General features: G+C 35.1%; 1 protein-coding gene across 2 annotated transcripts; it reads right to left on the bottom strand.

Moving 5' to 3' along the window:
- Nucleotides 1-54,910: 54,910 nt before the first annotated feature.
- LOC129952099 (protein PTHB1) lies at nt 54,911-67,803 on the bottom strand. 2 transcript variants are annotated; one of them, XM_056064531.1, is made up of 10 exons: nt 67,123-67,803; nt 66,573-66,938; nt 65,920-66,027; nt 65,694-65,827; nt 57,017-57,663; nt 56,653-56,921; nt 56,319-56,583; nt 56,025-56,191; nt 55,451-55,580; nt 54,911-55,382 (listed from the first exon to the last, which is right to left on the bottom strand). In XM_056064531.1, exons 1-10 carry the CDS (start codon nt 67,401-67,403, stop codon nt 54,939-54,941), a joined length of 2,811 nt encoding a protein of 936 aa, XP_055920506.1. In that variant the 5' UTR covers nt 67,404-67,803; the 3' UTR covers nt 54,911-54,938. The 2 variants fall into 2 exon arrangements, with proteins under 2 accessions (XP_055920506.1, XP_055920507.1); XM_056064532.1 differs by lacking the exon at nt 66,573-66,938.
- Between the last annotated feature and the right edge of the window lie 792 nt (nt 67,804-68,595).

The raw sequence follows: 68,595 nt of genomic DNA, 5'->3' as shown, positions 1-68,595 counted from the left end.
TATTATTTTCTTGTTTTCTGCTATTTTATGAAAGTACTCGTAAATGGTTGTAATTTCTATAATATTCTTCAATGAGCCTCCGAAATGCCATAAGTTTTACTTTTTCAAAACAAGAATTTTCTGAAAAGTTTTAAATATCTCTAGAAAAATATTTAGTAGTGGAATTTTTAAAGGTAGATAGACCTGAACATCAAATCACTAAACTCATAACAAGGTAAGAGGTTACAGATTTTAATATCAGTCTAGTGTAGTTCCGGTCACATGGGCCACTTTAAGAGTATTTTTTCTAAGGGTAAGAGCTTTTACTTAGTGTCGTAGGTACTATGTGCAGTGCAAAACAATACTGTGGAAAAATTCACGAGGAAAAACCTCAAAAAACAGAAAAAGATTTTTTAATTAAAACATATGTAGTTTCAGAAAAATTACTGTTTAAATTCTATTATTTCTATTTTTAGTGAAAGGAGAAGAATTTAATAGGAATCCGATACCTTGGCACATAGTCATTATTTTTATAGTATACATAATTATCTAGAACGGATATTTTTAAATAAGTAATTAATAATTAATTAAGTGGCGCTACAGTTCATTGAGAACTAGGGCCTATAGTGACTTACAACTCCCAACAATTTCTGTGTGCGAGTAAAGTTGTTAATGAAGTAGCGCGACAGTTCATTGAGAACTAGGGCCTATAGTGACTTACAATTCCCAACAATTTCTGTGTGCGAGTAAAGTTGTGAAGGATGGAAGGGACCTACAGTTTTAAGCCGAATCCAAACGGCTAATTTGAGAAAGCAATTTTTAATGACAAGAATTACTCTTGAAGGATTTGTCAATTCCTTGCAAGGGGTAGTACCCGTGAAAACTTTTGTTTTTAATTAAGGTTGCACAGGCAGTGATTGAATCCAGACCTACACACTAACCACCCCGCCACGGGTACTAAATAATAATAATAAATAAAATACATTACAAAATTTGTGTGAAGCTAACTTTGTATGAATTGTTTTTTATATGGTTAGAACTTTTAAAAAAATTGCGCAGAGGTCGCGTTAGATATATATATATTTAGGAAACCATACATTTTAAACATATTGCAAAATACTCGTTCTTAAAAAATGGCTCAAAAAATACATTATTTGGCACAAAAGTAGCAAATTAAAAAAAAAAGTTATTACTAATTCATTAAAAAAATGTTCCACATACGCCACAGTACACATTCAAAAGACTTCTTGTTGTTTTAACCGATTGTTAAGTATTGCATTTCAAATACTTTTAATAAATTACTACTGGCTGCTACAATAATTTATGAAAGCAGAAATAATAAGGTTTCCAATAAAAAGTTTCGTTTTGAATTGGCAGCTTCATAGATGGCTTTCACTTATAAAATTCTATTCCTTCGACATTTGACAATTGAAAATAATGCTATATATGGATCGATAAAAGCTTTAACAACGGATTGACATTATTAAAACTCACTTAAAAATAAGCCGTTTATTTTGAAAGTGGCATAAGTCACTTTTTCAAAAAAAAATCGAATTAATGGCAACACTAAATACAATTGAACGGTATCTTTTTATTTTTCTTTCTTGTGCTGTCCAAGAACAATTTAGAATATAACAATTGTAGCCCGTATTATGAACGAATACCCAGCTTTGTAGATTTCTTCTCGATCTTTTGAACTAGACATTCCACCAACAAGCTTACACCGTATTTTTTAATAAATAATTACGTTCTAAGGCTTTTAATATTAAGTTTACACAAGAACTGAAGCCAATCGATTAGTAGCAAAACGTATCTTTTATGATCGGGTAACTGAAATGCATCAAAATATTCCAAATTTTCATCGAAAATCATCGTCCAAGAAGAAGAAAATTTTCACTTTGTAAGCTACGTTAATAAGCAGAATTTCATGGCTTTTATAGCAAGAATACTTACTGTTGTGTAACATTTTGTTGCTGGTTTTAGACTGGTGGTGTAATTTTACACGACTTATTCGAAAATTTGCCTGTTGCAGCTCTTATTGTGAATGGATTGTGCAACTGCATTTGTCCACCGATACTTTGTGATTAAACACCTTGCACTTCAAAATAAAATGTACGACTATTTACTACGAACTTGCTCCTGTGTCGAAAAAGAATTTGTATACATTTTTGGAGTACCAAAATTTGATAAAAACAGAAGTTTGTTATACAATATTTTTAAAAAGCTTGTTAAGAAACAAACAAAAAACATGCAACCCACACTGATAACTTCCCATCTTGTCTATCGATTTGTTTTCCTGGAGATAAAATCATTTTTATTCGTAAAATTTTCGAGGTGACAAATTTTGTTTTTTCTTTTTTTTTATTTATAAAACCGTAAACTGTAATTTTTGGCAAAAATATATATATTTGGTATCACGTAGCAATATACTCGTATAACTAACAGCTTAATTCAAATCTTAAGAGTTTTTGGTTCGTGAGATATTTAGGGTTAACTAAAATGTTCACCTTTTTTTAAACTGGTATGGTAAAAAAAATCAATTTGTCAAATCGGACCCATTACAATAATTTCCTATGGGAAGTTCAAAATATTTCAATCAGTTTACTAGTTCCTGAAATTTAAAAACAAAATAACTGTACCCTTCTATAGAACAAATTTTAGTTTCATTTAAAAGATATTTTTGACACCTTTATTTTAATACCTTTATTGATTTTTCTAACTTTTCTGTATCCAAAGATATTAGCATTTATGTCGAAAAAGTGGTGATTTTTAATGGTTGGACATTTCGAACTTCAATCTCAAATATCTCGGATCTCCCATGAGTTATCGACAAAATATTTTTGCAATTATATCCGGCTTAGAACAACCTTTAATTTGATACCAAATTCATTGGTGTACACTCCGGGCCGAAAATGAGCATACCCCCTTGAAATATTGAAACACTTTTTTTAATAGAAGTTCACAATTTAATTTAAACAAATAAATATATGTCGAAGAAGCCCTATAAGGTGTTCACTAAGTAGTTCAACCTTACTGGAACTGTAGACGCCACCGTTGATTCCATCTTGAGAATTCGTCCGCTGCCGCCTGGATAAGGAGAGGTGCCTTAGTGGAAACAAAAATCCCCTCTCTCGTTTGCTGCCCCCAACAACTTTCCACTGGGGTTGGAACCCAATCTCCAGTTGAGGTACTAGGCACCCGATGTTCACCGCGGGGAGGTGAGAGTAGGAGTTGATAGACAGAGGTGGGTTTTGGAAAAAACCTGTGGACGCTTGTGTCCTCTTGAATGCACATGTCTACCATTTGAACATCATGTTAATCGAACTATTTATGCAAAAAATAAAAGCGACTTATTGGTCTGTGACACAATCGGCAAATGTTTAAAAGCTAAATACAAGTAATGTCTGGGTAACTTAAAAATGGTAACTTCATTGTTCCATATCGCTCACATACACTACTTTTTATCGTTTCTACGATAGTTGGTTGTAGATTTCAAACCATTTGTTAAGAACTACCCATTTGAATATTAGGCCTACAATTTGTTTCAGTTTTTACAGTGGATGTAATGTCAACTAAGTACTTAGGTATTTGAATATTACTTGCGAAATGTAGGAACTGTTGTATAGAGAGTATTGTATTGTTAAAAGTTTCTATCTCGAAATTTTGAAAAAACATAACATTACCATAGCAGTTGAAAAAAGTGGGTCCAGCGATTCGGTCCGTCTTTATGTCTGACATTAAGGTTCTAAGCAGATTCGTGTAGTCCCAATACATATTTGTTGGTCGAAAATGGACTATTCAAATCTTTTCAAATATGGCCCGATAGATTTGTATAAACTTTCGAGATATCTGAGGGAACCTGGATTTCGGATGACCAACAAAATTATGAAAAAGCTCATATTCATATAAGATAACCGTCGAGTCGCAGCAAACAATGAAGGCAAAATGGGAGGAGCTTTTGCAGCTATCGATTGTATTTCTATTGCTGTGTCTTAACCTTTAAGCTTTCCTGATGAATATATCAACCAAAAGGGTTTTTTCAGCTTTAATGCACAACCAACATGTAATGGAGCTGAAGAACTCACAAATGTGGACGCCTACCACCAGAACATCAAATACTTAAACTTTTGTTTATTAACATACCCACCGAGTGAGTAATGTGCTTCGTCGCTGAAAAAAGAAATGTGTTCGAAAAATCGCCGTCCACCGCTTGTTGTTCAAGCACCCATTCGACGTATCAACAACGGGACATTGTGAATGGTCAGCTGGCCTCAATTGTTGTGTAATCTGGACTTTAGATGGATGTAGGTGTAGTACCAAAGCAAAATACGCTATAATGTGCCGTAAGACAGTCCTAATTCCTAACAACGAAAAATCGTTTTCACATTTGGTTCTTCGGAAACAATTTCGGACCAACAGTCATACTTTCAGTGGTACGAGCAAAACGACGATGCCGATGACAGACCTTACAATATCTGTAACCAATCCAGTGTCTTCAATTTTTTCTTCTTTGCCAATTGCTTGCTTAGTTGGAGATTGTGTAAACCATAAAATCCTCTTAAAGGACTATATGTGGCTGTGGCAGAATCAAAATGTTTGTACTAGGTCCTAACAATTTTTATGCGTTGTGCATCTGTTTTCGTAAATGTCAAAATTTCAACTGAATAACTTAGTTGGACAGATATCGAATTCCAATCCTATACTTTTGAAACCGCAAAATGTAAAACCCATTATAATGCTGTTTAGGTTGGAATTTAATGAGCTTATTATATTTTGTCTTTTTTCATGACAAGAGTTACTCTTGGCGAATTTGTCAATTCCTCGCAAGAGGCAGCACCCGTGAAAAGACTTTCGATGGTATAGGCAGGGATCGAACCCATGACCTCTGGCATGACAGTCCAACGCCCTTTTTTTTTTTTTTTATTTTTTTTTTAAATTCATTTTTATTAATTCATTCTTAAACCTATCTTAAAGCTAGACAAAATTCATAAAACTAGCCTAATTATCCATAACTTACAATTAACTTAATGGTCCCATACGGACACTCCAAGCTAAACTATAACACTTAATACAAATGCCTTTCGGCCCTAAGATCTATTTTACTTCAAATTAAATTTTATTTATTTTTGTATTTATTAGAAAAGTTTGAGAAAAAAAAACTAATATCAATATCCTTTTTTACTTTTGCTTACAAACTACTTAAAATAAGGTCCTTAAATAAAACTTAAAACTAACTTAAACTACCTATTCTACCTATAAACTACTTAAAACTAGAACAACCACAGCAGCTAATCTAACTATCTAACATTTTTGTTTTTCATATTTTGTTGTCTATTTTTTTTTTAATCCATGTTTTTTTTTTTTATTTTAATGTTCTTTTTTTTATTTTTTTTTTATTTTTTTTATTTTTTTTCTATTTCTTTTCGTGCCACCATGCCTATTCTACTTAAAACTAAACCCTAAAACTATAAAACAGGTATGTAAGCCGGCCAAGGCTTAAACCCCATCCCGACTACCCATTATCAAGTGAGGATTGAAGCCACCAAAACTGGTTCTCCTGCTTCACCCTATCAGTTCGGTCCCGTTCGGACACAGCCCTACTGAACCGAAGGAGCTCTGCTCCGCCTTGTGCCATGACGTCCTGATTGTATAGGAGTCGCCTATCCACGGTTCTTCGTCTGACGTGGTAGATTAACGGAACTGCCAATCTATCCTGTATCAGACCGCATCTATCTAAAAAGAGGAATGCCTCTGGGGGAATGAAGCCGCTCAAGCGTGCACTTTCAAAATACTCGTCGTTCGGATAGAACGCCCCGAAAATTAAATTGTTGGTCGAAGACATAGCTCTTGCAATGTGACCTCGAACGAGTTTTATCACGAAATTGTCAATTCTGTTGATTCGAGCCCCGTTGTATAGGACCTCGTTGGAATAGTAATGCACATAAGAAGATTCGGCTGTTCGATATAAGCCGGTACAGCGTCGTAAACACTGCCGCTCGAACACCCGAAACTTCTCCATCTGGGAAGGGGCAACGTTGAACCACACAGGACAACCAAACACGATCATTGGCCGTATGAGGGCCATGTAGCAAATTACCTTCACTCTGGGGTCAAGCCGACTGCTAAAAAACAGCCGTTTCGTCAGAGAGAAAGCTCCTCTGGCCCTGGTCAGAGCAGCATTTATATGTCTGTCGAAATATAAATACTGATCTAACCAGATACCGAGGTACTTCACTACACTTTTGCTCGCTAATGGCTGCCCATGAAGATCAACGATGACCATCTTGCGCCAATTCTTGCACGTATCCTTCGTGGCCCTAGCCAACGGAGTCCGGAACAGAATTGTCTCCGACTTCTGGACATTTATTTTCAGTTTCCAGTCGTCGCAATATCGCTGAATCTTGTCGAAATCACACTGCAAGAGAATTCTAATAACCTCGTTCCGTACGCAATTGCGCCGTTCTGTACGCAATTAGATCGTCGGCGTACGCAATTGCCTTTGTAAGACTACCTATTAGATCGCTGGTGTAAATGCTGAAGAGAATCGGCGAATTCACCGCTCCCTGTTGAAGACCATTTTTAATTGAGAATGTTGTGGTAGAAGTTACATTGCCACTTTTGACAACAAACTTTCTACCGTTAAGCATATCATAAAGTATATACAACAATGGCTTGCTTATGCCAAGCCTGCTCAGTTTTAGGTAAAGACCCTCTAACCATACGGTGTCAAAGGCCTTTTCCAAATCAACCAGAACAGCACCTGTGCATTGTTGTTTTGATTTATTCCATTGGATATCAGAAACGAGTTTAGACGCAGCATAAATTGTGTCATGACCCGCCTTGAACCCGAACTGTTTATCCGGAATTATTTTGTTGTCCGCAGCCCACTTAGTCAGAGCCCTATTAATGATCTTTTCGAAAACTTTGCTGATGCTCGGAAGAAGACTTATCGACCGAAGATTTGACGGGTTGGAGTTGTCCTTTCCCTTTTTCGGGAGAGGATGAACCACAGCGGTCTTCCATTGCACTGGATAATATGCATTATTCAGTGCATTGTTGAAGAGTGTGGTGTAAATGTCAATTGCTTCCGTCGGTAAATATCTTAGTACAACGTTGGATATATCATCGACACCTGCTGACTTTTTGTTTTTTATTGAGTTAAAGATGAGCTGAAGCTCAACCTTCGTCACTAACAAGGGACTTGGTCCCGTTTGCTCGGCGATTATGGCATTTGCCAAGGAATCGTCATTGAACCGCATGAAACCGCGGTTCTCAGATCGCCATTTTGTCATATCATTTCGAAGGTAAAAGTGATTAAGTAGGGCTCTGTTTTCCAGGTCGTGGTTGGGGCGAGTGCTAACATTCACCTTGTACACTTGCTGGAAAGCAGCTCCCACCGCCTCCACTTTTTCCTTCGGATCTTCAATTATATAAAAGTCATCGTCAAAGATGGCTTCTTCTGGATCTATTTGCGCTGTCATGAGTACATCTCTGTTTTCTTCGGTTCTTTGGAGTTTCAGACTCGGAAGGTCATTGTCATTCTTTTTTCTGAATATCTTGTTGATTTTAGGGAACATACTAGGGTCGCTCGAATTAACTGACCGGATCTTGCGGTCCCAGTACTTGTTAATTGATAGCCTGTAGTTCTCCTTAATCAACAGATTGACATTTTTTATTGACGACTTCAGTGTCCTAACCTCCAAGTCGTGTGGGAATGTAAATCGTCTGTACAAGTTTTTGAGTCTTGTCAGTAAGCCACTCTTGTGCTTTCGCAGTGCGTCAATTGTCTCGTTTCTGTAAGCGTCCATTTGGTCCCGTTCTCTGTACTTTGGGATTGTCCGTTCCATCGTTCGTTTTATTGTTTCGTCCATCTGTTGTAAATGTTACAGTCCAACGCACTAACCATCATGCCACGGGTATTTCGCTTCGATACTCCATTCCTGACAACATTACTCGCACACAAGAATGGTTGAGAGTTATAAGTCACTAGGCCCTAGTTCACAACGGACTGTTGCGCCACCCAATTTATTTATTTTTTATTATATTTTGTCATTGCAGGTCCATGTCCGAAGAAAGGGGATGTAAATGTACACGCAGTGTTCTATCGTCAGCAAAACAATTAATTAGATATGAACTTGCAGACAGGGGATCATACGTACAAATAAGGAACAGTTCAGAGGCATAAAAGAGCCCTGAGGCACACCACCATTTGTTTTTCTTGTTTTCAGACTACGGCCATTCAAATTTGTAATCCAACTAAAAATCGAGACCGGAAGCACGAATATTACTTTCTGTAAACCATATACTGGCTCATTACTAGGAAGCTATGTCTCAGACAATTTGTCAATTCAAGAGGCAGTACCCCGTAAAAAAAATTAAGTGGCATAGCCCTTCTTAATCCTAAATTTTCTTCGAATCCTTTTTTTGAGTAACCAAAGAAAGTATTTTCTACTCTTTGATCATAGACATTTCATATGTAAGAGCTTCAAGAAACCACTTTTTTAGGTAAATTCCAATACTCCAAAACATTAGCCATAGGTTCGCCTTATAAGTTATAACTTAATTTATTTTATTCATTGAAGCTTTCTTTTGAATCCATATTTGGATCCATACCCACATATCGAACATGCATGTCGACTTGCATCAAAAATGTAGGTGCACAAATTGCACACGGATTTTATCTTCAGGAATCATAGAAATCATGTTTCTAATCCTTATTGGGAGATCAGACTTCTAATCAGGTAGGCAGTCGAGTAGGCGACAATTCCGACATAGCCTACATGGTTCTCCCTGGTGATGGTTGTGGTTAGGAGCTCCAAACAGCATTCACAAAAACATCTACATCCACAAACCACTCATCCTCATCTTATGAACAAAATTATAAATGCAACCGGCAACGATGACGACGACGACGGGAGACGTTAGGCAGACGTTTCTATGAATGAGTATAGTTTTTACGCGCCATATTGCCAAACGACTATAAGTACGAGAATGTTTTGAGGCACGCATCCGATAGTGCGTAATTGGCGCTGCATGACATCTTGTGTGTGCAGCACACATTCTGTCTGGGCGCCAGTAGACCAAATTTGGCCATGGCCTCATGTTTAACTGTGATAGGAATTAGAAATGTGCACTCAGCATCAGTGTCGTCGCGTCGCGTCGCCTCGGTCGATGCTGGTTGGACCCTGAACGCTGAACGCTGGAGCTGATGTGCAACATCATCGCAATCGCTCGCGCGACTTAAAGTCAAGTCATCGTCTCATAAGTGTTCTTTGATGTTTCTTCAACTTTGTCCGAGAAGTTAGTTCTTATAACCAGGAAAATAATAAGAAGAAACGCGTTCAATTCTTAAGCGACAAAAAAGCACGCATTCGAAAAAAAACTTGTTATAACTTTGTTTGGAACTAGACATCTAGGATCCGCTGATGTAGTTGCTTATAAACAAATACCAATTCTAAGCAGCCAGTCGTGGCTGATGGCGTCTCATAAGAATAAGTCTCTGGGCGCTCGTGCTATACCCATTTGCGGTGTGAGGAGTCACTTTTTTATTCCCATTTCTGACATTTATCCTTCAATTTTAATCAAATGTGGCGCTTGAACACTGCCATATAATCACAATGCGGATGAGAAGACTATACTTACTTGTATACCTATAGGAGGTTTGATGATGGTTTTGTATGGATAGATAGATGGATGGATGTTTGTCGGATCAGATGCGTAGAGAAGCATGTATATAGATGTATTGTTGCCTTATTGCCAAATAGGGAATCACTCTTCAAAGATTCTTGATTCACAATTATGACGAAGACAAAAGTTGATGGTAATCGAGATGGATTTATGTTGTCCTGCAGGAAATGCTCGCTGATGTTGTTGTTGACATGGACCGTTTCGTTTTACCGTGTCGGCAAAAATTCTCAGAATGAACTTGCAAAAGCTGACTGGCATAATGAAATATGATATATAAAACTTTGTTGCAAGCTGATGCTTAACTAAAAATACTTTTATGCCTATATTTTAACATACATATGTACATCAATGTTTTGAAGGTTCTTAAAAGTGACCATGTGTACATGTGATGTTAGACATAATTTTTTAGATATAAAAATGAATGCGTAACAGACATCTAGGATGATTTTGTAGGTTGAAAGTCATCGATACACATTTCTGAGCGTTGTAATCACAAAGAAAGACAAAGTGTGCAAAGCATTCGTGAAGTACGGCTAAGGAAGGAATCTAGTGCTTATGATAACCGTAACAAAAACAAGGATATTAATATTTTGTTTGCTAGTTTTATGAAGTGATTTTCCGTTGATTCAAAGCGGAACGATTGGATGAAAAACGCTCATGAAACAAATTGAAATCACGAAAATTACTTCTAGGAACGCGTATACATATGAAAGAAAATAATGGAGGACATTTAATATGGTATGAGACTTTGACGATTTCCAGACTTTGTATTCTAAATAACTGGCACCTGGTTTTATACGGTGGAGTATCAATCCTCCAGTTTAATTTAAAAAATGATGCATGTCTTGTAAATGCTCCTACTTCTACTCTCACCTCCACGTGGTGAACATCGGGTGCCTAGTACCTCAACTGGAGATTGGGTTCCAACCCCAGTGGAAAGTTGTTGGGGGCAGCAAACGAGAGAGGTGGGGAGAGGTGTTTCCACTAAGGCACCTCTCCTTATCCAGACGACAGCGGAGGAATTCCCGAGATGGAATCAACGGTGGCGTCTACAATTCCAGTAAGGTTGAACTACTTAGTGCACACCTTATAGGGCTTCTTCGACTTATTCGGAGCCCAGGCCTGTAAGGAGCGGTTTTATCCGGCTCCCCATCCTTGGAGTTATACTTAGGATCTGGCCCTCCAGGTTGGGGTTTGTGCGTCGGGGTGACTTCATGGCCACGTAAAAGCTTTCAAAGTTGCGAAGCACCAACAAGCCTCGGATACGGACGGATTTACTGTTGACAACCAACGCAAACGAATAAAGGACAACGAACTTCGGATATGCACGTGGAATGTTAGGTCCCTTAACAGACCACGTGCGGCCGAAGAATTAGCGGAGGCCCTAGAACGATATAAAGCAGATATCACCGCCATCCAGGAAATACGATGGGATGGGCCGGGCAAAATGAGGATGAAAAACTGCGATATTTACTAGGGCCTCACCCAACAAACTTCTCCATCTAGCTCGGTCTCTAGCTAGATGTCTCCAGTTTCGCGCTCCAAGTTGTTTGAGGTCACCTTCCACTTGTGCGCGCCACCTCATCCGCGGTCTTCCTCTACTGCGCTGTCCTGTGGGTGCAAATTCGAAGACTTTCGGGCCGGAGCATTGGTTTCCATGCGCTCTACGTGACCCAGCCATCTAAGTCGTTGGACTTTTACCCTTCTGGCTAAGTCTACGTCGCTGTACAGCTCGTCGTTCCATCTTCTCCTCCACTCCTCTTTAATGCATTTGGAACCGTAGATCACACGAAGAACTTTTCTCTCGAAGCGACCCAAGGTGCTTTCATCCACTTTTGTCATGGTCCATGCTTCTGCACCGTATAGCAGGACGGGGATGATAAGGGTCTTATATAGCAACACTTTGGTCCCTTTAAAGAGGACTTTACCACTCAATTGCTTTCTTAGTCCAAAGAAACAGCGATTAGCAAGAGTTATTCTGCGTTTGATCTCAGCGCTGGTGCTGTTTCTGCGTTTACAGCGGAGCCTAGGTAGACGAAGTCCTTGACTACCTCAAAGTTACGTCTGTCGATTGTGACGTTCTGACCGAGACGTCGGTGTTGTATGTCCTTTTTAGATGTACTTTGTTTTGCCCTCATTAACCGTTAAACCCATTTTTGTCGCCTCTGCCTCAATACTCACAAAAGCCCCCATTATGTCAATGTCATCAGCATATGCCAGTAATTGGACAGACTTTTGAAAGATAGTGCCTCTAGTGTTGACGTGTGAGCTCTGCACTATTCTTTCAAGCACGATGTTAAAAAAATCGCATGACAGCGCATCACCTGGTCTAAAACCTTTTTTGACATCGAAAGGTTCTGTTAAGTTGTTTCGAACCATCATGGAGCAGCGTGAAATTCTCTATGGTCATCCTGCACAAACGGACAAATTTGACAGGGATGCCAAAACTAGACATGGCTCTATATAGCTCGTCCCTGTAGATGTTGTCATATGCGGCCTTGAAATCGATGAAAAGATGGTGGGTGTCGATTTGGTGTTCTTGAGTTTTTTCCAGGATCTGCCGTAATTTGAGTATTTGATCAACTGTGGACTTTCCTGGTCTAGAACCACACTGATAAGGACCTATCAGGTTGTTGACGATGGGCTTTAGACGTTCACAAAATACGGCAGAGAAGATTTTATAGGCGATGTTAAGTAGACTGATTCCTCTATAGTTGGTGCAGTTTAGAGGGTCTCCTTTTTTCAGGATCAGACAAATAATACTGAGGTTCCATTCATCGGGCATGCTTTCTTCCGACTATATCTTACAGATAAGTTGGTGCATGCTCCTAACCAACTTATCTCCAGCTGCTTTAAAGAGCTCGGCATTCAAGCCATCCGCTCCAGCGGCTTTATTAGACTTCAACTTAGCAATCTTTACTGCGTCTAAGTCATGAGGACGGGATTGTTGGCTTTCGTCGTCTTTATTGAATTTATCATCCTGCCTGACAGCGGAATTCAGTTCTTCGTCGCCGTTATACAGTCTGCAGAAGTGGTCCTTCCATATCCTCAGCACTGACTGCGGTTCCACTATGATGTTTCCACTTTCGTCTTTGCAGCCTTCGGTTCTAGGTTTATGCACCTGTGAATTTCGTTTCACCTGTTCATAAAACTTTCGAAAGTCATTCCTGCTTTTATACATCTTCGACTGCACGCTTCTCATGCCCTCTCTTTTTCCTTCTGAGAAGTCGGCGTTCCTCTCGCCTCTTCTGCTCATAGAGCTCACGAGCAGCTTTCGTCCTTTTATGCAGTGTCGCTTTGCGTGCCTGTTGTTTGGCTGCATTTACCTTTAGAGTTAATAAAATTGCAAAAGCTTTTATTATTATTTTTTATATAAGATTCTATAGTAAACATATGAGTTAACACCTCGCGCCAACACGCGCGACTATGATTTGCCAATTCAGCATAACAGCATATTCTCATAAGTTCCCACGATTGGTGGGTATCATATTCTGGACAACGGTGCATTGAGGTGAATGCACCGACACTACGAGTATCAAGGTCGCTGACGCAGCAATCATCGATGCACGCCGTTAGGTGTTATTTTAGGGAATTAGTTTTAAGTTAATCAGTTCAATTGTGAGCCCGGACCTGATTAGTCGTTAAATAAATATATTGTCAAATTTAATAACCGTTTATTTATTCCGTAAGTCGAACCGTTGGGCCAGCCCCTCAGGGGTTGGCGTTCGCTTTTTTTTCATATACGAATCCGCGATTCGTTAATTGGCGCCCGAGCAGGGACCGCGTTGCAAAACTGTATCCTTTTCGCCTGTAGATCCTAGTTCATTACCAATACGCTCTATTTGAGTGAACGTCACTGTTAACATGGGAACACAGTTGACCATTTTGGATAATAACTAAACTTTTCGCATAAACATGGGAACATGCGAATATCTGTTAAGGCTAAAGGATACGACGGTGATGGTGATCGTTCCATTAGTAGGCTGCTTGCGGCTAAACGGGATTCAAACGACACCTCCCACGCAACACGGTTCCTTGGAAACCCTATTCCGTCGGTTAAGGGGAGTACTAAATCTAAACCCTTTTTTTTCAGGAAAAAATATTTCAACAAAAAATATATATCTTTTAAAAGACTAAAGACTAAAGCGAGGAAGTTATGATAATTGTGTGAGTGGGAAAAAAGAGCCCATAATTTATCTATATTCTATAGAAAAAGTGATCCTTGAAGCATTAAGCTATTCAAAGAAAAGATATATATATATTATTCCTAATTTGAAAAGAATAATCATATTTAATTTATTAATTGTTATTAATTGTGCAAGTGTGAGTGTGTGCAGTTATTTGATATAAAAGAAAAAAGAAGTTTAATAAGGTGAAAAATAATCTTTCATAATCTGTGCCTAGTGTCTGTTAAGGTAAGCCTACATTTTACATTTTTTTTATTCTTATTTTATTTTTTGAGAGAGATTTTTAAAATAAAAACATAAACTATGGATCAAGTCGCCCAACAAATTGTTGAATTGACTGGGGCAGTCAGTAGCTTGATTTCCCAATTGAAAAGCTTTGAGAGGAGAATCGAAGCTGTCGAAGGAAAAACAAATTCGTCAGCCTCCTCAGCTGCACCTTCTTCGGCTGTTAGCCATTTTGAGCTTAGTCCTCCTCAAACAGAGGCTGATCTCAGGGAAATAAGTAAGCTACCTGACTGCGTTAAAGAACTTCAGGTCTTTAATGGAAATCCTACTCAATATGTATCATGGATACATACTGTAGAGGGAATCCTTAAAGACTATGAAATAGTTAAATCAAAACCGCTTTACCGTGCGATTTTACAACACATTCGGGGTAAAATCAGAGGTCCTAAGTAATTTGAAGGAGCTTAAATCGTTTCTCGGATTAACCTCATATTACAGAAAATTTATTAGAGATTATGCCAAAGTCGCTAAACCCCTTACCAATTTAACAAGAGGCGAAAACGCTCAAGTCAAGGCCAACCAATCAAGGAAAATATCAATAGAACTTGATGAAAAAGCCACACAAGCGTTTAATGACCTAAAAGAGCTCCTCACATCTGCTGAAGTACTTGCATTCCCAGATTTTAGTAAACCATTTTCTCTTACTACTGACGCATCCAACATAGCCATTGGAGCAGTTTTGTCCCAAGGAGACGGAGGTAAGGAAAGACCAATTGCCTTTATTTCCAGATCACTAACCGCAAGTGAAGAAAACTACGCCACAAATGAGAAAGAAATGTTGGCGATAGTTTGGGCACTGGATAACCTGAGATCCTATTTATATGGTGCAAAACAAATTAAAATATTCACTGACCACCAACCTCTTACCTATGCTTTGGGTAATCGCAATTACAACGCAAAGTTGAAGCGATGGAAAGCTAGGATAGAAGAATATAATTGTGAATTAATTTACAAGCCTGGAAAATCAAATGTGGTAGCAGATGCACTATCGAGACTTAATATTGTAAACGACCACTCGACTGTCTCAGCTAAAGCTGAAACAGAATGTGAAGTGAATGCGTTACAGAACACATCTTCAACAGACACAGCTTCCGAACAAAATTTCGCTGATGGTAGATCCGATACTGATACAGCTTTCGAACAGGTTTCCTCCTTAGGATCACAAGATGTCGAATCGGCTTCAACTGTGTCGGCCAGTGGAACAATGCACAGTGCAGAGCAGGATTCAACGGATCTGATTCCTCATGTGGAAGCTCCATTGAATGTTTTCCGAAACCAGATTATTATCAGGGTTTCAGATAATAAACTTGATTCGATGGAGGAACCACATCCCGGTTACATAAGACACTACTTCTCAACTCCGTATCTAGATAACGTTGCCCTAACAGCTGTCCTTAAAGCCAAACTTAGGCCCAATATAGTTAATGGCATTAAAATTCCTGAACTTTGTATGGAACTTCTGCAAAAGGTATATTTGGAAACGTTTTCCAGCTATAAGATTAGGCTGACACAAAGAATTGTTGAAGATGTCACAGACGAGAATCGAGTGTGGGAACTCATTAGTAAGGAACACAAGCGAGCTCATAGAAATGCTCGAGAGAACAAGGAACAACTCCTTGAAAGATATTACTTCCCGAAAATGAATAGCTTAATAACACGCTATGTAAAGTCCTGTGACATTTGCCTTACAAACAAGTATGATCGACATCCGGCGACCCCTATGTTTCAGCCTACTCCTATTCCCTCTTATCCTTGTGAGATATTGCACATGGATATTATGGAAATCCAGGGTGAAAAGTTTATATCATGTATCGACAAGTTTTCAAAGTTTGCTAAATTATTCCACATTAGGAACAAGTCCTCTCTATATCTAAGGGACAAAGTGATGAAAGTACTTCACTATTTTACAGTCCCCAGGATATTAGTTACAGACAATGAAAAAAGTTTTCTCAGCCCCATAATAATTAACTTTATCAAAATGCTCGACATAAAGATGTACCAAACACCCGTTAATCGTAGCGAGGTTAACGGCCAAGTTGAAAGATTTCATTCAACAGTTCTCGAAATTTTTCGATGTTTGAGAGCCGAGTATAAAGAACTTAAGCTAAGGGAGCTGATACACATATCGGTCGATCGATATAACAATACAATTCACTCGGTCACTGGCAGAAAACCATCTGACATGTTTTTTAACAGAAGTTCCAGAGTAAATTATCAAAAGATGTCAAATTATCGGATAAAAGTAAATCAGGAACTTAGGGAAAAGATAGAAAAAAATCAAAAGGCCAAAAACCAATGGCATAATAAAAAGAAATCTATCCCGAAGAAATACAAAAAAGGTGACGTAGTCTACACATCCTTCAAGAGGATTCAGGGCAAACATAAGCCGCTGTATCGGAAGGAGGTGGTAGCAAAAGATAACAAGGTAACCATTATAACAGACACAGGTAGAAAAATTCACAAATCCCAATTAAAGAATATTTAACTACAGAACACACACCCGCACAAAGAAAGCACACATCGAAAAAAAAAAAAAAAAAAAAAAAAAAAAAAAAATGTACCCTTGCAATGTAATGTAAAAAGACATAAAATGATAAAATGTAATGAAATAAATACATAAAATGTATAAAATAGTACATTTAATAAAATGACATAGGTAACGAAACCTTAATGTCAAAGCCAAAGCATAGAATAATGAAATGAATAAAATGCAGAAAAATTGTATATTTATTAAATGTATGGCAAAAATCATCATACTAATGAAATACATGCATACATAAAATTGCATAAAAATTGCAAAAAATTATTTATATATAAAAATTTAATTTTTTATAATATATATGTATAAAAAAAAAAAAAAAAAAAAAAAAAAAAAAAAAAAAAAAAAAAAAAAAAAAAAAAAAGGTCAATGGCACCATGCCTAAACAAAAACCAAACTATATTATCTATATGATTACATAATTAATAACCATTTCTTTTTCAGAATATTAATTTTAATTTTTCCATTTTTTCTAGATATTTTAATAACGATATTACATTATTAATATTTTTAAACTTTTCATGACCTATTTTTTTCCTTATTAAGTTTATATTTAACTGATTTATTTATATTTAACCAATGTAACAAATTTAAAACACAATATAGCTTATTATTCCTAACGGCCGTGCAAGGCTTCACTATCTTCGAGTACCAGTCCCCAATGGTAACAATAAAGGAAGGACCAGGGTGGATTATCGATGGACACTTCAAATTGGTGCATTTGATCCGGTTAGATGAATTTGAAGATCTGCTCAACAAAATGACTTTAGCTGTCCAAGCTGTAATCAAGCAACCTGAAAAGAAAATCGTGGCACGCCATCACCTTACCCAGCTTCACGAACGAATCGATATGCTCAAAGGAAAAATGCATAGAAGGCAAAGGTCGATTAATTGGATTGGTTCTGCGTGGAAATGGTTGGCCGGTAACCCTGACGCAGCAGATTGGGATGAAGTGCTCAAAAACGAGAACAACATAATCGAGAATAATAATCATCAATACAAAATAAACGAGAGGATCCTTAGGATAACAAAGGATATCACCCAAAGGATCAACCAGGTCATTAACAGCACCGTAATCCAAACGTCATCGTCTAATAGGGCTATCCACGAGCAAAACGTTATGGACGAATTATTAGTGGTGAAAGAAGATGTAAACGAAATTGTTCGCGCCTGCCAGATGGCGAGAAGCGGAATCGTAAATACAAATCTCTTGGACCATGAAGAGATCAACAGGCTTATCAGCGAAGTTGAAACTTTACCATATGCTAACGTTGTGGAGGCTTTGCAATTTGGTAAACCATCAGTCTATACCAACGATTCCATCCTACTGTACGTACTATCTATGCCTAAAGTCAGCAGGACTGAGTACAACTTGTTATTGACCAGAGCGTCAATCCTGGGAGGAAAGCAAGTCGACCTACCTTATTCTAAGATTCTAGCAAACCATGAAGATACCTATGGCATAATATCCAACTGCCTTAGTATGGGCAACATGACGACTTGTGATGAAAGCTCTTTAGAAAAATTGGAAGAAGAGGGATGCGTAGTTCGGTTGCTTAAAGGAGGGCACGCTAATTGTGCAATTCGTACCAATACAGCCAGTATTACGGAACTGATCAAGGAAGACACGATATTTGTCACAAACTTCCAAGGAAAATTATATAGCAAGAACATATCAAAGGATCTCTCCGGTACATATTTGATCCAGCTCTACAATGAATCAATTCGACTAAATAACAGAACATTTGTTAGCCTGACGGCAACATCGCTTCAAGCGCTTCCACCAGTTTTAACCAACACATCCTTGAAAGTGAACAAAGTGGACATCGAATACCTTCATGACATGAGCATCAAGAACATCAAGATCCTGAATGGCCTATCATATCGGCTAAACACCTATACTGCTACGGATGTGACGATCCTCCTGATATTGGCAATAGTTGTATGGATGATATGGCGCAAGCTGCACAGGAAGATTGACTTACCAAAGATCCAAATCCTACCACCACCGGTGCTACCTACCCCTAACATCTCATCTTAAAATACTGATCTACGGGACGTAGATTTTCAAAGGGGGAGGAGTTAACACCTCGCGCCAACACGCGCGACTATGATTTGCCAATTCAGCATAACAGCATATTCTCATAAGTTCCCACGATTGGTGGGTATCATATTCTGGACAACGGTGCATTGAGGTGAATGCACCGACACTACGAGTATCAAGGTCGCTGACGCAGCAATCATCGATGCACGCCGTTAGGTGTTATTTTAGGGAATTAGTTTTAAGTTAATCAGTTCAATTGTGAGCCCGGACCTGATTAGTCGTTAAATAAATATATTGTCAAATTTAATAACCGTTTATTTATTCCGTAAGTCGAACCGTTGGGCCAGCCCCTCAGGGGTTGGCGTTCGCTTTTTTTTCATATACGAATCCGCGATTCGTTAATTATATGTGATCGATACAAAAATTTATTGATGGTATTAAATTCCTTTTGGCAGTTTAAATATCTCTACCGAAGTTCAATACTTCCGTGATTTTTTTAAAAGTTAAAATTCTTTATTTTTTAAATTAATAAGTCTCTTATTAAACCAAGCTAGATTTGTACTGGATTTTAAGTGGAACAAATCTACGTACAGCTTCATTAATAATGGATAAAAAAGGTTCATTTGCGTTACTTAAATTGACTTTTGAAATATATGAATCCCAAGGAAAACAAGCTTTTTTAAAGTTTGGTACAAAAATATTTTTGTTATTATTATTTTTCATATAGCTACAAAAACTTATGGTTCATTCAAGTGCAATATGATGATTGGGATCAGACTTTTCAACATAAATATTGAATTCCTTATCAACAAAGATGAGATCAAGAACTCTATTTAATTCTTTGGAATTAGAGTTAGTTTCCATTAAAGTCAAACTGACTAAAAAAATCAAAAGCTTTTAGAGCTCTATCTTATTTGAATCTGATAAAAATACCTTCTGCATTCGAAAATATCTGTAAAATGTGATTAATTTAAGAACTATTTTGCATATGAAGGCAAGCAAAAAAGCTTAACCACAATAATGTGTAGGATTTTTCACTTATCTATAAAATCTAGTCTTTAAATCCAATTGGCTTGAGGAACATTGTTTACAGTCAACCTTTTTATATTGATTGATATTGAAAATGACGACGAGTGGTCATTTAAAACTCATCAAACCTTTTCACACCCATAATTCTTACTGTATATTTAAAAACAAAATTTCTGTCAAAAAAGCTTAGCTTGATAAACATTCGTACCGCAATCATTGCCAGTTTGCAATACCACACGTTATAATTTCCTTAGAAAGTAATGGAAAGTTTATTTAAAATTCAAAACAAAAATTAAATCAAGTTGTTGCTCCGTGAAATAAAATCTCAAGAAATAATTCCCCCAAAATAAAAATGAAATAACTCCCAAATTCGAATATGAAATAAATTTCCAAAAAGGCATGAAATAAGTCTTTGAAAAAGATTTATGTACATTTAAAAATTAATTTCATTTCTTTACAACATAAAGTCAATTTTCAATGGTCATATTGCACATTGAAAAAGTGAAATAAGGCCAAATTATTTTGTTTTTTAATTTAATATTTTTTTTATTTTACCAAATTGTATGTATACATACTTTATGCACCTAACCACGCACCTACCCCAAATCCTATAAGATGTTACACGTCTCACTGTTTATTCGCCCTCATCCTGTTTAGAATCCAAACTGTTAAAAGTGAAATAAAACCGATTTGACGTTATTTCAGCTATGTAGTAATAGCTAAAATATAAAAATAAAATATACTAAAATAATCCCAACTCCTAAAAATTGGCTTTTGAAGATATTTTTCAAAGTTGAATTTATGGATTTATTTCATCATAAAATAACTCCCACATTAAAAAGAAATTAGCCCCCAAAAAGTACGATTTAAATTCCAAAAAATGGGAATTTTTCGGCTATTTTTTTATTGTTGCAAAACACGTATAAAATATTTTAATACAATTATTTGAGTTCTACAAATTAATTAAAATTTGGTGTAAAATAAAACTTAGCTTCCATGTCAACAAAAAAAAATCCTATTTATTATGAAACAAACCATCTTGACTTTAGCTTATTTTACCACTCCAGTTTTCCAAGAACTTGTTGATGGATAGTATTGACCTTAACGTTTTAATCGTTTCCGAATAGAAATTATATCGGTCCTTTACGGTTCACCACAAACAAATACAAACTTCAGATCCTAGGCGTGAAATAGGCTATTTGAACAGGCGCGTCCGAATCCATGTCTTCAATTTCCTTATAAAAAAGTAGGTTTCCAGCTACCAGCTAAAGTAGCCACATTCTCATCGTTACCACTACCACCACCAGAATCACGAACTACTGGCACAAACTTAAGTACAGCTTGCAGGTGCTTCATTTCGAAAAAAAAAATATTTTTTTCAGAGACCGTACTATATTTTTACCAAACACCCATTCCGAGATATCATATCCCTGCCTTTCTGCTAAGATTCCTAAGGGTAAACAACTTTCAGTTTCAAAATATCCTCTAAATTACAAAAAAATACTACCAAATGAAAACCCCTTAATTTTCTGCATTTTGTCCACGCAAACTATCAACGACTTTAAAATGATAAAAAACAGACTTAAATTACAACATAGAGAGTCAGTTATGACCACAAGCTTAATATTTATTTTCTATTTTCGAATTATTTTAAAACCCCGTTTTTCTAAAAAGTTATTCAGAGATTCATTAATTTGTAATTAATTCCAACGCAAAATGTTAACACAATAGATTGAGGCTCGGTATTCTTTCCTACTTTGTAAAAAAAAAATTATTAGGTTTTTAAAATACAAAACGTTAACATTAAAATAATTATTCGAAAATAACAAAAACCCACAGTGCAAAACCATTAATGTTTTTTACCGATTGGTAAAGTCTCTAAACGCTCAATTAAGCAGCGCATTCATCTGATGCCCTCCTATACATAATCTAAATGGAGGTACTACGTATTGTAAAATTGCCAAAAACAATCTAAAAGCCAACAAATGTCCTCCTATTATCCGCCCCATACATCACATTAATGCCATATTCCGTAACCTTAAACACAATAAACTATAATAATATAAATTTAATGTAGCTTAAAAAAAAACAATAACATTGTAAAACTTGACAAACAAAAAGAAAACGTATAACAATATTGCTCTCTTCCCAGCGGCCGGCTTATACAAGTAGAAACAGTTGGCTGGCAGCTCATGTTCGGATCATATGGCAACATGATTCCATCTAATCCGCCATAAACCATATCTTCCACTGTTAGCACTTGGGAATCATGTCATATCTGGAGGAGATCTCGCCAATTCTGTTTTCTACTCCTCGCAATCACCACAGTCGGTGCTCCTAAAATGCGCACACAATATGCCATCCACAGGCACACTTGGGCTTACTCAAAACAGTCGTACTCTCGAGACTTTGTCTCTGAGCTCTGACTCTAACTCTGTTGCACTGCTTTGGAGCTCTGTGCTGTGCCACTGTCACTGCTCTGTGCTGCCGTTCACAATAAAAGCAAATAAATTTACTACCATAACATAACAATGGAACGAGTGCGCACTCCCACGCCTGGCGGCAGCTACCGCTGCTTGGGACGCCACCACCGTCGCCACCACCATCACCATACCAGTGCCACTGCCACCGCCACCAACAGCACCATCAACGCCACTTCTCAGTTCTGAGACTGCTGCACCATTGAACCGAACCCACGGACCCCGTTTTCATGGTGGCATTTTGGAATCGTTAAAATGATTTGTTTCGGGCACACAAGTCCTCATATTTTGCTCTGCTGCCACTTTGCCTTTTTTTTGTCTTCTCTTAGCCCGAACCCGAAATCATATTTTGGCCCACCAGCAGTCAGGATTTTCTGCTATTGTTTCGGATTCAGATTCGGATTCACAATCCAAAGCATGGGAGTCGGAATCCCTAGTAGAACCATCTCCACCTCCAACTCCTCAACCCAGCCCTCACCTCGAATCCTTGTTTCTTCAGCTGTCTTGGTGTATGTTTGGGTTTAGTGCGGTACTCGGCGAGTATCATGTTTCCCTTTGTAATTTAAATAGTGTACATCAACATTTATTCAGTTGCCTGCAATTGACTCAGGATAAGGAGTTGAATAGAGTAAGCTTTGGCTTGAGCAAAAGGCGAAGCGCAGGAAGACCATAAGACACAACCATAGACATCATCCAGAAGACGCAGAGCAGTGGCACAAAGGCAATGTCAATAAATTGTTCAAATTGTATTTTCGTCGAGTCGACAGTGAGTGCGCTGCACGAAGCTTCTCTAGCTCGTATAGAGTCCCTTCTCCAATACCTCCAATCTCAGCATTTAACTCTTGCTTTTGCGAAAGCCCGACCTACCCCTTCTTCCCAAGATTTCCACTGACTATATTTATTTGAGAAGAGGCAAAGTCCAAGAGGAAGAAATTTTGGTTTATTTGCTCCGTCGTCGTCGTAGTCGTGGGATTGTGGGATTGTTACATGCAATATTCAAGTCTCGTCAAAATGTTGAGATTTGATTGTTTGGCGGTTTGATTTTCTTTATTTTTTTCTTTTTGATTTTTGTTAGTGGAAGACAAACTTCTTGGGTTTTATATACAATGAGTCATGATGTGAATAATTCAAGAAATGGGTTTTTGCATTGAAAACGGAAGGCAAGCTTTTACCCTGATGTCTTATGTGAGTTGGAGTATGGATACTTGTAGCGTAACGTAGATATAATAAAATAAACAAAATGAGAAAAGGTATCTAACTCGCGACTTGGAAAATTATGCATGTTAGAGATAAATTTATGATATTTTCTAAGCATTTGGTTTTGAGTTGTTGTTTGTTGTTGGTTTTGAAAACAAACAAACCAAACTATATAACATAACACAGACGGAGATCTAGACATAAACTTACATAATTTATTTGGTTAAAAAAGTTTTGGTTTGTTAGATTAAATTTAAGGTTTTATAAAGAATAATAAAAACAAATTAAGTCTAGGCTTATATCAGACGTCTACTTTATGGTACAATTCCAGTGATGATTTATGATTGACCAGGCCACCAATACCACACCTAAAGAAAATTTAACACAGTTTTATTTGAATATTTCTAACATTGTTATCCTAGCAACAAAAAATAAAACCATTCGTCTAGAGACAATTGCAGTCGTGCTTATAGCTTACAAATATCCTTAAAACTAAAGCCTGTATCATAAGAAATATCATATTGCCCCTTTTGAATAATACTTCTGCAGACGGAATCTTATCATAAACGCCCTGTTGGTATCTCATATCATATATTATGTTTGAAACAATATTTTTGAAAACTTGTATTAGTAATTCAAAAATTAGTCTAAGAAAATTAAATTAAATTATATAATTCCCTTATTTCGAAATATCACCGAACAAGTTGACATTAAATGGAATGCTTCATTTGTACGTGTTGGGAACGAGAGACGGACACAATCTCAAAATCCCAAAAATTTAAAAACCCGAAAGTTCAAAATCCCGAAAACGAAAAGTTATATTTTTTTTTATGAGTTATGGTAACTTACTTCCATTCTTAAATGATTTTCAGGATTCTAGATTTTTGGTAGTTGGGAAAAATATTTTGTGATGTTGAAAAACAGTTTTTTTCCAAATCACTCAAATCTTAAGGTTTCTGCTGCACGTCACTTCTAAATTTTGTTGATTAACTCAAAATTTAGAAAAGTTTTTAAGGAAAAATCGGATTTTTTTTTTTGTTGTACGATTTTCATTGGAAAAAAATTATAAAGCGCTTGGCAAAATTGTGACGCCTTCGTATTCGAAAGGAAGTTATTGTATTCTGTCCAATTTGTCTTTCAAATCGAACCAGTAAAGATATCGAGTTCTAATAAATTTTGTTTTGCAGATAATATCATTGAAAGATGCAGAAATGACTTTCACAAAAATTCATTTTGAGTTTTTGTTATAATAGCACTTTAAAAAAGATTGCCTGAACATATTGATTGGCCCCAAATAATTCAATTAAATTTTATTTTATATAACGTGACGTGACGTGATAACAAATTTATATAATTTTTAAGAAAAACGCAATTAACAGTTCTTTTTATTAATTAAAATAAAAACTAAAAAAGATGTTGTCATCTCGAATATTTTACGATAGAAAAATGATTCTGCCTAATAATTATATCCAACAAAAAATAACGTTTTTAATATCTATTAAAATGTTCAGAAAAATCGAAAAAACTTTTTTTTAACGATTACACGATTGAACACCACGTTCAAATGATAAAATTATATTATCAAATTAGTGTTCGTTACGATAGACGTGGTAGCCCTTCACAGTCGACTTTTCAACGTTAAGACGACCGGTTCAGTAAGCAATCAGCCAACACCTATATGCTCAAGGAAAGCAAGATCTGTCGAGAACATCGCTGCAGTGTATAGCAGAGCCCGAGGCAGTATATTCCTCACCGTGTACAAGAACTCGGTCTTTCGCAGACTTCAATTTGGCGAATCGTCGGGTCTGGAGCCTTCACCCGTACAAGATCCAACTGACCCAGCAGCAAAGTTCTTAACCATAAACAACGCCGTTTTTTCGCTGACTGGGCTTCGAAACGTTTGTAACAAGACCCCTACCCCCACCCAATTTCTGGGTAAATGGCTCTGTTAACAAGCGAAATTTCTGTATATGGGACGACACAAACCCACGCGAGGTTCACCAGGTGAAAATGCATCCTCAAAAAGTTACCGTTTGGTGTTGATTTTTGCCCGTGGCGTAATTGGTCTGTACTTTTTTGAAAACGACTTTAGTGTGGTGGTCATTCTCAACACAAGCTCTATATAACGATGATAACTTATTTCTTATGGCCCAAATTGAACCATATGGACCAAGTCGATATGTGTTTTCAGCAGAACGGCTGTCGGCGCTACGTGCCACACATCAAACGGCCATGCGATTTGAGCCCGCTGCACTTTGTCCTGTGGGGTTTTTGAAGTCGAAGGTCTATGCAAATAAACCATAATCGACCGATTCCCTAAAGGTAAACATATCACAGGCTCGAATTCAGCTGGATTTATGCAGAAGAGTTATTAAAAATTGGACCACTCGGATTCGTGCCACCGTAAGAAACCAAGGTGGGAATTTGAATGATGTCATATTCCACACTTAATGGCATACATGCGCCTTTCAAATAAAAAACTAATGTTATTAATACCTCACACACAGCTTGTTTTATTTCATTTCAACATCTCCCCGCCCTCATTAAAAAACCCTTTATAAAAGTGAAAGGGTGAAAGTGGTGTTGAAATGAGCGCTTGGAGTAGATTTCGACTTGAAGAGAATAGCTAAGTTAACTTAAGGTAAATCAACTTTATACCTATGATGCAAATGCTTGTGATAAAAACTGGCTAAAAAAATATTGTTGATTCTAGAAGTTTTAATTTCCGCCTGTTGCGTCTTAAATTTTTTCAACGGGGACTTTCTTACAAGGAATTGACAAACTCTACAACAGTAATTTTTGTTATAAAAAAAAACATCCCAAAGTATTCTTTCGGATTCGGAGCTAAATCTGCAGGTCCCTTCCATTCTTGACATTACCGAACACACGAGTTTCCATTTTCTACAAGGCTCTAGTTTCTAACGAGCACCAAATCAGTTCATTTATATTACCTTAGTTGAGCAATTTTCTCACACACACATACAACTGAACCTTAAGGCATAGTTGTATCCACTTAAATCGGGCATCTGTTCCTTCCAAATTTCGTTACTGACGATTTTGAAAAATATCTATCTACTAATTTTTAGTAACTTTGATTATTTTATTAGTAAAGATCAAATTGATTTTGAATCATGTTGTGCCACAAGTATAGAAGTACGCACCTTCTTTCAAAGTATTATTTGAAGTATCAAAAGTGTATAGTAAGAACAGATAGTTTCAACTATCAACCAAGCAGAATACCTACCCAAGCACAAATTAGGTTCAATCAGAAAACTATGGTTAGAAACTTTTGCTTTAAGGCTAAACTGTCTGTGAAATATATACTAATACTTTATAGGCTTAAGCTCCTCTGACTTCCTGCTATAGGAAATTATCAACTTTCATTTGTTTTCGTTGTTCTCTAAGAAATATCACATTTATCTTATCTATTAACAAACATCCGCTGAAAATTTATATCTACAAATAAATTTGACAAAACACAAAATAAACTTTGAATTTCCACAAGAAAATCTCAAAGCAAACAACATAGTTAAACATTATTATAATTAAGAATTAATTAGTCGAATTAATCTCTTACACTCTCTGGAGAATGAATAATAATTTTACATCAAGTCATCTCAATTTCAAGATTCCAAAAGTGTTATCAAATTCATTATAAATTCTCCTTTTATATATGTATGTACATAAATATATATTATATGCAAACGCCAATATAACTATGCCCAGTCCTGCACTAAAAAATTTTTGGGTGGTAATAAAATCCTTAAAGAATAAACTATAGCAGTTTTTCGTCTTTTCCTTTTATAGAAATGTTGCTATACTCTTTCTTTAATGGGTTATTTTTACAGCTTTAGTCAAAATATTAGGAATATTACTTATTTTTGAATTCAACAACTTTTTTCAATGTTAATATACTGTCACACTGATTCAAATTTATGTTGCAAACTTTTATGAAACATGCAGCAAATGGACTTCAAGAATCTTGTTCAAAATCACAACAAATTGTTTCCCAAAATTAAGCATTTTGGAGATCATTGTATGCTTTTGAAATGGTTCCATTGTAATCTTACAAACAAAACAGATCGCATAAAACTCGAAAGTAAGTATTCCACAACTTATTAAAATATTATCTGGTGTTCCATAAGCAAACCATCTTTGCCCTCTTCGGTTTTTTTTTTTTTATATTTTTATAAAGGAAATATCTTTCTTCTATGCATACTGGAATAATTTTTGGCAATCTTTATGCCTTGAAATAATATTATTAAAGGGAAAGTCAATTTGTTTTTGTCTGGTCGCTTGTCCATCCTTCAAGTGGCAACGGATTAACATGATTTTTGTGTGGAGGTACTTAAGAAGCTCTCGAGTGTTTTAAGCTAATTTTAACCTCGGTACAATATCTCCTTAACAGCTTATTCGAGAAGATCCGCCGGTAACACTTATAATTAGATATTCGATATTAATCTTTTTTTCGAACACTAATTAGAATATCATATGGTGCTTCCTGATTTTAGACTAGACTAACTATATTAAAACACTTTTAAAATTAAGAGATGCCGGAAACCAATGACGAGGGCTATGTTTTACTAATGGAAGACTTTTGTAATTCCAAGTATAACTCTCATATTTGGGCTGGTGATCCAATAACGTACTTGAGTCTTCTGGATAGAATTAAAAAAAAGAGCTGTAAAAATAATTGGAGATCGTTCCCTTACAGAGACATTTGCTTCTCTTGAACATCGCCGAAAGGTCTCATGCCTGTCATTTTTGTATCGATATTTTTATAAACAATGCTCTATTAAGATAGCCAGTTACACTCCTCCCTTAAAACCATTCAACCTAAATACCCGTTCTGCTAGGAATGCTCATCAGTTTATCATTGAACCCAATTTTGGACGTACTGTTAAGTACAGAGATTCTTTCTTTAACCGCACTACATGAATGTGGAATATTTCCCACTCATTACAATGTGCAGACATTCAAAACCAATATGCATTGGTTTTTCCTTTCTAATCCTATCCTCCTTTCCTAATTGCTCGCACTGCGTTTAGTCATTATAAGGGTATTCATAGCCCCTTTATCGCGCACACAATATTCAAAAATATTGTAAGTGCTTACCCTAATTTACGGCTGAATTTAAGGAGTCAAATGAAACTGACGAATTCAACAGAACAAGTAAAAGAAGTAAGTTTTTGAAGCATTCAATTCTACACGCAATACTAATTTCCCATTTGACAATGTTGTTGAGATCAGAATTTAATGAGCTTTACAAACGCTGCCGTTGAAGTTCCACATCCGAAGGACAAGGATGAGAATTTTGAAACGATTATGAAAAGCTGAGAGTACTGTTGTCAAAGAAACAGTTTAATGGACTAGAAGTGGCAACCAAAGGATCGTTTATAAATTTAAGGAAGAGAGTAGGAGACAAATCGGAGCCCTATGGAACATCGGCTTTTATTTTATGAATTTCAAACTTGTCAATAGACACATTCATTTATTCAGAATAGAAGACTTCATTCCTAGTAGAGTTTCTTAATTCACTTGAGCTGGTCGGTGTGCCTTCACTTAAGCTCCAATTGAAATTAGGCGTGCCAGTAACGCTTATGAAAAATTTAGATGCCCCTCAATTATGTAACTTTCCAAGAATTCGTATCACACAACTTGGGTGAATCATTATTAGAGATAATATCTATACAGGCGTTGAAAAGGTTGAAAATGTAATCATTCCTCGAATCCCAATAACTCCTGTAGATATACCATTGAAGTTAGTTTCGCTATTACAATTATAAAAAGGCGCAAGGGCAAACACTTAAAGTAGCGGGGTTCAACCCAGAAAAACGCTGGTGTCCGATGCCCAGAATGTTTGTATTCTTTCCCAAAATAAAACCTTTCATATTGGTTCAAAACCATATTGAAACAGTAAATTAACATTTGTCACTTTAACAATAGACAGCGTTACTTTTGGGTCCTCTTTGTTACCAACTAACTTATGTCTACTTGCCCCTGGAATGTCTGTAACAAAAAGTAAATAAATATTTATAAACAATTAAATGTTGTTCCTATTATTGTGGCCATAGGTGTAATATATAGTATATGTACTCTCGCACTGTGTTTGTTACAACTTGTAAAATGATAAATTGCTTTATTGCACAGTCCTTGCGTCATTTAAGGTTTACTCGCCTTAAAATATTGAAATAGCTTCCTCTTCAATCTTTTTGGCCTTTAGCCTTAAAGCATTACAGCAAAGCACAGCACACCCACCAACATATACACGAGATCAAAACAGAGTTACAACCCTTATACTTTAGTCTTCTCTCTAACATCATCCCCAGATCGTATTTTAGTGTCTTTTTGTGCGAACTTTTGTAAGTAAGAATTTTATCGTTACGTCTTTTTGCATAATTTTCTTGGATTAAAGTCAACGATGCCCTAGAGCCACCCAAAGTATTTAAGTTGGAACAATAAGAGATGTCACTTTAGCTTTGACACAAAGTCCTTTTCCTGATGGTGGGGGTTGAGGTTTAAAGGAAGTCAAGGAAGGAAGCATGCCACAGGGATGATTCGATGGTGAATGAATACGTAAATATACACTGAAAGAGAATGAGTGCGGATGGTGTAAAAAGTAAAAGCGTAAAAAGTTCTTATATTGTTATGATACGAAGTTTGTATTATCATATCAATGCGCTGCACTACATACATATAGCCGGTCTTCCACGTCCTCATTCTCATCGTCGTCGTTTACGTAGTTCATGTCCTTGAAGCGGGGGAGGTTATAATTTAGAGAAGGAAAATGAACGAAACGATGAATGAGTCGATTGTAAATCTGAATAAAAATATGAATGTGTGTCGTTTGTAAAATTTCTTCTAAGAATGTTGGCACATCTTATAGTAAGTTATGAAGAATCTAGATTGGAATACATGTAGCATGACATTTATCTGATATAATGTATAAAATGAAGGGTTACAACGCAATGTACCAAGCATGAAAATCCTTGGGTTTTTCTATTTGGAAATGGGGGTGGTGTGAGTTTGGACTTTAAATTGTTTTATTTCCTCCATTTGTGAATTACTACGAAGTTGATTCAATTGACATTCGCATTGGGGTCACAAATTTACATAGTGTTATTTTATATTTGAAGCCAGTGGGGATTGGAGTAAGTTTGATATCAGAAAAAATGAAACCTAATATAAACTCTTCCGACAATGAACTCAAAGAAACGATTTGCTTGTTCAAGACGCGTAAAATCTTATAATGATGTTATTTTTGTTGATGTAAGTAATGGAGGACAGTTGGTGTTGTAAAATGAATAGTTTGGAGTTTAAGAGATTATTTTTTGTAACATTTAACAATGCTTCACAAAATTTTTATATTGGGATCAAATATTTAAGAGGTTATAGATGCAACCTACGCTTAGAACACTTTTGGAAATAAGAGCTTTAATTTGAGCTTTTGTCATTTTATGTTTCTATAAGTTTCTTTTTGAAAACTCAATAAAATAAACAATATACTTTCATGAATTTAAAAGTTAGAGCGAGTTAAAATTAAGCTTTTGTTTTATATTGCTACACAAACAAAACAATACTTATCGAAAGAAATTGTTAGTCATGAAAAAGAATAATACCATCTATATATTTTCTCTATATCTTAAGTAAATTTTATAGCGGCGATGACGTATCAAATTCCGTTGTTAAGGAGAGAGCACTGAAGGCTAACAAACTGCTAGAGCTGCAAGAATCGTTGCCGAATGATTCAAAGCAGCAGGAGATGACTTGGTTGGGAGCATGCACCAACTTATCTGCAAAATATTGTCGGAAGAAAGCATGCCCATTGAGTGAAATATCAGCATAGTTAGCCCAATACTCAAGAAAGAAGACCCTTTGAATTTCACCAAATAGAGAAGAATAAGTCTCCTAAACATCGCGTATAAGATATTAAGTGAAAGTCTGAAACCGTTCGTCAACAACCTGATAGGTTCTTATCAGTGTAGCTTCAGGCCATTAAAGTCCACCATTGACCAAATATTTACATTACTTAAATCGATATTAACTATCTCTTTATCGATTTCATGGCCGCGTGTGAAAATATCAATTGGGAATAGCTTTACAGAGCAATGACTAGTTTTGACATCCCTGTCAAACTTATCCGTGTGTGCAGAATGACGAAGATGAATGCACGCTGCTCTATCAATGTCGAAAAAAATCTCAACAATACGTTTGATGTCAAAAAAAGTTTTAAACAAGGCGATGTACTGTCATCGGAATTCATCAACATTGTTCTGGAAAGAATTGTGCAAAACTCAGCCATCAGCACTAGAGGCACAGTTCTTCAACTTGTGCTTTGTCTGGCTTCGCAGTAGCAGATTAGTTGTCTCTTCAGTTTTCTAGGACTTTTTGATGTTTTAGGGCTGCAGCTTTGCCTTAATTATTAGTTTCTATATTCTAATGCAGCCGATTGCTCCAAGACGGCGGTTAACAATGTCATGGCGCGTCATCCTGCATAACCAAAAGTTACCTAAACCCATGTCTTCAATGATGCCACCACTCCACAATCTACACCAATTTTTCACTCTCGGTGGATACACTGTTTTTTCCACCATAATGCTCTTCAGGTTTTTCAAGTCCAAATAAATTAAAAAGCCATTTCAAAACGGAGGCAATTTGATCTCATAACCGAGCTTTTGTGCAAAATTCTTTTTAGACAGTGTTAGTTTTTTCCCTTAAAACCATATCCCCCAAAATAAAAATTTCATAGCGCCCAAAACAATTTTATTAACATTTCGTTGTTGAAGTGTTCGGTCTTATTGCCCAACAAAATACCGCCAAGATATTAAAAATGTCATATCGACAAAAAACTTTTCCAGAAGAAATCATATCGTCCAAAAAATGTGATGTGTTTCAACATTTGGAAATACTGAAAATATTTTACTCTATTTTGGTAACTGCGACATTTTTAGTTTTAAAGTTTATCGCAAAAACGCAAACATTAGACAAAAGAAATACCAGATCAACCAAAAACTCGGAATGCAGGAATTTTAGTACTACGATTTCCGATTTTAATTTGGTGAAGAGTTAAAGATGGGTACAAGCGTCTCAAAGCCAAACCACTCAAAATCTTTTCGTTTCTAAACTTGAGCGTTACAAAATTGAAAGTTGGTTTTGATGATTTGACATTTTACTGTTACGTTTTTTTATTGATATTTTGTACGACAATTCATTTGATCATTTGAGTAATAAGACATACGCTCCGATAAAAATCATTATCTTTATAATGCCCAAAATATATGTCACAAAGCTATGTCATATGCCCCAAAATTTTTGGGCAAAATGACAACTAACTAATTGGCCCTTTTCTTATTTCAAATTTATTTGGGTGTTACTACATTCACTTTGTTTTATTTTTAGCGTTTTTTTTTTCAACTTTTAATGATTTGTGACCAATTTTGGGCTTTATGTCATTTTAGTATTTGGACGTTATAGTTTCGGGCGAAAAGGCGTAAATCGTCCAAAACTTCTTTAAAAAATAGTCACTGTTTGGCCCACATATCAATCACTTTGGAAATAAGTTTTCAATATTTTTACAGCTTTAAGCATCAAGGTACTCATTTCATTTGAATCTGGTTTCCTTTCATAATAGCGGTAAACAACTGTCAGTGTCAAAATAACTTATGACTTAAAGAGAATCCACTAGATGACCTACGTTAGTTTTGAATAGAAAATTTCATTTGCAGTTTTTTAAAGAGCGTAAATAAATTAAACGATCAGCAATTACAAAATAAATTGAAGAAAATTGAAAACTACGAAACCTATTTCTAGCTACACATATCATACAAATTGTCAAATTTTATCATTTAAACTGTCAAATTCAAACCAATATATTTTTTGTATTTTCCTAAATCAAATGAATTCAGTCCAAGTGTACCTTTTTTTCATTTCGAAAGATTAGCATATGTATGAAGATAAAGGAATTGTACATCAATTTCTTCTGAATTGTATGCATAACTAAGTCTTGACCTTTTACCTATCTAAATAAATAAATGATATCTATCATCTGTCAAAATGTCAGCCTTTTTATTGTATTTAATCAATCAGATTCTAGATGACCCATTTGCAATTATTTGACATCACTTATTCCCATTTTATTGGGTTTCAAATGAATATAATTATGGAATTATTGGTAAGGGTTTTTTGAACAGGAAACTTGATCAGATAATAATTGTGAGTGTAGGTTGAATATAGAGACTTTATCGAAAATTCTAATATCCTAATTTGGATAAATAAGCTTTTCCCAAGGACATAAGGCGGAGTACCAATGCGTCGTTCGTTTAAAATAAACTCCTATCGATGTAATGTCTTTGATACTCCCAATGATAATATTCTCATTTGCTGCTGGTGTTGCTGCTGCTGCTGGTTTATCTGATTCTGCCGGTATATCCTTTTGTTGGTTTGGAAAACAGCAATAAGCATTGAAAGACAAAATTTATAGTGCTTCCAGTACTCTTTGCCACATCATAAACAGTTATACTCAATGACATTAAAATTAAATATATTTTCATCAAAGACTGCTCGCCAACGCAACATTACGATAATTATCCTGGATGTTCAAAGAAAACGCCTTGGTCCTTTATGTCCTTGGTGACAACATCATCGACCGAGGCATCTTCTTTACAGAAAAACATAGATAACAGTACCGAATGGAAGCTATTAATATAGCCCATCTATGGCCAAAGTTTCGATGACGATGATGTTGATGATGATGATACACCCTATGGTGATGACAGTCTCGTGGGCATTGAATATTATTTTGAATCCTTGTGCGTAGGATGATAAGGATATTATAGGATATGTATACCATGCATAGATGTAGATCTATAGTTAGTGATGATATGATATTTGAGGGGCAGTTTGGAGACCGGAGATTTCTGCCAAATAGCGATAGTTTATTATTGGCATAAGGATAAGATTCTATCTCTAACAACCAAGTTGAGATGACTCAAATGATGGCAACAGGATTTGAACAGACAACCCACATGTTTTTTTTTCGTTCATCTCTTTGCATATACTTATGTATGTATGGGATATTTGTATATGAATATGTATTTCAGCAATAAGAAGCTTTGGTTGCATAAAATTGTACACACATATCTTGAATACACATCGAGCGACTCGTTTTTGAGACAGAAGTATTTTACATTTTCTATAAATAAAATGTGATTTATAGTTCATTTTCTAATGGTTGACATTTTCCAAGGGCTTCCACACATACATATACATATATTCATGCATAGCATACATACATGGGTGGTGATTTTCTATGAAGGATAAAAATTAGTTGCGAACATTTTTTTTAGAACTTCATGCGCGTAGGTGCTGGTTTTCTTTTGTGTTCAATAATATTTTTATTTGGCAAAGTTTTTAGAATTTTATTATTATTTGGATATTGGCAGGAGATTCATTGTCATATGCATTTCAATTCTAAGCGATGACTTTGAAAAATAAAATAACTGCTCTATGAATATGTACAGACTACCTATTAGAACACATAAAGTTAATACGATTCGATAGACAGAAATTTATTTTGTTTTTCGTTCCAAAGTTAAAAAAAGATGTGTCAAAATTTTACGTTTGAATGATTTTTAAATAATTTTTTATTGAATAACCTTTGCTATAGCAAGGAAAAGTAAATGGAATTTGTTTCCACAATCATAATTGCTAGAAAAATATTCAAATTTTCACAAATCTAAAAATATTCCATAAAACTTCAAACCAGAAATTTGAAAGGGCAAATTTAAAGACCTGAACGAACTTTGAAGCCCTTTTAAACATTCTATAAGGAACATTATTTGTAATTGTTTACAACTGTTAGCCAAAGATAAAGTATATTGAATTGTAGGTATAGAAATTAGGTTAAAGTTGCTGTCCTTTTTGGAATAGGACACACTTAGGCCTTATATGATTTAAATCGTTATAGAACAATTCTCCTGAGTAATTCTTGCTTGTTTTTGAGCTAGAGTATGGCATGTACAGAGGAGGTGAAGAACTGTTTCTTCCTCTTCCTCGTCCATACAGCTTCTGCAAAAGTCATTTGAGAATACGCCTAGTCTCGTTGCGTGCTTTCCTATTAGGCATTGTCTGGTTATGGCACCTATTATCGAGCTAATATGCGATCTGCTTAGAGAAGCAAGCACCTTGATTGCTTTAAATCTAGTGTTGGTCAGATTTTTGTTGTGACCTAACACGTGGTGATGTTGTTCCACCCGGTGTTTGCCTTCTTCATCGTCCTGCATTGGCAATAGTTTAAAAGTAGCAATTAGTATGCCAGCATTTGCCAAACATGGTAGAATGGGTTGTACTGTACCGTTCCTGGCGAGTTCATCTGCCTTACAGTTACCCGGAATGTCTCTCTTTTATCACCAAAAGTTCCGCCTGGAACACGCTAGGCGGAATGAGAGACTTATTTTCGATCGTTGAGAGTACACATCTCCGCCAACCGCTTCTTATGTTTTTGAACCCGTGGCACAATGGTTAGTGCGTTTTACTGTCATGCGAGAGGTCTTGGGTTCGATCCCTACCTATGCCACCTTAATTTTTTTTTTTACGGGTACTGCCTCTTGCGAGGAATTGACAAATTCTCCAAGAGTAATTCTTGTCATGAAAAGTGCTTTCTCAAATTTGCCGTTCGGATTCGGCTTAAAACTGCAGGTCCCTTCCATCCCTGACAACAGTACTCGCACACAGGAATGGTTGAGAGTTGTCAGTCACTAGGCTCTAGTTATCAAACGGACTGTTGCGCCACCCAATTTATTTATTTATAAAAAATATAAAATGCACAGTAAATTATAAGTTGGTTTCTTTTTAAAATGTAGGTTACTTTGACACCGACAGCTATTTGACAGAAAGTCAGTATTGTACCTCCGCAAACTCCATGAGACCCTTAACGCTTAAACAGCGTTTGAAAATGTAAGTACTGTGCAGGCTGCAGAGCTTTTTTGTCATTGTTCCGTGTTCTTGAGTGTGTGACTCAACTTCCCGTCATCAATCTCAGCCGCTCATTATTTCTTGCCTTAGCCACTAGCCTTTGGCGATTTCTGGAAGAAAATCTCGAATTATTTGCTAAAAAGTTTAGATTGAATTAATATTCATATTTGAAGAGTACCACCTTCATGTGGATTGTGGAATGTTGGCATCATTCAACCATATTTCTATGAAAAAAAGAGATGGAAACAACATTTCGGTCAATTGTGAGAATTACAGAGCCATGTTAGACAGGGATCCAACATGAATTTGTAGTTTGCTATTGTTTCATTTAAGTAAGGTTGTATCTCCAAAACAATTTTGTGCAACGAAAAATAACGTTTTTAATATCTGGTAAAATTTTGAGTAAAATCGAATTGACAGTTATTTTTGTAAGAAATAAAAACCTAAAAAACATTACTCATAGTTGGTAAAAATTGATTTTCGACTCGAATATCTTTTCAAAAATTTTAAATTATGGCTTGCAACTAATTTTTACTTATAAGAATTATTGTTTTAAACATGCATTAAAATTTTGAGAAAAATCTAATTCTCATTTTTTTTACAAAAAATGTAAACCTACAAATATTTTTTATTTCACAGAAAGTATTGTTTTCGATATTCTGTAGTTTTTTTTTACAAAAATCCAACAGTCCGGTTTTTCATTAAAAAAAATATGGCAAAAATTTATGTTTGGTTCTTGATATCTCTCAAATTAATTTCATTCATCCAATTTGTAAAAATTTAAGAAATGCTGCTAAAATTGGTAAACATTTGTTTTCGACTAAAAATCTATTTTACAAAACTAGATTTTAAAGTAAACTAATTCTTGATATGAAAAATATTGTTCGTAATTTTAATTTTTTCAAGAATAATTCAACTGACAACTTTCGAACGCAACAGGGCGAAAATCGACTCGCCCATTTCTTGAGATAACACGCTCATCAAACTTACTCTTCAATAAATCGATTGTAAGGTTTTCCGTGTGGCTTGTGTTATCAACCTGTTGAAACCACATGTTGTCCAAGTCTATATCTTCCAATTCTGGTCAAAAATAATCGGTACATTGGCGAGATAAAGATGGCTATTCATAGTAACTTGATGATCGTTATCATCGAAGAAAAAATATAGGCAATAACACCACCGGGCGGAGAGCGGGCGGCGGCATTCAAAACACGCCTCACAGTTTTTTTGATGGATAAAGTGGTGACGACCAATAACGCATAACGCGTATTGTCGAACTTTAAGCTATTTAAATAGAGCAAAAATAACCACGGAAAATTGGGGTTAATGCTCTTAAAGTTTCGGTCCTCGACTCCGATTCGCAATAAAAAATTTATAATTTCTTCGTTCATGTAATAATGGCTTAAATGTTGAGTTTACTGAATAAATGATAGTTCGATGATTAGTGAAAGAATGCCTTCACAAATTGAATTCAATGTTGTCAAATCTCTATTGTAAGACAGTTTAGTTCCATTTCTGTACAAGATGTCTTAAACTTTTATTACTTTTGAAACCTGTGAGGAGTTGAGAATGTAAATACGCTGCATTTTTGACGTTTCAATCGTGAGTTCGCGTTTGAGTTGAACAATTTAATTGCCTTCAAACGTATTTTGCATGATGGTCACCATAATTGCCTTACTATAATATCTATAGTGCGATATTACAATTGTTTTGTTTGTTACACGCAAAATACTCACCGATCGTGACGCGACAATTGTATTTGAATTACATTATGCGCCATGTTTATGTGAAGTCAGAAAAACCAAAAGTAAGTGCAAAACGACCAACTAAAGTGAACATTTTTCAATAAAATTGAGAAAAAAAAATTGGACATTCCGAGCTCTGCATATTTTTTTGTCTAAAGTTTAAACAGAAAGCCGCCTCTTATAGAAAACCAGAGTCCACTAACGCACTATAAAACCAACACTTCACGCAAACAACAAACAAAAATCAGCTTGTTCAAAAGATCACTATGTAGGCTCAGGTATAAAATGCAGAAGGGAGTGTGGGGAACGTAAAGGTAATGTACCTAGATTCTGTGGATGGAGACATTTTATGTGGTTTGGCTGCCCAACATGTTATTTATTTTCCCCTCATTATGCAAACATAGCATTCCCAAGCCCGGGAACGAGTGGTTATAATAATATACTTCACACCATCAGCTAACTTAAGTTTTGTTTTTCGTAGTTGTTGTTGTTTTAGTCTTTATTTGCCCTGTGGTTTTGTCTGGGCAAAAGGACTTTTGATAGATATAGAGAGGCTAAAGTTTAATGCCTGGCTTGACTTCGCTCTATGCTATGGCTATCTACATAATCCGATGTTTCACTTGTTCTCACAATCTCAATGGATTTCTAAATAAACCAGAAAAATAACTCGAATGCAAAACCGAACCGATCGGCCATGTCTATGACAGATGGGACGATAAATCTAGTTGTGACTCTATACGAATTACTACACTCTAGATTGTTTCTTATTTTTTGTTTTATCACCTTGACGCGGACTATGGCTTCTTCCTTAACTATGGGGATGCAGAAGATTATTATTTTTTTCCTTAAATGCTCAACTCTCTCACCACGAGACACAAAGTCTAGCCTGTACAATTCCAGATGTGTATCTTTGTTCTTAAAGTCAATGTCTAGCATCATCAACGTGCAATGCGCACACGCAGCTTGGTATGTCAAGACGAGACACTTACCCTTTGAATTACTTTTGAAATCTACACCACCAAACTGTCAACTGTCATAGGTAAATCTACTAAACATAAAAAAAATCAGAAAATTGTCTACATCGTCTTTGTTGTCATCTTTGCTGGAGCGTTACAGAAAAGAATTAAGACCACAAGTTGTGTGTTCGTAAGAGAAAAATGTTCGCAAACTAAATTTTACCTGCATAATAAGAAAATCGTCTAATGAACATTCTATAAATATTCCAATGTTAAAATAGTTACATGGGGTTGACATTTTTCTGTCGACATGACGAATTCTGTCCAAAACGATCAACTAGGAGTCTTTCTTTTTTCTTCAGACTTTTGAACTCTTATGAGCACGTTGAACATATCTTTCTTTTTTGAAATGCATTTGAGTACTAAGCTGTCACGAATTTACATTTGTTATTCCTAAAAAAAATGGTTTTTAAATAAATTAGGAAGTTTATGCTTTTAAAATTTCAGAGATTTCTGTATTCTCTGAAATTAGGGTTTTGCGATGATAGATTTGTATTAATAACGGTCCATAATACTTTCAATATATATATATACTTACTAGCGCCAGTATGGGGCAAAATGAAATGGCATCTGGATCCAAGGAACTTTGTCAATATACTCGTACTTTTAAACATATTGTAGGTTGATATCACAACCTAAGTTGGTTTTTATTGAAGCTGTTAGTATACAAGGTGCGTTCATCGAATTTTGAATAGATGTTTCTAGAGATACGTATACATTTCTATGATTAAACATCTATGTCATGTTTTTCTATTGACACCAGCCTTCAAAAATACACAAGTTAAATATTTCCCAAATAATAGTGGTTAGCCTTAGTGTATGTGTGAGTTTTGTTGCAAGTAAATTGTTTTGCGGAATTCGTTGCTCATCAAAAGTAAAATTCAGCTTAAACTCATTGGTTTCTAGTTGAAATTTAAGAAAAACATGCTCCAATGATTAGAAGATGAAAGTTATTAAAACCCGGTGAAATTGTGAATACGGAACATTACTGACAGCAAATAATCAACTTGAATCATGCGTTGATCGAAAAACGATCGGAATAGGTCCAAAAAAATGACAAATTATCCGCTAAAGTGGTGAAAAATACATTTAATCAATGACTTGGAAAATATTATCGCGTCCACCTTATGCTCCAGATATCGGTTTCCCTGTCCGACTATTATCTCTTCCCATCGATATGATTCTCACTCGATGCGATTTGTCAATTTTGAAGGAGTCGAAAAATGGCTCATCGAATGGTAAGGCGATTTGCCTGAAATATTGGCAAAATATGTAGAATGCAATGATCAATACTTTGAATGCAATACTTTTGGGATTCCTTTTTTTCCTTTTCGAAAAATTAGGCTAATTCGAACCAACACCTTTGTTTTTGAACAAAATTTTAGTCGATGCTTTAAATGTTGTTCAAAGTTGAATTTCCCAGTAAGATAATTATGCAAAACAAAGGGCTCATATTACCAAAGATTGGCTTCGCTATCACGCTTCACGGTAACTCTACACCACAAATCTTGAATTTAAATGTCATTGAGCACAGATGGGAGACTTTGCAAAGGAAAATCTGAAAGAATGACATTTGTAGTGCCCCTATTCTAAGAAGAAGGCTTGAAGAGAAATTTCAAAAAATGTCTTCTGCTCGAAAATTAAACTTTTTCGATGCCGAGACGATTACAGGCTTTTTAGATGCTCGTAATGGCCCAAAGAAATATCGATGTTCAGGTTCACCTATTGTAAAGGGTGATTGTTTTGAGGTTAGGATTTTCATGCATTAGTATTTGACAGATCACGCGTTATTTCAGACATGGTGTCAAAGAGAAAGATGCTCAGTATGCTTTGACATTTCATCATGAATAGACTTACTAACGAGCAACGCTTGCAAATCATTGAATTTTATTACCAAAATCAGTGTTCGGTTCGAAATGTCTTTCGCGCTTTACGTCCGATTTATGGTCTACATAATCGACCAAGTGAGCAAACAATTAATGCGATTGTGACCAAGTTTCGCACTCAGTTTACTTTATTGGACATTAAACCAACCACACGAATGCGTACAGTGCGTACAGAAGAGAATATTGCGTCTGTTTCTGAGAGTGTTGCTGAAGACCGTGAAATGTCGATTCGTCGCCGTTCGCAGCAATTGGGTTTGTGTTATTCGACCACATGGAAGATTTTACGCAAAGATCTTGGTGTAAAACCGTATAAAATACAGCTCGTACAAGAACTGAAGCCGAACGTTCTGCCACAACGTCGAATTTTCAGTGAATGGGCAGTAGAAAAGTTGGCAGAAAATCCGCTTTTTTATCGACAAATTTTGTTCAGCGATGAGGCTCATTTCTGGTTGAATGGCTACGTAAATAAGCAAAATTGCCGCATTTGGAGTGAAGAGCAACTAGAAGCCGTTCAAGAACTGCCAATGCATCCCGAAAAATGCACCGTTTGGTGTGGTTTGTACGCTGGTGGAATCATTGGACCGTATTTTTTCAAAGATGCTGTTGGACGCAACGTTACGGTGAATGGCGATCGCTATCGTTCAATGCTAACAAACTTTTTGTTGCCAAAAATAGAAGAACTGAACTTGGTTGACATGTGGTATTAACAAGATGGCGCTACATGCCACACAGCTCGCGATTCTATGGTCATTTTGAGGAAAAACTTCGGAGAACAATTCATCTCAAGGAATGGACCGGTAAGTTGGCCACCAAGATCATGCGATTTGACACCTTTAGACTATTTTTTGTGGGGCTACGTCAAGTCTAAAGTCTACACAAATAAGCCAGCAACTATTCCAGCTTTGGAAGACAACATTTCCGAAGAAATTCGGGCTATTCCGGCCGAAATGCTCGAAAAAGTTACCCAAAATTGGACTTTCCGAGTGGACCACCTAAGACGCAACCGCGGTCAATATTTATATGAAATTATCTTCAAAAAGTAAATGTCATGGACCAGTCTAACGTTTCAAATAAAGAATCGATGAGATTTTGCAAATTTTATGCGTTTTTTTTTTTTTAATTCTCAAGCTCTTAAAAAATCACCGTTTAGTTTAAAATCGAATTTGAATAAAATTGCACTTTTAGTATGCAGACTTTTGTCACTATATTTTTTAAGTTTTTGATCAATACAGATTAATGTTCTTTAAGAAAATGTTTTTTTTTGTAACCATAAATATTTACATTTGCTTGAAAGTGACCAAACTAAAAAACTATAAAATTGTTTTTCTGGCGGAATCTGTTGAAGGAATGCAACGCTTGATCAACCGGCTGGAGCGCTACTGTGATCTTTGGAACCTGACAACTAACCTTGGAAAAAATAAAATGAATATTTTCATTGATGAAGGATATAGATACTTGAGAAACAAAAACGGAACCTTTAAGAATATAATTTAAAAATTGTTCGAAAGTATAAGTAGATATAAGTACCTTGGTGTTTTGATCTGTTCTAACCTTAAATTCAAAATCATTTTGACAGCTATTACGGTTCAAGTTTAAAATCACATAGATTTTACGTGTAATGTCATATGTGAATTTCAAAGCAAAAATTGTTAAATTTGTATGTGTAACACGTTGTCGAATGAGTTAATTCCCACTTTTTTGTCAAAAAATGTATATATGTACATACATACATTTTAAAAAGATTAAAAAAATTAATGAAAGTGACATAAAATGACGAAAAGTCAACAGTTTTTGTATTGTGTCGGAATGTTCTTGTCATATAACCTGCGTTGAAAAAACGATACATCATTTTAAATCATTCAAAGTCAAATAGCAATATATGTAAATCAATATCATAGGAAAGGTCAAGTTCTTTATCATGATCTTGTAGCTAATTCTAGGGCCTCTCAAATGCTTCCTTTTACCCTCCGTTGCCTTACAAAAGAATTTAACTAAAAAATTAAGGTGCATTTTTGTATGTGTTAACTTTTGGGCGATTAATTTTGAGTTGGCTGCTTATTAATTTCTCATAGGAAGTAATTGTAATGAGTATGATTTGTCGAATTGAAACTGTTGAGATTTCTCGGCGTTTCAAGGTCCCTAAAGTCGAAATAAAAGATTTTTAGAAAGATGTCTGTGTGTACGTACAATCGCAACGTTTTTTGCGTCGCTCATAGCTCAAGAACCAGAAGACACATCGACTTCAAATAATTTTTTTTTATACAGATAACTATCAAACCCGGCGAACTCTGTTTCGCCACCAGATGGCTTCGTTTTTAGTAAAATTTCATTTGGGGATTAAAAGATGAAGACAAATTTTTTTTTTGTTTATATTTGAAAAGGAAAATTTTAATTTCATTTCACAACAGTAATGCATTTATTTCGATAGCAAAAATTAAATGTATTTTAGTTGAACCTCTCTAAGTAAAAAATGAAAGTGAATCCAAAGTAAATACTGAATCGAAGCGTTATACTTGTCCGCAAATTTACGTTTCACTGAAGTGCTCTTTGATAAACAACATTTTTTGTTTTTTGGTCTGACGTTAACACAAACAAAGCGGATAATTTCCCAACTCGTGAACACACACGAAACCAATGATTTTCTAAATTTATCCCGCAAACACTAAGCGATTGTTATGTGGTGGAAATCCTGGTTACTCCAAAGAGTTCATAAACTCCGTTGGGTAATTTACTACATTATCGGGGTTTGTTATAGAATCAACGGATTTGTATGTCACCAAATTGCCAGCGATTTTTGATTGAATAGTGAAATTCAGTGCGTGTACATCCTTATTCTTTGCGTCGAGAATTGCTCGTTGACTTAAGCAACCATAATTCTGATAATTCTCACTAATGTTTGGGAAAACATTTTTAATAATAGCTAATTGAGAGTCTACAAACAATTGTTTTTAAAATTGTGAAGCACTTTGATCATTTTGAAGTTGAATTCTTATATAAAGTGGTTAGCGATAATTTTTGTACGTTATTATTACGTTCAGGCGTTCCACGGAGAATTACTGGCAACGTCTGCCTGAAGTTGCATTAATGTTTCGTAAACTTGTTTTTGCTGTTCATTCCAGCAACGGTACATTATTTCGAACAAATTCCTGCATTGTATAAACATTGTATGCAGCTCTCGATTTAATTCTTGGCTCAATGCATCGTGTATCGATCAATTTGGCGCAATCATTCCTACCTAAATCAGTAGCTTTCAATGGTCATGGTAAGAATTTGTTTGATCCTCAATCCTCCATAGTACATTTCATACTTTATTTAAAGTCGATATCTCTGACGTTTCTAGAGATATGGTTCACTAGAAAAGATTCCCAAAAGTAAGCTTTGGTTTAGAATATAAAATAAATTCAATTCCACAAATCGGAACTTTTACACTAGCTTTCTATGGGAAGCTAAACGGAGTTCACCGCTCTTCTGATGAAATTTTTTAGTCTGCTATAAACCTCACGGAGCCTGAGACCTTTCCAACGAATGCAAATTCGTGGAAATCGGTACGTACGTTCTAGAGTCAAAGCGTCTGGAAGGAAAACCCGAATTATTTGTATATAGTAGATAATGCAGAAAGATGCAAAAAGGGCTCTCAAGAAAATTGCTTGGGTGGTTTTTTTTTAACATAGAATTGACATTTTATTTTCACAAAAAATAAAAACTTAACAGAAAATTTAGCAAAAGTTATTAAAAATTGATTTTCGACACAAATATCTTTTCGTTTGAGATTACGGTTTTCGAATAATTTTCACTTATAAGAAATATTGTTTTTAAGATTCGAAAAATTTTTGAGATAAATCGAATTGACAGTTTTTCTTACAAAAAATAAAAAATTAAACAAAAAAATTAATAACAGTCCATTTTTCATAAAAAAATAGTACGCAAATTTGGTTAAAATTGATGTTTGGTTCTTGATAACTCTCAAACTAATTTCATTTATCCATTTGTAAAAATTTTAAAAAAAAATGCTACTAAAATTATTAAGAAATTGTTTTCGACTAAAATTTTTTTAACAAGACTAGATTTTGAAACTTAACTATTTATTTATATGAAAAATATTGTTAGTAATTTTAAAAAATTTAAGAATTATTTAACTGACATTTTTTTTAAAACTACAAACTTTTAAGCAAGACAAATCGACAGACGGGGTGGGAAGATATCAGTGTGGGTCGCATCGCAGCCTCTTTTTTCATTTTGGTTTCGAAATAGCCTTTAGTTTGTAGTTCATAGAATCTTGAACTTTGCATACAAAAGATTTTATATAACTTCGATATCTTTGATACTTTTATATAACTTCGAAGCACTTCAAGTAAATGCAAAACTCTACGACTCCTTTCGACAAATGTTTTAATTTATTTTTACTATGGAATTTAATCCGCTTCTAAATACTTTAACGATGACATACCTCCTAGTCTCAAGCCTAAACCTGGGAATCTGTGGAGCTGAGTGTTAAGTGAAGCTTTGTCGTCGTTGTGTCTTGTCTTCTCTTCTGTATACCAACACACATCTGTAGCTTCTTGAATCGGTTTAAATTTCTTGATTAACCAGAAAATTATTATTACTGATGATGAATCCTGCCTCCAGTCCAAAAGATTAAAGCCTTTTAACATTAACATATAATGTAACTTTTGTATAGATATATAACTATGTGTCTCAGAAGTAACATAAATGCGCGTGAAATGATACCAAGCGAGTAATGCAGCCCGCAAAAGGAATGAATGGTTTTTAATTGTGGTCTTGTGGGAACTCACGCGCAATAAGAGAGGTATTAAATGACAATTGACGCATTGCCATTCGCAGAGAGAAAGGAAAACAATGCATATTCATATTCGAACTCGGATACTTCGTTATTTTGTTTATAAACATTTGTATATAAATAAATATATGCAGTATGTGGCCTGATGCACGCAGATGTAAAGGATTCAGTTACCAATTTACCTATTTATTGATAAAAAAGAAAAATTGCGATTGGAATGTGTGGAAACAAGGCCAGAATGGGTTAAGAAAGAGTGTTTTAACATTTTTTAGTTTTTTTTTAGGTACTTAGTTGAAGTTGCATTTTTCCAGAAGAATGTGGCATTCAGTTATGTTGTCAATTAGAATTTCCCGCACAGCACATTGCAACCGGATGCTTATATAAACGCAGAAATTGATCTGATTCCGTCAAATGGTTAGCAGAATAACATTCCATTCCAATTAAGTAGAAGATATGCATTGGTTTCAAATATGGGCACTGAAAAAGAAGTTTCCTTATGTTACAAAATATGTAGGTTACAAACAGTAAAGAGGTTTTTCAAGAAGATGTTCCATTTTCTTTTTTTGCTATTTTTAGGACATTGTATTCAACTATTCCAAAAAGTCACCGTACAGCAGCTTTCTTTTTGTCGATTCTGTATGTTTCAAAAACATGAATTTATAAATCACAATCACAATTTTATTAAATTTGGTAAAAAGGTGATAGGTTGAAACTACATTTTTTCAATATTACCACTTTGGTTTTTACATTTATTCCTAGTACTTTTTCAAAAAAAAAAAACACCAAATTTAGGCTGCTGAACGGAGACTTTTTGGACTTAGTGTATTTGCAGAATTTTTGCTCATAAGTAGAATTGTAAGTTGAACTCAACTCAGGGTCGACTTGAGTTGAAATGTTGCTGAAATAAGAGCTAAATAAATAAGTTGGATTGTACACAAAATTAGTTATAGAACACACAGCTATTCAAGTGTCAACTTTAGCTGGCTTTGAAGCCGCACATTCTTTCATTTCAATTTTCCAAGATGACAACAAATTTCCTTGTTGATGAAAAGTATTGCTTGGACGAGATTGGCCTTAAGTGTTTTTGAATCGCTTGTGCGTTGCAAAAGCTAACATAATTCGGAGTCAACAAATTCTCGCCTTTCTGTACCGTACGGCGTTCTCGTGTGTTATATGGTATCATATCAATCAATCATATTTTAATATTTCTCAACTAATTGAGTTTTTCTAAGAGAGCTTAAATTTATAGTTCCTAAAAAATCCTCTCATTTTCCACTTTGTTGTAAATTACTTAAAAAGTATTTGTTTTTTTTTAATGTAGGCTCATTTTGTAGCTGATCTAATTCTACGCAAAAAAAAATAAAACTGGAAAATATTAAATTCTCAAAGGAAAATTGAAAGTTTTGAATTTCTCGATGTGTCAAGGTCCTTAGAATAGAAAGAAAAGGCTTTTAGAAAGGTGGTTTGGGATACTATTTTTCGTCGCCCATCTCAAGAACCAGTAGAGCTATTGACTTCAAGGAGATTTTTTTTACACATAATAACATCGAAAGATCCGTAGTACCCGTAGCGTGATGGTTAGTGCGTTGGACTGTTAACTTAGAGTGTCCGTATGGGACCATTAAGTTAGTTGAAGGTTATGGATAATTAGTCTACTTTTATGAATTTTTGCCTAGCTTTAAGATAGCTAAGACTGAATTAATAAAAATGAATTAAAAAAAAGTGCGTTGGTTCAAGGTTCAATACCTGCCTGTGCCATCTTAATAAAAAAAAAGTTTTCTTGGGTACTGCCTCTTGCGAGGAATTGACAAATCCTTCAAGAGTAATTCTTGTCATGAAAAGTGCTTTCTCAAATAAGCCGTTCGGATTCGGCATATAAACTGTAGGTCCCTTCCGTCTCTGACAACATTACTCGCACACAGGAATGGTTGAGAGTTGTAAGTCACTAGGCCCTGGTTCTTCATGGACTGTTGCGTCACCCAATTTATTTTATTTATAACATTGAAAGACGAGGAAGGGAGTTTCAAAAAATTTACTAGGTGTTTTTTTTACAATAGCAATTTAGAAAAAAAAATAAAATTTTGATTGATAACAAATATTTTGTATCAATCAAAAAAATGTTTATCAACTCAAATGTTTAACGAACAAAAATATGGTTACCTCCAGAATAATTGTATGCAACCAAAATTAAGGTTTTCAACACCTAGGAAAATTTGGATTGAATTTTTTTTACAAAAAATAGGATCCTAAAAAACACTTCTAAAAGTTGATAGTAATACATTTTCGACTCGAATAACTCGGGAAAAATTAAAGATACTTTATCGTATAAGAAAATTATTTTTACTTGCGACATATAGGAACTATATGGCAAGTTTTGCATTCGTGCAAAATTTCGAACTCGAGATTTTAATCAAACATGATATTACAATGGTAGAGAAGTCGAAAAAAGTGGGTCCCGCGATTCCGTCCGGTCGGTTTTGTCTGTCTGTCCACGCTCCTACAGCCTAAACCATTGGGTCGATTGAGTTCAAACTTGGAAGTTAAGGTTTTGAGCAGATTCGCGTTAGGCGTTTTTTTCATTTTTTTTTTTAAGGTCAAAACTAACAGTGGCCCCCATACAATTTTTTTGGTCAAAAACCGAAAATTCGAATTTTCTCAAAAACAAACCGATAGATTTTTTTAAATTTTCTCTAAAATTTTATTTTTTAACTTGGCTTCTTTTTTGTATCGCTCAGGAAAGGTACCACTCATAGAACCGTTATTTTGTTTTTTAATTTTCTCAGCAACTTATGAACCGATTTCAATAATTTTTTTTCTGAATAAGCTCTTATATTGCTTTAACAATATTTGATTATCAAAAGTGCAATTTTTTATTGTTTGGATTTTTAAAAAAATATTGAATTATATTTTTTAAAAATTCGATATCTCAAAAGTGGGTCAAAATTTTTTTACGAAATTCAAACGTATAGCGTATATTAACAATCTCTAAACAACTGCGTACCAAAAATGTTTTTAGAACAAAATTGAAAAATTTTATATATAAAAAATTAATTTAAAAAAAAAACCGCTCTAACGATTTTCAAAATAAAAATTTAAAAAATCAACGGTTTTTTTATTTATAAAATGGCATTTAAATTTTTTAAGACAAACTTATTTTTCAGGTAAAATTTTGAATCTTAAAATATTATTTTTTTAATTATTTTTAGTGTGCATGAGCCCGAAAGAGCGCATTATTTTGACAAAATTGTAATTACATTCCTAGCTTTCATCCAAATTAGTGCATTTTCGAGTACAAATGTCGGTTAAAAAAAAAAACAAATATTGAAATAACTTATTTTATCAGATGCAAAGTATTGCTAACTTTTCGTTAATTTTGTAGAAAAATCAATTTTGAGCTTTTTTGCCAAAGTTATCAGTCTTAGTCGCATCCAAAATCACATTAAATAAAGTACACGGCTATATCGCACGAATTTTCTCCTGTATCCTAAGACTCTGTTCGCAAATAAAACCATTTAAAAAATTAGTTCGCTTTAAAAAGATTGAAATAGCATTAAATTAATCAAAAAGAACTTGATTTACTTTTTTTGTCGAAAATCATTAGTGTTTTTTAAATGAATTTTGGATATATAAAATTTTAAATTGGTTTATTAGTTTTTGAGAAAAGTTAAAAACAAATAACGGTTCTGTGGTTTAATTGAAAGAAGCCAAGTTAAGGAAAAAAATTAGAGAGTATTTAAAAAATGTTTTTGAGAAAATTAGAATTTTAAACAAAAAAGAGGCTGCAATGCGAAACACACTAATAACTTTACATCCCGTCTGTCGATTGTCTTGCTTCAAAGTTTGTAGGTTTTCGTATTTTGTTAAAAAAGTTATTAGTTGAATTATTCTTAAAAATTTAAAATTACTAAAAATATTTTTCATACAAAGAAATAGTTTTAGTGGAAAACAAATGTTTACCATTTTTAGTAGCATTTCTTAAATTTTTACAAATTGGATGAATGAAATTATTTGAGAAATGTCAAGAACCGAACATCAATTTTTACCAAATTTGCGTACTATATTTTGTAGATTTTACTTTTTATGAAAAAATGGACTGTTGGAAAAAAAATACTGAATGTTGAAAATAATATTTTCTGAGAAATAAAAAAGTTTGAAGACAATATTTTTAATTTTTGAAAAGCTATTTGAGTCGAAAGTAAATTTTTACCAATTTATAGTATTGTTTTTTTGTTAGGTTTTTATTTTATGCACACAAACTGTCAATTAGATTTTTCTTAAAATTTTACTAAATGTTGACAACAATATTTTTTAAAACATAAAAGTAGTTTTAAGCCAATATCTCAAAGTTTTGAAAAGATATTTGAGCCGAAAATTTAATTTTATTAATTGTTTTGTTTATGTTTTTATTTTTTTGTAAAAAAACTGTCAATTCGATTTTTCTCAAAATTTTAACGAACGTTAAAAAACAATATTTCTTAAAGGTTAATATTAGTTGGAAGTAATAATCTTAAATTTTTAAAAAAGATATTTGAGTCTAAATTCAATTTTTACCAACTTTGACTAATGTTTTTCCTAGATTTTTATTTGTTATAAAAAACTGTCAATTAGATTTTTATCAAAACATTACCAAATCAATTGTATTCGTAAAATTTTCGTGGTGACAAAATTTTTGTCAGTTGTTTTTGATTTATAAAAAAAATCGTTAGTTGGATTTTTTTTTTCAAAAAATATACTTGTTTGGTATCACGTTACAATATAATATATACAATTTAATTCAAGTCTCTAGCCTTTTTGGTTCGTTAGATATTTAGGGTTAACCAAAATTTTCACCTTTGTTCAAACTGTAAAAAACCACCACATAATTTTCTTGAGAGCCCTTTGTGCATTATTATATGTATAGCAAAATTTATTTGGAGTCGATATCTCTTATGGGTCTTGAGTTATAGACGACAAAAAAACGTCGCGAACGTCGTTGACATACAAAAAAATTAGCACGGAGAGTACTGTTATTTTTAGTCTTAAAGCCTAGTACATACTTCCTCGTGAAGTGAACGTTCGCCAGTGGAGAAAGTGAACTTTTGACATTGCTCACTGGTACACACTTGTGAGTACACGTTGTGAACATTAGACTTCAGCTTCACCAACAGTTCCCGTACATTTTGCACGTGAATTGCCCGTGAACGAAAACTCTCCACTTTGTTCTCCACTCAGCTTCACGAGCAAGTTCACGGGTGAACCAAAAACTGAAATTTGTATGGGTTCACGAGATGGTTCACAAGTATGTACTAGGCTTAAGAAAAAACAAAAACACCTAACGAGAAGCTCCTTAAAACCTTGATTTCGAAGTTTGAACTCAATCGACCCAATGGTTTGGGCTGTAGGGGCAAGGACACACAGTCTGACGGACGCGACGGATTCGTGTGACCCACTTTTTTCGACATTTTCTAGTTCAAATTTGTTTACAAATACAAAACCTGTCATACAGATCCTATAAGGATACTAAAATAAAAACTATTAACGACTAATAATTTACAAAATGGTTTCACTACATTTTTCATCACGTCCATGTTAGTTTTTCGGTATTCTTAAAAATTATTTGATTACGATTTTATGCATGGTTGTTATGAAATATAGTGACTTTAAATAACGCTGACGAAAAAACGACGAATTTCCAAATTCCTTTATCATCGCAAATTACCGCCAAAGTAAAATAACGCCCCAGTTCAAAATAAAAAAAAAAAAATTAATGAACAAAAATAAATTCGGCTTTTTTGACTTTGCAAAGAGTTTTTTTTCGGAATTTTTATACTGCTACACATGTAGTTTTGTAAATGACTTGAGCTTCTCATTTTTTCAATTAGATATGTTTTATTTTAATTGTGGTGGTGGGACCTTAAAAATTCTCGAAATTCATAATCGACATTGTTTTCGAGTTCAAAAAAACGTTGAAAAATAAACAAAGGATGCCTCCTTCTCAAACATGTGCCCATGTCGTGGAGACAGGTCAAAGTAGTTTTTATCCCGAAAGTGGGTAGGCGAGGTCACGAATCCGCGAAGGATTTCAGACCAATAAGCTTAACAACTTTTGTGCTTGAAACCTTGGAGCGCATTCTTGATTACCATATTAGAGAAATCCTAGTTGGATGACCTCTCGAAAGCTCTCAGCATGCTTATCTTAAGGGCAAATCTACGGAGACTGCCCTCCATGAGGTAGTGCGTACTATAGAACAAACAATCTATTATAAAGAATTTACTCTTGCCACCTTTCTAGACATAGAAGGTGCTTTTAACAACGTCCTTACCGAATCCATAGAAGAATCGCTCGTTAAGTTCGGTGTAGAAGACTTCATTCGAGATTGGATTATTCCATGCTCAGTGGTAGGAAGATTCGAGCCACTCAATACAATCGCAACAAAACACGTGAGTAGGGGAACACCCCAAGGTGGTGTCACGGTAGCCTATGCGGATGATTTGGTGCTGTTGGTATCAGGAAAGTAGACCTCTGTGATTAGTGAAATCACGGAGTCAGCTTTGAAGAAAGTTAGCAGCTGGGCCACCCGTTGTGGACTAGGAGTTAACCAAAGTAAAACTGAACTGTTGCTCTTTACCACCAGAACTAAAGTACCACCCTTCATTCTACTTCGATTCAACGGTCAAAACCTATCATTGTCTTCCTTTGCAAAATATTTGGGAGTTATACTCGACCCTAAACTAAACTGGAAACTAATTATTGAAGTTCGGGTTAAGAAGGCCTTTGTTGCCTTCTACGCCTGCAGCAAAACTTTCGGCAAAAAGTGGGGACTTCAGTCAAAGATGATTTTATGGACGTACACAGTCGTAGTACGTCCAATCTTAAAATATGGGTCGATTGTGTGGTGGCCTGCTTTTAGCAAAGCCTATAATATTGATAAGCTAAAGAAGTTTCAGAGAACAGCTTGCGTGGGCACCACAGGGGCCATGCGTACTTGCCCAACGGAAGATTAAACGTTATTTTGGATCTTCTACCAATCGACATTTTTATTAAATACATAGTTTCCTGCAGCGCTATTAGGCTGAAGGAATCAAACAGCTGGTTGTTAAAACCTTATGGTCACAGCAACACAACGAAATTGATTCCCTCAGATATTATCTCGGTAGATACTGACTACTGCACTCCTACTTTGAGCCTTAGTAAAGGTTTTAATGTTATTTTCCCATACAGAGAAGATTGGGAGGATGACATCGTGTCGATAGGTTTCTACACAACCATCTTTACTGACGGCTCAATGATGAAGTGCGGAGTTGGTTCTGGGATCTTTTCTGAGTCCCTAAATGTAGCTAAATCCTTTAGGCTTCCTGTCTGTGCTAGCGTTTTTCAGGCTGAATTGCTAGCAATAAGGGAGGCATGTAAAATACTTAAACGAAGCCCAAAGCAAAACCGAAATGTGGCTATCTTTACAGCCATTTAGGCAGCTGTCAAAGCCATTAACGTGGCCATATCCTCGTCTAAATTGGTCCAGCAATGTCGCGATGTGCTTGCGAGCCTTAATATTAACCTCGGTATCACCCTGATCTGAGTTCCGGGCCATAGTGGTATCGTGGGAAATGAACGGGCTGACGACCTAGCCAGGCAAGGATCGGCCCTTCATGGCTCACTTGCGGAAATGGTTAATATTCCTTTTGGTGCTTTGAAGGGTAAAATCTTTTCTTTCTACCAAACTGAATCAAACCGAAGGTGGAGCAATTTACCCAACTGCATTATATCTAGGAAGGTATAACTCACCTCTAATAAAACCCGTACAAACGATCTTCTATGCAGGCCAAGGCAAGATATAGCCAGGATTGTTGCGGTTTGTACCGGTCATTGGCCTATAAGAGTGCATGCGGAGAAGTTGGGTATCTCCTACAACACCTTTTGCCGTAGTTGTAGTGAGCAAAGAGAAAGTGAATAGATAATCCATTTCTTCTGCAAATGTCCTGCTTTGGCAAACACTAGAATGAAATACTTTGGAAAAGCATTCTTTCACGAACTTAATGAGCTATCTGAGACAAAGATTAGAGACCTAATTTTTTTTCTCAATGCGACAAAATGGCTCTAACATCATCGCTATGAAGCTTCTCTATAAATCTTTCCCTTTCTATCACAGGTCAAACGAGTTTTTGGTATCAAAACGGAGCACTACAGCGCTAATTGGATCTTAGGCTAGGTTGCCTTGAGATCGCCATTTCTACCTACCTACCAATGTGCGGCATCGCTATGTTAACTACGGCTTCCATTCTCTTCCCCGTTACTCTTCAGATCATTTTCGTAGCTTCCTCGACGCATTCGCCGAGAATTTTTTGTATGGCCCAACTTGCCTTCCTCTTAACTGCTTCATTTTGGATATTTTCCATTTCGAAAGTAACTTGTTTCCCCAGCCAAGAATACGACGATATATTTGGATTTTTTTTTTTTTAAGAAGAAGCTCGGTCACAATGTTTATTTGTTTGCCATTTACGTGGACATAGGAAGCAATGGAGGAACTAATGACGCTGGAGTTTTGCTACAAAGCTCTTTGCAAAACATATTGGATGATGCACCTAATAAGTTTTCACATGACAGGATTGTGGGAGATGCAAGAGTACTTCCATTTGTCATTGTTAAGGATGATGCCTTTCTTTTTATTGCATCCATTGATATATTTGGATCAAAAGGCTTCAATGCATTTAACAAACTTTCAAATGCGTCTGGCTTTTTGATCCTGTTTGTTATATATTCCGGATGGCAAGGATTATAGAGAATGGGGTGTATTTCGTAATTTAAAATGAGCTCGGACGTTAATTCCTTGCTTCATTTGAATTCCTCAGCCATTTTTATTTGTGTTCATTCATCAACATTCAAAATGTAAATAAAGCAAATCCAAAAAAGAGAGAAAGAGTAGAAAGAGAAACGTCAAAAACATGCAAGGAAATTTCTACTCGTGCATGTTCAGATAGATTTATTTCTGTTTCATCTTTTCGTTCTTTCTTTCTCTTTTGCACTTCATTCACGCGAGGCTAAACACGCGCCGTGTAATACCGGACTAAACAGTTTCAAAAAAAATCTACTGTGAAATAACAATTTTTCCAATTTTATTTAAGCATTATTTTTTAATAAGATATTGGCTAAAATATTGCTACTTTCACTACCATCCTTATTAAGCCAATCACTTTCTGGTCGTTTATTCAAATCGGACCCATCAACATCGTCTTCTTCTTCATCATCTTGTAGTGCTTCTAATGTTTGCTGTTTGACAAGCTTATTCTTAGATGATATCTCCTGGTTAATACTCTTATTTTCAAGTTCAAATTCTTTTGGATTCTCTTTATCTTTTTCTTTTGATTTATTTTTATCAGAATTTGATGCCAAACGACATACACGATCGAGAAGTGTTGAAAAATGCCGTCGAAAACGATCATATTCAAATTGTTCATGTGAAAAATCTGAATTAGTTATTTTATTTCCGGATGATTTCGATCGACTTAATGGACCATAATGATGAAGCATATCAATTCCAGGTGCTGCTGCTAGTTCCCAACTCTAGAAATGATCAAAGTCATTAACTATAAGTAAAACATTCTTTTCAAACAAAACAAATATGATCTTACTAATTCTGTCCAGTTTTCAACAGGAGTTGTTAAAATAGAAGTTACTAAATTAGAAATTTTAGTTCCAATTGCTAAACAAGATATTATAATTTTTGCAACAGCAAGGGCACACGAAAGTCTGCTCCGATGACTGAAATCAATATCGAAAACAAAAATTAAATCATTTTAATTCTAATCAAGATTGAGAATATGTTGAAATTAGTCCTTAGAGTCATGTCACTTTGTGTACTTTGGAGCAACCATCGTTCATTTCCATTGTGACATAAATCCATTAAGAACACGATTTCAATTTTATTATGTTTAAATGTATAATAGGTCTTGTAACTTTTACTTGTCAAAGCTTATTGTCTTTTAACACGCCCTATTAGCAAGTCATAAACTCAAAAATACCTCTTAACTTGAGGACATTTCCATGTTTCCTTTCACACCTATATGGATGTCTTATGTTACAAGATATTTTACTTATAATAATTTTAAAAGCATTAAGAAAATGACAGGATACATAAATGGAGGTGCAAGATACTTTGTATACATCACATGTATATTATACTTAACAAGTCCTTAAATAACCTACCCTTTTTCAGAACCTCTTAACTCGACCAGCTTATCACCTTCTATAATCAAGTCGTCATAGTTTTTCTCAATCAGCATTACTAAACCGTCTGTTGGATCACCCTCAGACTTCGATTGAAGCGAACGTTGAAATAATTTAAATTGAATCCAGAGTGCATCCATTAGAGCCTGTAAGAACCGTTAGCTATAGAATTATTGAATCTACTTCTACACCAAGCCTTTACAAAGGAGATACCTATTGTATAACATTATACCACCCTTCAGACTAAAAATGAAAACGAAATCATTTACTCACCATCTGTTTGCGAATGTCCTCTTGAATAGAGTGATGAGCATCGAGTCGACTTAGAATCTCCGCAAACGGGATACTGGGACTTGCAACAACTATCTTGTTTGTATCCACGCCATCGTCATCATCCCCACCGCCAGAACGAAGTGTCTTTTTGGCTTTACGTTCTTTCCGAGTGATTGGGTCCTGCCTCTTCGCTTCCACTTCGTTGATTCTATTTACAATTCGTTCCAGGACCAATGGTAGTGTCTCCAAACTATCCGACTGTATCCTTAATTTGCAAATAGATTGAATTTTTGAAAACCAGACAAACCTCTACTCTACTCAAACTCAAACTCACCGAATCCTGTTGGAATTCTTTGCGGTGACAATTGTTACAATCGCATTGTCATCAGATGGAGATGACTTCTGCAGCAGAGTTAATCCGAGAGCCTGGACATCATTATCGCTGCTGCAAAATTCCGGAAAGAAACTTGACAATTTCGGTGCAATCGACTTGGAATTGATGTTCAGTGTGACTTTCAATGAAGCTACCTTCTGTGGAGGCGAACTCATGAACAGCATCGCCAATGGCAGGTATCCCGTTTTCGTCAACACCCGTGGTATACCCTTTAAATGAATGAAAACTTCAATTTGTCGTTGGGATGTCGTTTTGTCGTGCAAATATACGAGTATACCGCACATCGCATCTGTACATATTTCACCTGTTTATTTATGAACGATACCAGGACCTCAATTTTGGACGTTTCAATATGCAAATTTTCTGCCAAATAAAACTGCATTAGTAACTTTTCGTCGGTGTTGGCTGCGACATCATTGTACGTCATTGTGTCGAGGGAGCAACGTACGCCTTCAGGTGTTGAGACAGCAATTTGAATTTCTTCCATTGGTGCAGTTGATTTGAATTTAAGATATCCCGAGCACATGGGAATACCAGTGAGCTCTTCGGGCACTTCGAAATTGCATTCGTTTAATTCGGAATCGATTTGGAATTCAACACTGAGATCATTTTCTGCCATTTGATTAATCACATCGATGTCACCCACATCGATTGCTTGTTTAATTTCGTCCTCCAATTGGAGCAACTCTTTGTGGGCACGTTCGAAATGTATGTCTTCGACATTTAATGGTGGAACTTGAAAAACGTGCTGCTCAGAGCCCAGATATGAGACTTTCAATAAGCCATTCGAGCCTAAGGTGACAATGCCACCGGGCAGATTGTTTAAATTGGAACGTTGCAATGCAACGGGTGTGTCCTCTAATTGAGCTGCCCATGCTAAATTTGGTCCTTGATAGATGAAGAGTTTGGAGTTTTCAGAAATGATTGCAGTCAATAAACGTGTATCAGATTCTGTTAAAAAATGAAAAAGTAAAGAATCATAATTTCGTTTAATGTTAAACATATCGCTGTTGAAGCATCCCTGCCAAACTCGTCCGTTTGTGCAGGATGACCATAGAAAATTCACGCTGCTCCATAAAAGTTGGAAACAACTTAACAGAACCTTTCGATGTCAAAAAAGATTTTAGACCAGGTGATACGCTGTCATGTGATTTTTTTATCATCGTGCTTGAAAGAATAGTGCAGAGCTAACACGTCAACGCTAAAGGCACTACTTTTCAAAAGTCTGTCCAATTACTAGCATATGCTGATGACATTGACATAATCGGAAGAACTCAGCGTTGTCAATGGATTGAGGCTGGGTTAAACGGTTAATGAGGGCAAAACAAAGTACATGCTTTCGTCAAAAAAGGACATACAACACCGACGTCTTGGTAAAAACGTCACCAACGACAGACGTAACTTTAAGGTAGTCAAGGACTTCGTCTACCTAAGCTCCGCTGTAAACGCAGAAAACAACACCAGCGCTGAGATCAAACGCAGAATAACTCTGCTGTTTCTTTGGACTAAGAAAGCAATTGAGTGGTAAAGTCCTCTCTCAAGGAACCAAAGTGTTGCTATATAAGACCCTTATCATCCCCGTCCTGCTATATGGTGCAGAAGCATGGTCTATGACAAAAGCGGATGAAAGCACGTTGGGTCGCTTCTAGAGAAAAGTTCTTCGTCTGATCTACGGTTCCGTATGCATCGAAGGGGAGTGGACTAGAAGATGGAACGACGAGCTGTACGGGCTGTACAGCGACGTAGACTTAGCCAGAAGGATAAAAGTCCAACGACTAAGATGGCTCAGTCACGTAGAGCGCATGGAAACCAATGCTCCGGCCCGGAAAGTCTTCGAATCCACATCCACAGGACAGCGCAGTAGAGGAAGGCCGCGGATCAGGTGGCGCGCTCAAGTGGAAGTTGACCTCACCAAACTTGGAGCGCGAAACTTTAGACATCTAGCTAGGGACCGAGCTAGATGGAGAAGTTTGTTGGGTGAGGCCATAGTTCACACAGGACTGTAGCGCCACCTTAAGTTAGTAAGTAAGCATTACGCTTTTCTTAAAACTTTTGAAATCGAAATTGAATGTTAGTTAGTTCGGGGTTATTTTTTAACTTCCCATAGGAAGTTATTGTAATGGGTCCGATTTGTCAAATTGAAAATTTTGACATTTCTCGACGTTTCAAGGTCCCTAGAGTCGAAATAAAAGATTTTTAGAAAGATGTCTGTGCGTGCGTGTGTACGTACGTTCGTACGTCCGTACGTCCGTACGTCCGTACGTTCGCGACGTTTTTTTCGTCGTCCATAGCTCAAGAACCAGAAGAGATATCGATTTCAAATAAATTTTGTTATACAGATAATAAGGCAGAAAGATGTAGAAAGGGCTCTCAAGAAAATTGAGTGGGTGGTTTTTTTACCATAGCAGTTTGAAAAAAAGGTGAAAATTTTGGTTAACCCTAAATATCTTACGAACCAAAAACGCTAGAGACTTGAATTAAATTTTATATAATATATTGTAACGTGATACCAAACAAGTATATTTTTTGAAAAAAATCAATATAACGGTTTTTTTTATAAATCAATAAAACTGAAAAAAAAAATTTGTCACCTCCAAAATTTTACGACTGAAATATGATTTCATCTCCAAAACAATTTTGTGCAACGAAGAATAATGTTTTTGATTACTGATAAAATTTTGAGAAAAATCTAATTGACAGTTTTTTTTATAAAAAATAAAAATCTAAAAAAAACATTACTCAAAGTTGGTAAAAATTGAATATCGATTCAAATATCTTTTCAAAAACTTAAAATTTACTATTCAAACTTATTTTATCTTATGAGGAATATTGTTTTCAACATTCTGAAAAATTTTGAGAAAAATCGAATTGACAGTTTTTTTACAAAAAATAAAAACCTAAAAAAAAATTAATAAAAGTTGGTAAAAATTGATTTTCGACTCAAATATCTTTTCAAAACTTTGAGATATTGGCTTTGATTTACTTTAATCTTTCAAAAAATATTGTTGTCAACATTCAGTAAAAGTTTGAAAAAAATTTAATTCACAGTTTTCTTACAAAAAATAAAAACCTAAAAAAAAAATTATAAAAGTTGATAAAAATTGATTTTCGACTCAAATATCCTTTCAAAACTTTGAGATAATAGCTTCTAATTAATTTTTACTTATAAGAAATATTGTTTTGAAAATTAGGACAAATTTTGAGAAATATCGAATTTACAGTTTTTTTACAAAAAGTAAAAACATAAAAAAAAATGTTTAAAAGTTGGTAAAAATTGATTTTCGACTCAAATATTTTTCCAAAAATTGTAGATATTGGCTTTTAACAACTTTTATCTTTCAACAAATATTTTTGTCAACATTCAATAAAATTTAAAAAAAAATCGAATCGACAGTTTTTGTGCAAAAAATTAAAAACCTAAAAAAAATTTACCAAAAGTTGGTGAAAATTGATTTTTGACTCAAATATCTTTTCAAAAACTTGAAATATTTTCTTCAAACTAATTTTATCTTATAAGAAATATTGTTTTCAATATTCGATAAAATTTTGAAAAAAATCGAATTGACAGTTTTTTTTACAAAAAATAAAACTCTAAAAAAAAAACAATTCTAATACTTGGTAAAAATTTACTTTCAATTTAAATAGCTTTTCAAAAATTAAAAATATTGGCTTCAAACTTATTTTATTTCACAGAAAACATTTTTTTTCGATATTCAGTAATTTGTATATAAAATTCAAACAGTCCGTTTTTTCATTAAAAAAAATCTACAAAAAATAGTACGCAAATTTGGTAAAAATTGGTACGAGTACATATAGACAAACTTTGAAGCAAGACAAATCGACAGACGGGATGGGAAGTTATCAGTGTGGGTCGCATCCCAGCTTCTTTTTTTTTAAATCTGTTGGAAAACTCATACCAGATACTATCTGTCACAGCGGCTTTATTAAATTCAAATTGGTGTATGAAACTTGTAACCAAGAAGATGTCTTGTTGGTATAGGAGTGTATATTCCATGGGGTTAGTGTTTGGAGGTTTATTCAGAAGTTTTTCAAACTGTATTGCTAACTCTACAATGTCCACTTTGATACTTTGCATGAATAGGGCTCCATTTACGACTTTGGCAGTTTTCCTAGGAACGGCTATATTTGATGTTTATCAGAGTTGAAGATACAAATTTCGGGAATATTGCTTTTGTTTTGAACACAGAATGAGTAAAACACTTAAAGATCTGCAAATGGTTAAAGCAAAACGGAAGAAAATAATAAATAATATTGAGACACTATTACGAACTAAACTATGAATGTTGTCCGCTATTATGCCAGCTTCTCAAACTTCGTACAGCAGGAGTGGTTGATGATTCATTTCAGTGTCAAGGTTTGTCTATCTTATGTAAGTCCTTAAAACCCAATTGTTAAGAGGAGGTACCGAGTAGAGTGGGACTCTTAACACACTTAAACCACGGACTAGTCAGGACCAATCCATAAAGGTCGACAGATGATTATTCCTTTTAAATTCGCTTAAGGGGAAGATTATTGCTATAACGTTTCTCGATCTCCAAAGATTGTCTCGTACATTTCATTTCATTTAGTTTTTTACGCCGACATTTTTATGTCGAAACACGAATCTATCTGAACCCAATATTGCAATATCATTGAAGGTGGTCATGATAGCGCTAATATCCACTAAAATATCCCTAGTATACAAAAGATACAAGGTTGGCCCTAGAACACTTCATTGCGTCGCATCGTACTTAAAAGAGCCGGATCGTTCCTTGTGGATTCAGTTTGTAGTCAAGTACCAATAGGCTTGAGCAACATCTAAGAATATAGCCGAATATACTTGTTTTTCTTCCTCATCCGATGAACTTCGTTATCGTAGATTGTTTATGTCTGTAGTGAATTCAAACTAATGGTTCAGAATTTGCTGAACGTTTTCCGTAGCAAATCCTCGAAAAGTTTATACCAAATTGGTATAAGCAATATTGCTCTACAAGATAATACTTCTATTTGTGGTTTTCCTTGTTTAGATATAACAATGACCTCTGATGTTTTTCAACATATCTTATTTTGAGGCATGGGCTTATAATTTGCAGTTTTAAGATCGTAGGTAGGTAGGTAGAAATGGCGATCTCAAGACAACCTAGCCTGAGATCCAATTAGCGCTGTAGTGCGCCGTTTCGATACCAAAAACTCGTTTGACCTTTGATTGAAAGGGATAGATTGATAGAGAAGCTTCATAGCGATTATGTTAGAGCCATTTTGTCGCATTGAGAAAAAAGATTAGGTCTCTAATCTTTTGTCTCAGATAGCTCATTAAGTTCGTGAAAGAATGCTTTTCCAAAGTATTTCATTCTAGTGTTTGTCAAAGCAGGACATTTGCAGAGGAAATGGTTTATCGTTTCACTTTCTCTTTGCTCACTACAACTACGGCAAAAGGTGTTGTAGGAGATACCCAACTTCTCCGCATGAACTCCTATAGGCCAATGACCGGTACAAACCGCAACAATCCTGGCTATGTCTTGCCTTGGCCTGCATAGAAGATCGTTTGTACGAGTTTTATTATAGGTGAGTTATATCTTCCTAGATATAATGCAGTTGGGTAAATTGCTCCACCTTCGGTTTGATTCAGTTTGGTAGAAAGAAAAGATTTTACCCTTCATAGCACCAAAAGGAATATTAACCATTTCCGCAAGTGAGCCATGAAGGGCCGATCCTTGCCAGGTTCGCAAGCTCATCGCGACATTGCTGGACCAATTTAGATGAGGATATGGCCAAGTTAATGGCTTTGACAGCTGCCTGACTGTCTGTAAAGATAGCCACATTTCGGTTTTAGTTTGGGATTTGTTCAGCTTGAAAAACGCTAGCAAAGTCAGGAAGCCTAAAGGATTTGACTACATTTAGGAACTCAGAAAAGATCCCAGAACCAACTCCGCACTTCATCATTGAGCCGTCAGTAAAGATGGTTGTGTCGAAACCTATCGACACGATGTCATTCTCCCAATCTTCTCTCGATGGGAAAATAACCTTAAAACCCTTACTAAGGTTCAAATTAGAAGTGCAGTAGTCAGTGTCTAACGAGATAATATCTGAGGGAATCAATTTCGTAGTGTTGCTGTGACCATAAGGTTTTGACAACCAGCTATTTGATTCATTCAGCCTAATAGCACTGCAGGAAACTATGTATTTAATAAAAAGGTCGATTGGTAGAAGATCCAAAATAACGTTTAAGGCGTCCGTTGGGCAAGTACGCATGACCCCTGTGGTGCCCACGCAGCTGTTCTCTGAACCTTCTTTAGCTTTTTAATATTATAGGCTTTGCTAAGAGCAGGCCACCACACAATCGACCCATATTTTAAGATTGGACGTACTACGGCTGTGTACGTCCATAAAATCATCTTCGACTGAAGTCCCCACTTTTTGCCAAAAGTGTTGCTGCAGGCGTAGAAGGCAACACAGGTCTTCTTAATCCGTACTTCAATAATTAGTTTCCAGTTTAGTTTAGGGTCGAGTATAACTAACCCCTACTCACGTGTTTTGTTGCGATTGTATTGAGTGGCTCGAATCTTCCTACCACTGAGCATGGAAATAATCCAATCTCGAATGAAGTCTTCTACACCGAACTTAACGAGCGATTCTTCTATGGATTCTGTAAGGACGTTGTTAAAAGCACCTTCTATGTCTAGGAAGGTGGCAAGAGTAAACTTAGTAATATAAATAACTAATATGGTAATCAAGAATGCGCTCCAAGGTTTCAAGCACAAAAGTTGTTAAGCTTATTGGTCTGAAATCCTTCGCGGATTCGTGACCTCGCCTACCCACTTTCGGGATAAAAACTACTTTGACCTGTCTCCACGACATGGGCACATGTTTGAGAAGGAGGCATCCTTTGTTTATTTTTCAACGTTTTTTTGAACTCGAAAACAATGTCGATTATGAATTTCGAGAATTTTTAAGGTCCCACCACCACAATTAAAATAAAACATATCTAATTGAAAAAATGAGAAGCTCAAGTCATTTACAAAACTACATGTGTAGCAGTATAAAAATTCCGAAAAAAAACTCTTTGCAAAGTCAAAAAAGCCGAATTTATTTTTGTTCATTATTTTTTTTTTAATTTTGAACCGGGCGTTATTTTACTTTGGCGTTAATTTGCGATGATAAAGGAATTTGGAAATTCGTCGTTTTTTCGTCGGCGTTTTTTAAAGTCGCTATATTTCATAACAACCATGCATAAAATCGTAATCATAAAATTTTTAAGAATACCGAAAAACTATCATGGACGTGATGAAAAATGTAGTGAAAACATTTTGTAAATTCTTAGTCGTTAATAGTTTTTATTTTAGGATCCTTATAGGATCTGCATGACAGGTTTTGTATTTGTAAACAAATTTGAACGAGAAAATGTCGAAAAAAGTGGGTCACCCGAATCTGTCCGTCCGACTGTGTGTCCTTGCCCATACATCCCAAACCATTGGGTCGATTGAGTTAAAACTTTGAAATCAAGGTTTTAAGGAGATTCTCGTTACGTGTTTTTGTTTTTTCTTAAGACTTAAAATAACAGTACTCTCCGTGCTGAATTTTTTGTATGTCCGTAAGTTCGCGACGATTTTTTGTCGTTGACAAAAATTTTGTCACCACGAAAATTTTACGAATACAATTGATTTTATCTTCAAAACAATTTTGTGCAACGAAAAATAATGTTTTTAACTTTTGGTAAAATTTTGAGAAAAATCGCATTGACAGTTTTTTTTATAAAAATAAAAATCTAAAAACAAAAACATTACTCAAAGTTGGTAAAAATTGAATATCGATTCAAATATCTTTTCAAAAACTTGAAAGTTAGACTTCAAACTTCTTTTATCTTATAAGAAATATTGTTTTCAACATTCCGAAAAATGTTGAGAAAAATCAAATTGACAAAAAAAATAATAAAAGTTGGTAAAAATTGATTTTCCACTTAAATATCTTTTCAAAGCCTTAAGATATTGGCTTTAATTTACTTTTAGCTTTCAAAAAATATTATTGTCAACAATCAGTAAAATTTTGGGAAAAATCTAATTGACAGTTCTTGTACAAAAAATTAAAAACCTAAACAAAATGTAACAAAAGTTGGTAAAAATTGACTTTCGACTCAAATATCTTTTCTAAAATTTGAAATATTGGCTTCAAACTAATTGTAGCTTATAAGAAATATTGTTTTCAACATTCGGCAAAAATTTTGAAAAAAATCGAATCGACAGTTTTTTTACAAAAAATAAAATTTAAAAAAAAAAAAACAATACTAAAACTTGGTAAAAATTTATTTTCGACTCAAATATCTTTTCAAAAATTAAAACATTGGCTTCAAACTTATTTTATTGCACAGAAAATATTGTTTTTGATATTCAGTAATTTGTATATAAAAATCCAACTGTCCGTTTTTTCATCAAAATAAAATCTACAAAAAATAGTACGCAAGTTTGGTAAAAATTGATACGAGTACATATAGACAAACTTTTAAGCAAGACAAATCGACAGACGGGATGGGAAGTTAGCAGTGTGGGTCGCATCCCAGCCTTTTTTTTCGTTTTGAAAATCATTTTTCTTCCAAACCAGCCATTTCTTACCTTCTTATACTTGGACCTTAAATGAAGAACTGTGGACATTTTTTTTTTTGGGTATTTCAAGACCTATTCTAGTTTGCCTATTTTTTTCAACCTCTGCTGTCGATTAATGTTCAAAACCACTCAAATACAATCAACGACAATTTTTTTTTTAAATACTAAAAACTGTAAGTATAACTATGTAAGTATTAAGGCGCCTAATTTATAAGAAATATAACGCATATTTCGTCAGAATCAATAGAAAACACTTTACTTCTATTTTCAGGCAAGATTCACACATTTTTCATTAATTTTCCAAAGTATTTTTTTTATCAATGAAGATAAGTTAGTACATAGCAATAAGCAAATTATAATTATATAGGAAAGGCAAATACTCACCCCAATAATATCCAACAATAAATGTACAAAAACACTTGGGAGAAAAATCCAATTTCAAAATAAATTCAACAACCCCATGATCATTAACAGCTATAAGGTTACGTTCTCCAAGAATCATAATCGATGTGGATGCTCTTGAAAAAATATTTCAAATAAAAACTTTCATAATTCGAAAACTTTTTCAAAATCATTAAAACTATCATCTTTGTGTGTATACGATACTCACTCCTTGACTTGTACCGGCACGATATCCAAAACCCCTTCGCCCAGACAAAAGGACCAAACCGGAGAAATTTCCGAATTATTGATGGCTGAGTGTGATAAATCCTGATAACTAGATTATGTATATTATAAAAGAGCATTATTAGAGAGAGATTTTTCAAACTAGTACATTTTGAAATGTTAAAAACTATAAAATTGCCACATATTTCATTTTTACTTTCTCAATAACACAATGACACACTCTTTTCCCCAATTTAACAAAAAGGATGGCCAAAATATAAATCTAACAAATTGCCATTCTAATTCCGTTTGCTCTCGGAACTGCTACTGCTATAATAATCAAGTGAATTAATTAAGCAGGATTTCCATTCCCATTCTCGATCTTATATACGAGTCTTCCCGCCAAAGGACAAAGTATCACAATTTCATTTAACAATGCCTGATACCCCCGTTCTCTCATCACTGGTATTCGGAATGATGGGGAAAACTTATCCGTTTTGGCCATCCTTCCGGTTGTCGGTCGGTGGGTCGGTTGAGATGAAACAGAGCAAAACGTCCAACTTCTGGCAAAAAGCCAAAAGTTTTTCAAACGTTCAGGTTTTTTTGTTTTGTGTCTTTTATTTCCTGAAGAAGGACGACAAATTAATTAAAATTCACCTAAAACTCTCCAAATGCCAGGACGAATTGATACGCAGAAATGAGTCGCTCCGTTCCACATAAACTACCGGACTAGGCAATGGCCTTGGTCCTGGCAAATTGCATTCGTATGAGATGCCATCTTGCTCGTAAAATGTCAGACTTCCGTCCAAATGTCCAATGCACAAAAACTCACGCCCTTTTACTTGACCAAAATGCCCTTTACACAAAGAGAATGCAGTTCGCGCGAACGTATGCTCTATCACGGTCTGTAGCTGAGAATGGTTACCATGGTCGGCGACTCCGTCCACAGTCGTCAGGTTGTAAATTGCCAAATTGTTCGGATGCAAAATTGCAAGTTGATTTGTATTCTCACTGCGGAAGATCCTGTGGTCGTCGAGAGGATGATGTTCAGTTCATGTTTGGTGACACGGCCAACGTGGAGTTGTTTTTTTTTTTTTCGTTGGTTGGTTTGGTTTGTTGTATTTGGTTACAGGGCGAGATAAGGTTACGAAAGATTACTTTTTGGCAACGAGACAAAAGGGAATCCCTTGAATGCTTTTATGCTTACCCAGAGAAACGCCCGGAAAGAACTGCTAAAATGTGTGCCTTCAACTGACATTCAAGCAATAAATCCGTTGCCTGAAATTGTTCAGTATTGTGGTCGGAATTGAATTCAGGGCTATTTGGGTAGAAGATACTTAAGAGACCTTTGTGAGATCCAACTACAATATAGTCCTTTTCGATTTCTTCAAGGCCGAAACGGGTGCACAAAAGACTTGCAACATCGTAATTTTCTTCGATATCGGCACATTGAGCTGCCCACCAAGTTCTCACTTTAAAAAGAGACATTTTATCTTTTATAACAATTAAATTAATTCAATAACAATAATAAATTAAATTCTTGCAATGTAAATGAACGAAGGTATTTAACTATTGAAGTGAATTGTTGTTTGTGCATTTGGTTGCTAAGCACGGTTCTATAACACGCAAAATCGAAATTTATATTTGACGAATTTCTTTACATGAACTAAAACAATGTATGGCCATGACTTTATTTTTTAAGATTTTTTTAATAGTAATTTTACATGTTTTTTTTATTTTTACCACAGAAACATTAATAATAAACAGATCCTTATTTTCACACCTTTCAACAAATGCAAAAGAAGAAATTAAAGACAATCCAATTGAAGAAATAACTATGCATAATTTAAAAATGACAACATTAGTACCTCATCCCAGAAAGATGGATTTGTTTTTAATCTTCTGTTTTTTTTTTTGTCAAAAATAAGGATCTCATTAACAATATTGGTTAATGTTTGGCTTAAATTGCATGATTTAAAACTTCTTTATAGCTCTACTGGAATATTGTAAATAAAACAATGACTAGTTCTCCCTTAAATAAATTAATAAATTTAGTGGCACTGCAGTTCTTGGGAACAAAGACACCTGGTGACTTCCAAATCACAAATATGAGGGAACTTACAATTTGTGCGCCCAAAGGTATGTATAAGATAATTTGTTCAAATGAATACTTAAAAAAAAGGGTGGGATGCAAAAAACGCTGATTACTTCCCTTCCTTTCAGGACTGTAGATTTTCCTAAAAGCTTAACAAAATATTAACATCATTTACAATAAAATATCTTTCTTTATTCTAAATTTGTAAAACAAAATTTATTTGAAGTCGATAACTCTAATGGTTCTTAAGATAAAAAAATGCATTCCTAAAGTGTGGAGTACACACGCACACGCAGACATCTCTCCAAAAATATTTTATTTAGATTATAAGGACATTGAAAAGTCGAGAAATGTCAAAATTTGTTTTACTTGAAATTTAAAAACTATAAAATTTGTTTTTTTTTTTTAATAATTAACGGGCACTCAAGGTGTTTTAATACCCTTAACATGTTTAAAGTTTAAACACAGTGCGAGCTTTATGAAAATAGGGATGGATTAAATTATAGATACCGATGCACATTGGTCTTAAAGTTTTTAATATCAAAATGATAGCGTAAACAGAGATGGGTAAAGCATTCCACATTC

Source organism: Eupeodes corollae, chromosome 3 (genome assembly GCF_945859685.1).
Source record: "Eupeodes corollae chromosome 3, idEupCoro1.1, whole genome shotgun sequence".
Lineage (NCBI taxonomy): Eukaryota > Metazoa > Arthropoda > Insecta > Diptera > Syrphidae > Eupeodes > Eupeodes corollae.
Note: the sequence above shows the minus strand (reverse complement) of the source record. Positions and strands in the feature narration are given on the sequence as shown.

Bases quoted from the DNA above. Each gene is read 5' to 3' on its own strand.
- LOC129952099 (XM_056064531.1), bottom strand. From the start codon at position 67,403: ATGTCTCTTTTTAAAGTGAGAACTTGGTGGGCAGCTCAATGTGCCGAT. The intron at 56,922-57,016 runs GTGAAATATGTA...ATTCATTTAAAG, and splicing joins TATCGTTCATAAATAAACAG to GGTATACCACGGGTGTTGAC. The intron at 55,383-55,450 runs GTAAGATCATAT...GATCATTTCTAG, and splicing joins TTGAAAACTGGACAGAATTA to AGTTGGGAACTAGCAGCAGC.